The sequence below is a fragment of the Haplochromis burtoni genome, unplaced genomic scaffold (genome assembly GCF_018398535.1).
Source record: "Haplochromis burtoni strain Fernald_Lab_line unplaced genomic scaffold, NCSU_Asbu1 Contig_26, whole genome shotgun sequence".
In the NCBI taxonomy this organism is placed as follows: domain Eukaryota; kingdom Metazoa; phylum Chordata; class Actinopteri; order Cichliformes; family Cichlidae; genus Haplochromis; species Haplochromis burtoni.
In genome coordinates, this window is record NW_024582387.1 from 1,886,058 (window position 1) to 1,958,146 (window position 72,089).

At 37.5% G+C, this 72,089-nt stretch overlaps 3 protein-coding genes across 7 annotated transcripts; 2 read left to right on the plus strand and 1 right to left on the minus strand.

Moving 5' to 3' along the window:
- The first annotated feature begins 13,787 nt into the window (after positions 1 to 13,787).
- Positions 13,788 to 37,765, plus strand: lactbl1b (lactamase, beta-like 1b). 5 transcript variants are annotated; one of them, XM_014332260.2, is made up of 10 exons: positions 13,788 to 13,992; positions 15,000 to 15,061; positions 16,910 to 16,988; positions 18,584 to 18,659; positions 22,362 to 22,542; positions 23,891 to 23,997; positions 25,438 to 25,595; positions 31,880 to 32,127; positions 34,863 to 34,968; positions 35,693 to 37,765. In XM_014332260.2, the coding sequence occupies exons 4-10, from the start codon at positions 18,600 to 18,602 to the stop codon at positions 36,669 to 36,671; spliced, it is 1,839 nt and encodes a 612-aa protein (XP_014187746.1). In that variant the 5' UTR covers positions 13,788 to 13,992; positions 15,000 to 15,061; positions 16,910 to 16,988; positions 18,584 to 18,599; the 3' UTR covers positions 36,672 to 37,765. The 5 variants fall into 5 exon arrangements, with proteins under 5 accessions (XP_014187746.1, XP_014187745.1, XP_014187744.1 ...); XM_014332259.2 differs by lacking the exon at positions 15,000 to 15,061 and having other exon boundaries at positions 16,910 to 17,009; XM_014332258.2 differs by lacking the exon at positions 15,000 to 15,061.
- A 195-nt stretch (positions 37,766 to 37,960) lies between these two features.
- Positions 37,961 to 46,108, minus strand: nmur3 (neuromedin U receptor 3). The gene is made up of 3 exons (XM_005917864.3): positions 45,865 to 46,108; positions 43,624 to 44,551; positions 37,961 to 40,062 (listed from the first exon to the last, which is right to left on the minus strand). Exons 1-3 carry the CDS (start codon positions 45,877 to 45,879, stop codon positions 39,632 to 39,634), a joined length of 1,374 nt encoding a protein of 457 aa, XP_005917926.1. The 5' UTR covers positions 45,880 to 46,108; the 3' UTR covers positions 37,961 to 39,631.
- A 23,960-nt stretch (positions 46,109 to 70,068) lies between these two features.
- si:ch211-220m17.5 (guanylin family protein) lies at positions 70,069 to 71,238 on the plus strand. The gene is made up of 3 exons (XM_005917865.2): positions 70,069 to 70,229; positions 70,464 to 70,656; positions 70,772 to 71,238. Exons 1-3 carry the CDS (start codon positions 70,155 to 70,157, stop codon positions 70,828 to 70,830), a joined length of 327 nt encoding a protein of 108 aa, XP_005917927.1. The 5' UTR covers positions 70,069 to 70,154; the 3' UTR covers positions 70,831 to 71,238.
- The last annotated feature ends 851 nt before the right edge of the window (positions 71,239 to 72,089 follow it).

The window sequence follows — 72,089 nt, forward strand, 5'->3', positions numbered from 1 at the left end:
CTGTTGCCAAGTGCTTGTGCAAAAGGGATCATCTGATTTGGGGCTTTTCTCACCAAAATTGTGCATGTACTTTACATGTAAAACACTTAAAGGTGCTGCACAAATATACTGCATAAAAAGTGTGATTTTCTCAGTGAGTGCCGCTGTAAATTACAAGTCAATACCTCTTGAAAATGTTGCCTAAACTGTTTTATTTAGCTGAAACACACATAATAATAACATGCTCATGTGCCAATGTTGCCGTTTTCTGCGGTGGACGAAGGGTTAGCACCAGTAATCTGAGTAGCTTGTGGCTGTGCAGCCCCATATGCACCAAACTGCAATGCACTGTGTACTCTGGCACCTTTTTGCCAGAGTGCACCATTATTTTTTTCAGCAATCTAAACTCGAGTGGCTCGTCTGTCGGATCAGACACGGGTCTGCCTTGGCGCCCCATGTGAGCCTTGGCCACCCATGACCTTGTTAGTGGTTCATCACTCTTCCTTCTTTGGACTACTTTTGATATATACTGACCACTGCCGACTAGAAATACCACTCAGTTTTAAAGATACTCTGAATCCACTCATCTAGCATCACAATTTGGCACCTTGTCAAAAAGCACTGTACTTACAGATTTTCTTCAAAATCATTCTGTGAGTATATAAAGGATAATTTGGTCTTTATTGTTGTCACATAATATTGTTTTTACTTGAGAAACGTAAAGACTTATTTTAGATGTTGTAAATTTTAGCTTTTCAGTAGAGTTTAATGATTAATTATGCAAAATAATATTCATGAGAAAAATGGTAGTGTCAGATACAGCCCTGCTGCATATGGGATCATCCTACTGGCACACACACACACACACACACACACACACACACACACACACACACACACACACACACACACACACACAAAGTCAGATCCTTGTATTTGCATAGAACATAAAACAATTCCCAGGACAAGGAAACTACAGATACATGAATCCTAACAGTACTAGTTATTCAGCTGTGTATAACACCACATCACAATGTCATGTGAGTGAGAAAATCTATTTGACAAAATTTGGAAAAATGCCGTTTTAAAGCTATATTCCTGCATAGTAGCATTCATATTTTATTGCATATATATTGTATATTTTATTCAAATATTTTTATTTTGATGATGATTTATCTTAAATACAGCATACAAAAAATGATGTTACTTAAGGGAAACACAATTCTGCAGCACTGTTGTATTTTGATGACCTTGTTGTATAAAAGGAATGTAATTCATAAAATATTTTTACAGGTCATGTTTCTACAATCCAGTCACTGCTTTGCAACAATAACTTGGAGAAAGAATTGTTTTTATCAGTGTTAACATCATCTTTGGAGGACATAACTAAGCCATGACTTCAAGCTGCTTCAATGGGTGTATTCCTGATTGTTCAAAAAATTCTTTGCATATAATTAATTCTTGACACTCACCTCAAAAGTTAACATCTCTTCATTTCACCATCCTCTAGCTATCTTTAAAGTTGGGTGATTATCAGTATACAGATTTTCCCATATTAGATTCTTTTGTGAGAAACTGTCATCTACAAAATATTTAGTATTCATGGTCATGATCATTTTATATCATTAAACATCAAACCAACCAGAGCCCTTTGGATACAAAGCCTTTGCTTTACTACTTAAAAAAAATAATATTTAAAGCTGCTCTTGATGATATTTTTCTAAATAGGTTATTTATATCTTTGAAGGTTCATCATAGATTGAATTAACTCTTCTTGCTAATCATGGCAGCTCTTTCACTGAAGAACAACCATCCACACATCCATTATCTTATACTTATATAAAGTTGGCTCACAGTGACAGGATGCTATGTATTCTGGTACAATGCCTGCAGTACTGCTGGTGCGACGCCAATCTGCAGGTCCAGCTCACACTCTACATCACATCACATGAATAAGATGTAAAGGCACTTGAACTCCCTTGCTTGGGGCATCAGAGAATCGTGGCCTCAGACTGGGAGGTGCTGACTCTCATCCCCAGCCATTTTACACTAGGCTGCAAACCACTCCATGTGCATGCTGACGGTCATGCTACGTTGAACCCAAAAGAACCGCATCATCTGCAAAAAGCAGGGATGTTATTCTGAGGTTTCTAAAGTGAACACCCTCCTCCTCTCCCAGCTATGACTGGAGAGCCTGCTTTTTACTAACCTAAAAATAAAACAGCAAAAGTTTTTGTGAGGTTATAGTTAAGTTGGTTAAAATACCTTCCTGTCTGTCCCTTGTCATTTGTGTCCTGCTGAATTTTTGCCAGGAACGTTTAGTTCTAATTTTGTGCTATTAATTTAGCAAACCTCTAATTTAAAAAAAAAAAAAAAGATTAGGTTGCTGAAAACATTATAAAGGTATTTGCTACACAGTGGGGTTTTTTTTTAGATCTCACTGAGGTTTAACATCAGGAGGATGAAGAATTTAGTGAATCATAATTTTTATTGTACTGTTGCTTTTATATAGATTACCACTGTAATACCACAGTTTGTGTTACATTCATAGAAATGTTGGAATTTTTTAATTTTTTTTAACCTTTACTTATACAGGTAATCCCATTGAAACTGAACGTCTCATGTTTGTTTGTTTTTTTAATTTATGGCAATATAATTATATGTTTTTAAATGGGTAACAACAAGATAATCAATATTAAACAATTGATTAAAAAATATTCTGTCCACTAATCTTTCTTAAAAAGTGGCACTTCCCACAGTTTTTTCTATCTAAAGCATCTAAAAACATTTATCAGCTTACTGACTGAAAACCTAGAGCTTATGCTTGTTTATCACAGCAGACTTTCTAACTTGTTCCAGCAAGTAAAGCACAGATAAAAAAAATAGCATCAGTTGTGACTGACTGAAATTATTTTAGGCATGCAGGGACCTGGTCTTGTGCATTGTTGTTATAAGCTTACTAAGAAATTCTCATTAGCAGCAGCTATGCACATGCTCAAACAAGTCAAAATTCAGTTGTTAATAAGGTCTGCGGCTGCGACGCGACCTGTGTCACAGTGATTTCCAAGATTAGAGCTATTCTCTCTCCACCACTCTTCAGTAGGTTACTCTCCCTGATACTGTGAAGCTGCTGACATTAAAATCGATCGCTGTCAACACACTGTCAGTCCTGATACCACAAAGGACATTGACAACTGGGGCTGGTGAGAAGACCTGCAGATAAGGACAAATGTCTCTGATAGAGACCAGACGGGAAAAGAGTATGAAAGAATTTACCACTTGACAGTCCCAGGTGCTTCTTTATATGATTTCATGGATGGACTTGAGTTAGAGTTAAAATACAATTAAAACATTCAAAATGGACATTTAAACTATACAATATATTTTATTTTAATGCAGTTAAATCCTTTTTAAGGCTGAAAAACTATGATTTTACGTTTTTTTACATTTATTTTTATTTTTTTGTGCATGTGTTGAAAATATTTTTATTCTCATACAAACCAGTGTGTTTTCAATGTGCGGTGGGCCAAATGTTCAGCATGGTAGAAATGTAATGTAAACCTGTAAACCCACTCTGAGAGTGCGCACGCACCATCCCACCAATCTGGATCTGCTAAAGGAAAAAAATGTAATATATTCTTCCTTTATCGTGCTCCACTTTACCACTAGGTTTAATGACAACTGCCCTTTCAGTTTTTACATAGTCCTACTGACAGACAGATAAACAGCAACAGTAAATGTATTGTATGTTTCAGACTGTTAGTGGCTGTTTACTGAGAGAGAAAAAACAGCAAATATTAGATTCATGATTAATTCTTTTGATTTAACTGTGTTTGTACACACGTAAAATCCACAGAAAATATCAACTACAAAACCTGTGAGACTGAGTTTAGGCTCTGTGTCACTTGTGGTTATATGATGTGTTCACAGCCAACATTGGATGGTAAAGTGCTTGTGCTTACCCAGCTTCGAGCTTCACCATAAGCCATGGCTGGGTGGATCTGGAGTGTTACACAGGGGTCATGAAGAGTTTGGTAGTCTGAACTCGCTGATGTTAACTGAAGCATGCAAGCATCAATGCTTCCACCCCTCGAGGCACTGCTGCCCGCTAAATCTGTGTCAAACTACGTAAACCCAATGCATCTCCTCTGCAGTGCAAAATCATGAGAGACATCAGTTGTTCGCCTCTAGAGGCCGATCAATGGGCCAACCAAACTTATTAAGCTGCGTAAATGACATTCGACAGAATCTACTAAGTGTAAAACCGCAGGGTGGAATTAGGTAAGGACAGACACAAATATACACAGTCAGTGACCTCTTTGCAATGCTTTGCTTCAGCTTTAAAGGTCCAGTGAGTGCTTTACATGTATAGCATCATAGTGATATGAAGCACTGTGAACCCAAAACATTGATATTACCCCAGAATTCAATTATATTTGTAATGTGAGAGTTCCTATTACTCCCAGTTACACAATATAGTAACGTTCCTGTATGAGAGAAGATCAAATCAAGTACTTAGGAAATTATATTTAAAAAGTGTGTTACTTTCTACTACTTGTTTCTCTAGATTCCTTCCTTCCCTCTTGCACTCCATTTTTCCCTTCTTCCCTTTGTCTCTCTTTTTTCCCTTCTTTCCTTTTTTCTTTTTGGAATATTAGGATGTATTTAAATAGGATACAAGCCAAAGAGCTTGGAAACTGCTCAAGGTCTCACAAGATGGCTGCACACTGCAAGATTCAAACTGTGGATGAAGAACAGAAACCAAGAGCCACATACAAATTTGACTGGATTATCAGTTAACTGTTCTGAAAAAAGAATGAGATGTACATGAAAACCTATTACTGCTTGAAATGTATAATATAGATAATTAAGAATGTCTTTCAAAATTGTTGAGTTTTTTTAAGGTTGTCTGCCCCCAAGTGGTCAAAATATCTAAATACAGTTTGAAACAAACACAAGTTATTTTTCTTTTTGTTTCAGCAACCAGTAAGAGGTTTTTCATGTTGTATTTCATGTTGGTGTCTCATGGTGGATAAACTCAATGTCTTCCAGGGGTATCCATTAATATAAAAGACTTTATTAACCTAAACATAATGTAATGCATGTCAAAAATAAATAATTATACAACCAGATAAATGGCTAAACAAGCATGAAGCATGAAAAGGCACTGGAAACAGATGGAACACAACCCTGCAATTACAGTTAGTTGTACTTCTCTGCTTCACACACACACACAGGCAGACACGTACACACACAAGCACACCAACACTTTCATGCATTCTTGATCTGTTTATGGTTTGTTCGTGTCACAGTGAAGGCCATTTGCTGACCTATATAGACAGCAGCGTTTGAGTAACTCGTGATGGGAACGCTACGTCCAGATGCCCCTCTGTTTGCTCGGGAGTGAAAATAGGTCAGAGGTCGGGAGAAAACCAATGAAAGAATGGGATTCACACAATCAGCAACAAGCATCATGGAAGAGAACAAAAAGTCTGAGCTGTTTCCTTATGCCATGTTTGCTGCAGGCTCGGCTTGGGTAAGAGTGGTACAGTCAGGAAATGCATAAACATAAGAGTGTCTGAGTGTCTGAGTTTGAAATATAAATTCATTGTTCGTTACAGAGTCAACCACTGAGTGTATGTCATAAGCTGAAGGAAGCAGTGAACAATCGAGTGATTTCAGTCACTCAAATATTTTGTGTTTACAAAAGAAATTTGATGAAATTATGTGCTCTCAACATGCCGTTGTTGATTCTCTGCAAAATAGAAATTGTGTCAACAAGAAATTTATTACAACATTTCAGAAACAAGCTACAATTATGGGAAACATAAAACCAAACGTGTGATATCAAATAAACTAAATTTCAAATGGTACACCTGTTATATCTTTTCCTATCTGAACAGCACAGAGAACCATATAACTGATGTTATGCTAACTGCATAACCAGCACAAAAATATGAAGGCAGTATGTCTGTTTTGGTCAATATGCCAAATGAAATGTTTTTCATACTGCATTTAGTGTCACCAGGTGTTTCACTCTATATGAGATTGTACAGCATTTTTGTTCCTTGCTTCTAACACAAATTGAAAAAAAAAGGTCAGCACTTTAAAGAAAATATTTTAAGTCAGATTTTTCCCTTTTTTTTTCAGCTATGAATGAAGCAGGGAATATGGTTAACCTGGGTCAAATGGAGGGCAACCTGTCATATCTTGCCAATGACACACGGGGGCAAGACCCAGAAAAACAGGACACAGAGAGACCAAGTCATAAACGGCACCAAATACTAACTAAGACAACCAAAACTAGAAATACTGAATAAACTCAGAGAAGGCTTGGGATAAAGCGCTGTAGTCAGATTAAACTAAATTGAGCTCTTTGGCATCAACTTGAACCTCAATGTTTGGAGAAAGAGGAATGCTGAGGATGACCCAAAGAACACCAACCCCACAGTTAAGCACGGAAGTGGAAACATTATGCTTTGGGGCGGTTTCTCTGCTACGGGTATTGGATAACTTCACCACATTGCAGGGCAAATGCACCGTAAAATCCTGGATGAGAACCTCCTTCCTTTAGCCAGGACATTGAAGATAAGTGATAGATAGGTATTCCCATGACAATGATCCAAAACATATTGCGAGGGCAATTAAGAAGTAGCCAAAGAAGAAGCAAACTAAGTTCACGGAGTGCACACTCTCCAGACACCAATCCTATAGAAAATCTGTTGAGGCAGCTGAGAGTTACTATCTCTTTGTAAGTGAAGTGAATTCAGCAGAGGAATTTCAGTATTAGCAGTCCCATTTGTTTATCCCAAATTTAGGATACTGTCTGATTATTGTCAGAGGATATCTTTCACTATAGTGAATACTCTACATTTAACCTCCCTCGCTGGATATAGTTTCACCATGTTGAAGCCAGAACCAGAGATATCGTAACAATTCTTTAATCTGTTTGATCTGTCATGTTGAGTAGCCCAAAATCGCACCAGTCTTAGCCAATCTAAGTGCTCGAGGAGCTCTGTTTTCAAACATCAAATTGTTGACTGCTGAAAAAACAAGCAGCGCATAACTTTTTCAGCATTGCATCCACACAGTTTGCACAGATGAAGTCATTTAATTGTGTATCGTGTTTAGGGAAAGAATTGTGTGCTTTGAAGACATTGCTGCACTGCTATATATCGGCCACTAATGATCTTTAATTAGTTGGCCATAATAGGCTTTCCAACAAAGTTTTGTTGTAAAGTTACTCTTTGAGTTCTCTCTGCTCCATTTACCATAATTATGAATCTGTAGTTTTATATGTAGATTGTGCTCACCTGGTTTAGTCATCTTTGATACTGCTTAACGTGGCCTCGACCTTTTACTGCATTTGCTTGGTCTTTTCTTTAAATAAGAAAGCAATAATCTTAAATTACAAGTCCTAGCTGGTCTTTGGTCGTTTATAACATTGCTTTTAAAGTTTTCTTTTTTAAAGAGATGGTTTATTTAAAGCATTAAAACATAGAACAAAGAAGGCAACTTCACAAAGCTGCATTGGATTTTTGAGCTGTTAGAAACATTGGTTATCTCTGACTTCTGTCATGAAACCTTTCTGTCTGATTACTGATCTTTTGTTTTACTTGCAAAATCTTCTTCTTTGTAAGTAAGGACTTTTTTTTTTTCAAAGTAAGTTTTCAGATGGTCCAAGGCAGATATTTCCCTCGTTTTAATCACAGCCCTGAAGCGCACTGTAATTGTTTGATTATCATATTTGACCTTCAATGTGCTCACTGGGTTGTTTACATGGTTTTGGGGTTGCCAGAAAAGTAAAGAAGAAAAACACCAAAGATCTGTGTGATACTGTAATTGAGTGTCACATGTCGGTGCATTTGCTGGATCGTGCCTCGAGAAACCGTCCTCACCATTGCTCCCATATGTTACAGTCATGTGAGCATTCTGGCAATCGGCACCACTTAATTTTCCACTTTTCCCTCTTTTATGCTCCTGGCTTCACATCCTGGCAGGCAGCACAACCTTCTCCTTTTTTTCATATATATCCATCCACAGAACATCACAATCTGAGATGCCTGCATCCTGACTTTTCCCCAGGGACGTAACTTGATTGCAATTTTGTATCAGCAATGGAAAGTCTTGTGGGTTTTGTGTTGGTGGCAACTGTTGGCAAGACTCTGCCGACTTGGCACACAAATATTTTAAAAGAAACACAGCCAAGATGCAACACAAGCCAACAGTGTTATTTACTTTAATAGTGTTTTCCCCACTGGTGGAAAACAGATGACAGTAAACAGAAGGGGATTACCAGCAAATTGATAAAACAGTCTTAGGATAATTCATCACGCAACTTTTCTTTTACACAGTGCGCTGTTTCATTCTTCTGTATTTATCAAAAGATGCTGTAAACTAGTCCAAGCTAGTTAGTGGAGTGGAGCATTAGTGCCATCTAGTGTCAAGGGCATATCACCACAAATCCAGGCTTAGAAGAAATGTCTGCTAAGCAGGAATATAGTATCATTTCATGCTAATGTAAGCCCGTATTCATCCATTCACAACTACTTAGATATGTACAGGAAAAGCATGTTGCTGGGGTCATTTTGGCCTGCAGTAAAAAATAACTCATGCCGAGTGATAATAAGCTACAGTAAGTGGACGGAAAACTCAGAACTCACGCATTCGTCCCGACTCTCATGCTCAAAGACAGCATGCTCTCCTCTCCTGAATACGCACCAAACGCACACATAACGTGCGCCTGCGGTCTCTCTGAACCACAACGAACTGGCAAGCCAACAGTATTTTTTCAGTTGATCGATTGACAAAAGAAAAGGAAAGGTGGAGGAGAGAGGAAGAGACTGAAAAGAGAAAAAGCTAAAAGACACTGGGACCTCGGGGAGCAGGTCAAGACTGTGGAGACTTGGCACACAAATAAGCCGCCGTGCATTGCGGCGTATGTGACGCTTTATAAATGTGATATATATAATTATTTAGGAATTGTAAAAAACGTTGTGTCATTCTAGTTCTGAAACAAGTGTAGCTTAATTGCTTTGTTTGTATAGCCATGTTTGCTCATTCAACCACAGCTATAATGCATCACGAACGCTCAGTATTCATACTGACTTATTTATAAGTCCCTTTTTTTATCATTTTATTTTTCATAAAGGTTTCCTCTCAGATGAGCACTGTACACAAACCTATAGTCGTTTTCCTGTTACATTAAGGGTATGTAACATATCAGCCTGCTGCATTTGATGATAGCTGTGTTATTTGAAAAGTATTTATGAAAACACACTCATATTTTATATATTTTTTGTTTTTTGTACTTGTGGAAACAAGTTCATTATTATGTTTTATTAGTTAATTTTAAGAAAACAGAAAACAAAACATAAAGGTAAAGACTGATTGGACTAAAACATTACTGTTTTTTAGCCCTATATTCCCAAGACATCAAAACAATATGGGAATTCCCCAGTAAGTCCGTAGAGAAATTGTGGTATTTGGTACCCCTAAACAAAATGTAGATGAGTTTATTCTTGGTTTGCGTGAACATAGACGGCAGGGATGGGGTCCAATTTCCAGCCTGAATTATAATGTAAGTCGACCCCGACATTAATGCTGAATAAGAACCTGAAGCTGAATCTGCCAAACAAAGTTCACCTATCAACAGTCATTATTTATTCTTCTAGGTTTCTTTGCCTTGAGCTGATCTTTTTTTGATGCTTGCTTTTTAAAGGCACTGTAATAAACAAGTGCAGACATTTTTCTGTTATTGTTCCCAACAAGTGTGGTGGAATGCCCAGGCTGCTGTTGTCCTGTCAGTGATGTCTTTAACATGGCCTTTTAATGTCAGCTTTGATTATGCATAACAACACTTTCATCTGTCAAAACATGTCAGCCATCAGTAGCATATCTTATTTGTCAGAATGATATGGGGGATGACCTTGGCCAGACTGATATGATTAAAGTTATAAAAATAAACGCATTTAATGAGCTCTGGAAATGTCACACTGTGTTAACTGAAATAGTTTATGAACAATACCGATCCTGTCAGTGAGCTCAAGTGGTGCTGAGGTGGTCCGCTTTTGAAGAAGCTGTTTCCTGTCTGTTTACACTTTATACAATAAACACAGTTAATGGTCTAATTCTCATGGTTCTGGGATTGTGTGATAAATTTGTTATTTTGTTACCTTTTATACTTATATATGTATTTCTCCTTGTATTCATATTTTTCTAATACCCCAAGTGTTTTTTGACTTTGTCTCCCTCTGTTTTGTATGTGTGGCATTTTGTTTTTCTACTTCCTGGTTTTTTTTTTTCCATTCTTTGCTTTTTCTTGTGTCTCCTAAGGTTTGATTTTGTCCCTTTTATCCCTGGTTTTTGTCAACCTGTGGCTTATTTCCACCTGTGTCTTGTTCTCCACCCTCTATGAATAGTCTTGTCTTCCCTTTGTCGGTCTGTCAGATTGTGCTTCAGGTGTCTTCCACTCCCCTCTCTTGGATCCTTTTGTGATTTCCACTTTTGTTTCCTATTTTGGTTTTTGTACATTTTTAGATTTTTGCAACAGCCAGAGTCACTTTGCCATCCTGCTATGGTTCCTCTCACCACTTACCCTTGGCACCAATGGTTATTTTTGCAAATGTAGAAAGAAAATACTGATATGAATTTTCTCAGATTTCCTAACAGAGAATCCAAATGTCGAATTATGAATTAAAAAGTTCCAAATTCTTCTTCTTTAAAGACTCACAATTTTATTTTAGGGTCTACTTGAATAACTGTATGTCTTACAATGAAAAGGAGGCAAAGACTTTTGAATAATATCAGTAATCGATTATATTAATATTTCTCAAATGTTTAAACGGTTACATTTGGTGTTTAAATGAAACTCTCTTTTAAGACATTGTAGTAATTTAACTTGTCCAAGGATTACATATTTGACTTCGTGAGTTCAAGGTGAGAATGAAAGCTGTAATTTATTTGCTTCATATAAAACCTTTGATGGCATTTATCTGTCTGCTGAACTCATAAAGACGAGACATTGACGGTGGCACATAAAGAGAACCCAGATCAATCAGTCTTGCAAAGCTTGGTGAATTTAAAAAGGATAATTCTTCACTAGCCCTGACATTTGCTTTGAAGCTCATCAAAGTTACGACAGGAAACAGGATTATTAAATCATCCATCATCCATTTAAAGGACTAGAATTTAAAATATATTCAGAGTTCTAACACCATAATGCCATCTACATTTCTAATTAAAATAAAGTTATGTGTTAAAGATTTAACAGGGCTAGAATACGATCTTAATTAAAATCTCTGCAGGATTTACTTACAGACATGTTTGTAATATGCACTTTGTCCACAAGATGCCAGTATAACCAGGTCAAAACAGAACAGAGTTTGTCAGTGCTGACAAATCAAACTCCAGTGCCTCTACCATGGGTGTCAAACTCCAGTCCTTGGGGGCTTTGACTCATATTACAGCAGCTTATGAGTGAGTGAACATGGGGCAATAAAAGTACTTTTAAAAGTACATTTTTCCAAACACTTACATTTACTTCAGTATTTCTTTTTAATTACCTGAGTAGGGTTAGGGGTTGTCACCTCGTTAGAGGTGCAGTCAAGTTCTATAGAGTCTTGCTAATGACCTACTAATTTTATTCAAGTCTATTGCAGCAGGTGTAGATTAAGTGAAGATTAAGGAAGTCTTGGCTTGTAAAGTTTGAAGTAAAACAATAAAAACAGCTTTTTAAAAAACAAATGAAATATAATGATAGTGATTAGAAAGCTGACAGCTAAGACAAAAAGATTTGAAATACTTAATAGATCCAGTGTCTGAATTGGATTTGCAAAAGGTGAGTGGCATTTATATAGCCCATTTTCCATTTACTGCAAAAGCACAGACTGCTGGAGTCTTAATCTCACAACAAGAAGAAAGAAAGTAACACATGTAGATTTGCAATATAATAATTAACATGGAACAACTGTAATAGTGACCTTTTATAACGATTACAATGGGTAGTCTGATTAGCTCAAAATTCACAGAAAAGCGCCCTTACATCTTATGTTATGGAAAATAAGCACAAAGATCCTCTTAGAATTAGATTATAGAGTACAGATGCAGTAATGATCCAGCAATTGTTCTTACAGCGTGTGTAATAGCTGGATATTTGTTCGCTCAAGAATCTGCCATATTAGAGAGTAACTAATTTGTTAACCCTTCAGATTTTCACTAAAAGAGCCTTTAAATCATGGATACATTTTTTTTATACCCTAAGTGATTTAATGATGTCAAAAAGGTAAGAAACAATAGTTTATGCACTAACATTATATGAGATCATGGTGCCTTTTCCTTAAAATTGTTTACACTATTTGAATCATGAGGGTGTCTTTGTGTATACCATATGTATAGAGGTCATAAGTACATTTCTGTAATGTATGCAACCATTATCTGAAATTGTTGATGGAAAACAAAGGATTACATTTTCTGTTTCCAGTAGCTTTAAACTGTTAATGCTAAATTCTAAAGATTAATGATGGAGAGTGCATAGTAATCTTACATTATGTAGCATTTAAAGACCACAGGATTGTATACCTAGATTAGAGTTCAGAGTTAGATCTGATGGTATGGTTAACCAATAAGAACAAGATGGAAGGAAAAGGCACACTACACTGTGAATATTTATTTGTGGCCTAGGGCATAGTTTTATTTTGCAGGCTTTTATTTAAAGATCATTTTATATATTTATGTACTTTTGTGGCTGCACGCAAATAGTTGTTTTGTTTTGTTTTATTTCATTAGAATATACCACAGAAAACAGCCTAAGCATGTTCCTCTTTGTCCACAGCATCTGAGATAATCCGTTCCTGTGTAACTACACATCCATCATCCAGATAAGGGTTTAGTGTCAGCATTGCATAACACAGATGCTATAGTGACCCTATGGCAGACTATCTCATGTCACCAGTGATTTTGCACGTAAACAAAGAGACAGCGGGCGCAGCCATGTACACTATAGAGAGCTATCTACATATTTATTCCTCACAATTCTTGCAGCAAGTGCCCAAAGAGCATTTCCCTGTTTTTAAAATGTGTAAATCCATCCATGCTCCTTCCTGCTTGCAGGCATGAAAGGATTTACAGAACTACAACAACTGTCCACTTTTTACATTCTGGTTGTCACTGACAACGGGCAAGACTGAGCGCTTATCTGTGTTCATCTAATGTTTGCATTAAAGTGTAGCTGACCCACAAGATGTTTTACATGTTTCTGTTTAACATGAAATGAGAACATTGCAGAGAATTAGGTCAGATGTCTTCTATAAATCCACAGCCAGGGGAACGAGTTTGGGTGCCTTTAGATTCTTCTTTTTTTTTTTTTTTGCCAGATTCTTTTGCGAATCAGTGAAGCAAAGGTTCAAAAAAGAAAAAGTTAAAAAAAAAAAAGATCTGAACAATTTGCAGTTAGGTAAGACTACATGATTGGGCCACCAAAGACTTTTTTTTTTTTTAGCATCTAATGAATCTTTTGAAGTTCTTTCATGTCCTGGTGGATGCACAAACAACCTCAAGCTCCATAACCTCATTAATGGGCTGTAATCTTTTCCTGTCACTAAAACTATGTCGAGTCAAGCAAATAGCTCCAGTTGGCTTTTTTATTTTGTTGAGTAAGCTTTTACTCCAAAAACCAAGTGCCATGCAAATGCAAATACAAATGAAAATGCCAAAAAAAAAAAGAAAAAAGAAGAAGCAGGAAAAAAAAAAAGAAACCCACACACACATAAAGCACATGCCGCACACACTGAGAGGGCACCTATTTTTGAGCTATGGCAGATGTGGCCATTGGCTGTGATGGTTAATCCAGAATACTGGGTTTGATACAAGGAGATTTAGCCATAACCATGATACGAACATCTGTCAGGCTCCCCTTTCGAGCTCTCTAACCCAGGCAGTACAAAAGCGGAATATTTTTTCTCTTACCATTTTGATGAAGAAGAGGAAAGGCAGTTAATAGTTTCGGAACCTGAGGTAAGTGCACAAGGAATTAATCAATGTAGGATGTTCCATGGCCTAGAAAAAGAGGTGCCTGATTCACTACCGCTTATGTAATATGTTTTCCACAATTCGGATTCTACATGCTTAGTATTTGTGATACATTCAAATTGACAAATGTTCTTTATGTTTTTAACAAATATTATTCAGGCGACAGTAAATACAACTGCATTTCATTAATACATATACTGATAAAAGCAGGTATGACAATGCAGTTACAAGTATACTGGACAAGGTGGAGACATTTAGACATTTCAAAGACAGTATATATATATATATTTATATATATATATATATATAATATTAATATATTACTCAGTAGGTGAACCAGTGCTAACTGTTTCAAAGAATGTAAAATTGTATTCTCATTTGTTTTTTGTTTAGTTGTTTTTTTTAATGAAAAGAGGCTATATGGGGTTGTGTTTTAATTAGTCAACTTGGCTTAAAGGTTATACTTTATCAGTTGACTCAAGTGTTGTTTTGCTCCCATCATGGATGCATTTGATTTCAATATGACATTCATGCTATCATCTTTTACAATTAGCTGAAGATAATAAATGCATATATCATCTGAAATTTGCAACTGCACACTTAAATGCAGATAGTTTGAAGTGTTCAGAAGTGGTTTATTATATTTGAAGTGTTGCAGTGTCAGTGTAATGTAGATGGCACTCTTAACTTTATAAAGTTTAATAAACCTCTGCATTTGATACTCAAATTATCTGAAAATGTGGTCAAGTTCTGTCATTTGACATTTGAATTTTCTTTTATACTTTGCAAAAGCACTTTTAATTCAGGATCATACCCTCACTGCCTGCAGCTTGCAAAGAGCGTAAAATAACTGCACACGCAGCCCACATTCACAGCATGACATGTTGCCTTGTATAAAAATGAGGGGGAGGGGGGGGGAAAATGTGAGCATGCCAATGGACATGACGATTTTAGATTGACTGATGAAATGAAATTTTAATGATCCTTGACAGAAATTGGGTCATTGCAGCAGCATACAGCACAGAAGGAAAACAGAACAGATGTTGAAGGCAAAGTAAGTGAGGCAATTAACGATGACATTATTACAGCATTAAAGAAAATGATTCTCAAGATGCAATGTGTCCTAGAAAAATCAATATGATGTATTAATCATCGAAACATTGCTGGCAAAAGGTTCCATTAAATAAGGGAATAACTGTATTAATTACTTGTAAAATACCACATTCAGCGACACATAAGCGATAGGCTAATTATTTTTTAAGGTCACACTCTTGGTGGGCCAGTCAAATTTGAAGATAAATTAATGAATAAAAAATGTCAGATTACATTCGATAGTATGTTCTCATGACTTTAAATACACTGTAGTCACCTAAAGCTACTTTTTGTTATCACTGGGTAAATTGGGTCTGCAGCAAATGAATTATCTATCCTCAGCAACATTTGTCGAAAAAACACCCCAAAAGAGCCCAAAACGATAAGGGTTTCATAACATTTATAAACAGAGATGGGCAGTAATGTGTTAAAAGTAACGTGTTGCAGCAGAGGTTCCCAAAGTGTGGGGCCCGCCCCCTGGGGGGGTGCAGAGCCATTGCAGAGGGGGCGTGGTATGAAAAGAACATTTTTCTTGTAAAACAAAGGGGGGTCTAGCAAAAAAAGTTTGGGAACCACTGTGTTACAGTAATCCCATTACTTTTTCAAGTAATGAGTAAAGGATTAACATTGCAAAAAAAGTAATTAGATTACTGTTACTTTCTCGTAAGCACGCTGCGTTACTGCATTACTAAACCGTGATTTTGTTTGCTTGATGCAATGTGCATAAAGTTAAAAGTTTAAAGCTAATAAAACAAGTTTTAAAAATAGACTTTTTAATTTGATTCACATTTATATGATGGACTATGCAGAAAAAATATAAACTTACCTAAATAACTAAGTAATAGAAACGAATTACTTTTGAAACTAAGTAATCAATAAAGTAACAGGATTAATTTCTATAAGAGGTAATCAGTAAGTAGTAACTAATTACTATTTTCAAGTAACTTGACCAACATTTTTCATAACATAGTGAAGAAATACTATATTTAAAGACTAGTCGATGTCTCTCATTCAGACTACAGGTAACTGTAATCTGCTAAAGCAATCACAAGGCGGTTTCTGGTGCAGCACACAGAAACTTTTAAGATTATATATGTTCTACCATATTAGCATGTTAGCATTACCAAGGCACAGCAGCACTTCGAAACAGCTTTGCAATTCTGAAACAAGCTATGTTTCTATTTTTTTTTTTTATTGCATCAGCAGAAGCTTTTTTTTTTTCAACAACCGAACCATCAATTCTGATATCAGACTAATGACACTGCTGAAACGATGCAGCCTCATCAACACATATAGCTGCTCTGTAAGCAGTGAGTAATTTCAGCTTATTACCCCTGGTACACCGACCCAACTGCCAGCTCATGTTTTAGCCCTGCACTGAATATCTGATTTAGTTTTAATTGGTTTGGAGACCAACAGACGAAGGGCAAACTACAATCGTTTTTTGTGTGCTTCTTTGCAACAGGATTAAAGGTAAACATGCATAATCCAGTGTAATTCTCTAGACTGACTGAGTGACCTTACAGTCACATTCAATATCAGTAAATCATTTTTGCCAGAAAACAACATCCATGCAATAAATATTCAGTAATCCAAGTTGATGACTGAGATGCAGAAGTCCTCCCCTTCACGTGTCACCCTAGTTTATTAATCAGCAGATGCTTGAATTTTATTTTAGCACTAAACTCAGGGCTCAACAAGAAACAACAATGTTATTGTATATCCTGCCTTGTTATGATCAGCTCTCGTGTTTTCTGGTACTGATGTGCTTTTTTTCTTTTTTGTTTCTTCTTCTTGCTTTTGAACAAAGGCAGAAAATCCTTGACTGACCTGAAGACATTTAGTCGAATGGCAAGCGTGTAACATAAAGAAAAACACAGGAATCTCCAGTAAGCACTATCTCAATACATGTATGTGTATATATGTAGCTATGACATCACATTAAAATTGGAATAACTGTGTGAAAATCATCAAAAATTTTTAACTGTATTATGATAATAAATATATTTAATTATATATATATATAATATTATATATTATATATATATTATAAGATATATATATTTTATAATTTAAAAAATTAATCAACAGATTCTGTTTAAAAAGAAAGAAAAAAACCTTAGTTTTGCTTTTGTAAATGTTTGTGTTGTAGTCAATGATTTAGGCCCTTATAAAAGTTGTACAATAAAGACATAGTATACGCTTACTGAAATTGGAAGTGGTAAGTTACTCAAAGCACTTCAGAGTAATCAGCCTCTCTCCTTTCTCTCAGCCGCAACATACACTGAACCTTTAGATAACATGCTCCCCACTTGAGAGTGGGGAAGAGCAGTTTAAACTTTACTCCATGATTTGATTGAATGCAGTACCCTGCACTGACATTTACCTTTACTTGTAAGCCAGCAGCGATTTGTACTATCAAAGGTGGATTCAAAGCTCCACCTTTTGCTGCTGTTTTCTTGATCCAAGTAGCTATCTGCATTGTCTGGGGAAAAATATAAACAACATTTAAATTCAATATTTTGATGGAATAAATTCATAAATTGGGCTGGATTGTATTGGTAAGTGTGCATTCAGTCAGTGTTATTATAGACACACGCTCCTCAATCCCAGGGTCTCAATCCTTGTAACCTTATGCCTTGCTGATGTCAGAACTCGGAGTTTGCCTGTTATTTTTTTCTCAGAACTGCAAACACAGCACATGGTCATTGTGGCCGACAAGTAGAAACAAGTAGACTTTAAACTTCTGTCTCAATTCTGAATCCAGCCAATCCCAGTTCTCTTAAACCAGACACACTCTGGACAGGTTATTACAGGACTGCTCTCAAGTCACTTTATTTTATAGATAGCACAACCAGGTGCAATATATGACTTCATTCAATGAGAGTCTGATCTCGTCTCACCCCTCTCTGTGATGACAGATCACCTCACCTTTTAGTGTTGACATTTGTGAGATATACACTATATATATATATATATCATGGATAGAACACTATTCAAGTAATACTTGGAACAAAGTAGGTCATTCCAGGTCATCAGTGATTAACACTTCCTTTTTTGACTCTTGTCTATTTCATAAATTTTGACTGATTATTTGTTCATTGGTAAATTCATCGGCTTTTTGAGCTTTTGCAGCAAAAGGTCATCTGATTCTCAAATGTTTATTCATGATGTTGCAGGTCTTAGTTTCCTTCTCCAGCTCTGAGCTATTGTAATAAATTTACTGTCTTGCACTCAAGCGTTGCTCCACACTTACATTTTACAGCTGTTATTGGTGGAGTTGTTGTTTTGTTTTGCTTTTTTAAATCTGTGGCTCATCCATAGCACAAAGGCTATTGATACCCTTAATGTTGCATCACTTCCCCTTCCTCATCTATACTGAAAACTACAAAAATATTTCACTTTACAGTAATACAGCAAAGAACGCAGGCTCTGCGCAGAAGCACTAATTGATTTTTTCTGTTTATTTTTCTTCATATAACAGCTGGTGCAGTAAAACCATGGGCAAGTCAGGGAGTAAAGTTCTCATAGAAACCTCTGTGGATGGGGTTCAAGCACAGGTAAAAGCAGCCACCTTGAACACAACACACAACCTTCACACACAAACACATCCAGAACCTAACTGGCAAACACATATAATATCTGTGTGTTCTGTAAGAACCCATTACCCTACTGTGAGTGTTAATGCTCTGGTGGTTAGAAAAATATGTGTTTCCTGGTAAAATGGGCCAGCTGCTGTACTCTCTGGCTATGACAGGCTATGCAACCAGATCAGACACAGCTTCCTTTCACACTTCAATTTTTTTCACATCCCTCCATCATACCTATAATCATCAAAATACATTACTGTGCTTAGGAAAATCCATTTTAGCCATTAATAACAGGACTAAAGAGTTGCTCTGAGTGATGGATAGAAAAACAGTTATTTTCTCTTCAAAAAAAGAAAAAACATTATATCTTTATGTAAACTTCTCACAAGAACCGACGTAGCTAGATCAAATTTCCAGTGTGATCTTTGTACTGTAACTTTTTAAGTAAATTAAGAACATTTTACAGATAAATCTTCACACTTTTCTTGCACTTTTCCCTATACACAGCAAATCTCTCCAAATGCCGTGGGAGATGTTTTAATTAACGGCCATAAATAAAGAAAAAAAATCTTTTGGCACCATCATCACTTTAGGTCATTTTTTTTAAATGCAAACAGTGAAGCCAGATATGATGAAATCAAAAAGAAGAAGAAGAGAACAAATTTAACAAAAAAGTAACTGCTAATTTCACAGAGCTTGAATTTCTTATCACCATAATTTACTCTGTTTAGAAACAACTATTAGTATGAAAAACGGACCATTTACAAACTGGATTCTAAGTAACTGAAGGTTTACTAAATTTAATGAGGCCTCAGAGTTAGTATTCATTTAATTATTTATACTAAAAATAGATGCACTTGTGTAATGGCTTTGTGAATAAATGGCTCTCTGCTGTTGTTGTTGTTGGACCTTGCTGAAGCGTTTTCTAGTCAGACAGTGCCTCCTTTTTTAACTCTGCCAGAGACTTTACTTTGAATCAAAGGCCTCTGTTACTTTTCCAACTCAGAAGTCTTTGTGCTTTGTGAGAGTTCAAAAGTGAGACCTCTGAATTAAAAGCATTTCCTTTTCTACACTTCTTCAATGAGTTCAGTGTTTCACATTAGGGTAAATTGTGCTTTTTCTTTGCTGTTCCTTTCATGCCCTGTCTAATGGATCTGGATAGTGTTACGCTTCCTGGAGCAGGATGCACAGAATTAAATTAATATTTCAAAATGTTTATAATGTTTTCCTGCTGCACGCAGAAATGTGCTTTCTTCACTTAAAGCTCAGCTTTACCATCATATTAAATGCGAGTTCACCCTGAACAAGGGCATGTACCAGCAGGAGTTTGTGACATTACAACTTGTTCGCATCCAATGATGGTCCAGTGCAATAAGGCGGAAAACTTAGACAGTTCAGTGAAATAGGACACACATTGTAATCAGTAGGGAAACATTTGAAACAAATAATATTTTAATATTAACTTTTTAAATTATTTAATTAGGTAGAATGCGGAGATAGATAATCACAAAAGTGCTAAATTATTTATAGAGCTTAAAACATGTTTAAAGGGTACCTTAATATACTGGATCTTGAATGAAATAGACATGTGGAATTTTTTGGGAATCTCAGCATTGTTTTAAATAGATACAGAAGTTAGAGACAGCTGTTGTTTAAGACCACATAAAGAGGAGGCCACATTCACTGTATAAACTTATATTAACAAAACAAAAATCACTGAAACTATAAGAGCCTGGGGGCCTGGCCTTAAAAAGGTAGGAGTCTAAGGCTACATTCACACTGCAGGCGAAAGCGCATCAAATCAGATTTTTTTGACCCTATGCGACCCATATCTGATCATGGTATGACAGTGTGAACGGCACAAATCCGATATTTTCAAATCCGATCTGGGTCACTTTCGTATGTGGTACTGAATTCGATACATATCCGATGTTTCAGAAAGCGACTGCTGTGTGAACGGTCAAGTCGCATTAAATCAGTCTTTTACGTCACTGACACAAGACAGACGCCAATTATCAGCGCCGGAGAAGACATCGCGAACGCTTCCTGGCCAGCCGGTGAAACTGCTGGGAAGACAACGTTGGAGAAACATTAACATTTTATTTGTACTGCATAATCTGCAGATTCTGACAGAAATCTGCAACTATCCTTTGAAGCACCGCTCCTCTCTAAAACAGCAATAAGGATAATTATTAGGTTATCTACATTATTATGTAAATAACAAAATAACTTGAGGCAAAAATTGGGAAACGTGAAGTCCGAGCAGACAAAAAAAATCCGATTTGATCAAAAAATCGGAATTGAGCATTAAGACCTGCAGTGTGAACGTAGCCTAAGCTGACCACACAATGGCCCTAAAACCCAAAGTTTCCAATCTTCAACTAATTAAAAAGTGCATAAACTATCGAATAGTACTGTAAAAAAGAAAAAGACCTAAATCTCAAAAAGCCGCAAAACAAAATAAAAAATAAAACTATTGGAAAAGAGACTCCTTTTCTCCAGACTTGCTTAAATTGGTTCAGTTGTGTCCTTGTCTTTGCTTCAGTGTTTCACGCTCATATTTTAAAAGAGACTTTTGAATTTCTAGCACCTAAACTTTGAAACAGACGTCCTCAGTTTATCAGATCTAATGAATCTGTGGTTTGTTTTAAAGGCTGCTGCCCATTGTCTGTAGCCTTTTGTTCTCCTAATATATGTGTAAAGGACTGTGTATGCATGAAAGACTGTGTTCACATGTATAAATATGTACACTACTTTTTAATGTGGAATGTTGTTGTTGTTTTTTTATCCAAACTTTGAAGCACTTTAAAACTGTGTGTTTTAAAATGTTATATACGTTATTATTATTATTAGTATTCCAGTGCGTAATATCCTTGGTCATCTACTGTACTTTCCCCTCAGTGCCCCAAATTTTCTTTCATTCCTTAACCTAGCTGACCCAAATTTCCTGTGCCAAGTGAGTGTACTTTTCAACTTATGCTATGGCTAAAAGTCATACCCTAACACCCAATCTCTACTTGTTCTTGCTGACTGGGTGCCATCATTGTAAGCTCTTGTGACTCGGTGGTGGGCTCCACAAGACGAAGCTAGACTGAAGTGCATTGCTTCACTGGGATTAGGGATTAAGATTTCCCTGGCTGCTTTGGTTGAGTAAATCTGGGGATTATGATGTCGACAGCCTGTGGCTGCAGGAGAGGAAATTGAATTGTGACGGACGGAACACCGATGGCCCAGAATTACAGCGCAGTGAGTGAGAAGTCAGAGATGGGAGTCCGTGTCTGTGCCTTTCTCCTGCTCAGGAAAACCTCTGCTGGATACCATTTACTGCCTTAGGGGTGTAGGGATTGCTTACATAGCAGAATCAATCTGAGTAGATGTTTAGGATGTTGATTGTGTGCTAAGAAGATTTCTGTGTCACTGGTAATCCTGCTCTGACCTGTGAAGCATCAGGTGGTGAGTACTGTGAACTGCAACAGGAAACACTTACATATTAACCAAAGGATTTCTCACTTGTTGTACAACTGAAGTCAGTGTTAAAGACAATATCTTGTCTCTATGTGTGAGACTCCAAAAACATGAGAAGCTGTGTAAATCTGATGGTGTAAGATAACAAACTGACACATTCAGTGCCAACTTACTGTGTTCATGTGTGCCTGTCTGTCTGTGCATAAGCCAACCCCTGCTGTTGCTCCTCCTGCTGCTGCTGCTGCTGCTGTTAAATTCGAAGGACAAACTAAAACCAGCAGGATGAAGGTGAAATGGACCCAGCTGGGTTTGGTGTTCTTCCTCATATTGTCACTGGTGATGACAGGATGCTTCTTCTGGCAATATCAGATGCCAAAAGTCCAGCCAGGTGAGAGCACGTGATTGGTGTCCGGTGAATAAAAACCTCAAACAAAGCACATTTATATTGATTAACATTATATTAATTATAACACAGATGCAAATAAAAAAAGTCACAATTTAGGGATTTTATACAGGCTTTTTTTTTAAATAGTTATTTAGGTCAGGCTAAATATTGCAATTAGCCTCCAGACTGTGAGCTGTGGATTATTTGAGATTTCAAGCACTCTCTTGAGACTTGAAATAAAATAAACTGTCTTTCATGATATGATTTTTCACACAAATTGCACAAAAGTATTATACTTCTGAAATGTGTTTGACGTGATTTGAGTCACTCAAGTCTTGCCTTAGACCAGGGCTGCCCAATCCCAGTCCTCGAGAGCTACTATCCTGCAGCTTTTAGATGCATCCCTACTCCAACACAGCTGAATCAAATGGTTTGATTACCTCTTCAGCATGCCATCGTGTTTGGCAAAGGCCTGATAACAAGCCATTCATTTGATTCAGCTGTGTTGGAGTAGGGATGCATCTAAAAGCTGCAGGATAGTAGCTCTCGAGGACTGGGATTGGGCAGCCCTGCCTTAGACAGTTTGCCTTAAAACTGTCTAAAAAGCAACTGGAGAAGCTTTTTTTAAAATCTTCACTGTGCTTTCTTTCTGGACAAATGATTAATATGCACTTGGTTACAGCCAAATTAATCATTTGACAAGCAGGTCCTCAGTGTGCTATCCAGTTACAGTCAGCTCCTTAAGTACATCCACTAAATGCCTCTTTCTTATCTGATGTGAATGCAAAAATGAGACACTCAAGATATACAGATCTCTTAATTATGAGATAAAACAATCTCATAATTGTATGATCTTTATCTTGTAATTATGAGATGTACCAGTAGCTTTCTTAGTGGGAGGATTTGTAGCATCATTGCAAGTTCAAAATCTCAGAAAGCGGCTTCAGGTAAGGTAAGATAAGAACTTTAATGCAGTAAAGCAAACCCAGCACAAGATATGTAATGTGATTCTACATGAATAAAGAGGATATTAATGGGAAAGGTCTTTTGAAAGAAATCAGCTCTTTAGAATTACAAGGGAAATAATAAATCCATTAAAATATTACATTAATGCATGACGCAGTCACATGCTTTTTGATGAAAGAGTTATGTATCGCACGTTTTGTGAAATTGGATCCTATAAGAACAGTGAGGTTAATTAAAAAAAAAAAACAGAATTATTGAACCTCCAGCTCACTTAGACTACATTATACTTGCCTTGACTGACAGTATCAAGTGGTGATTCCAGTAGTCTACCCTCTCCCTCTGCTCTTTATTTCTCTTTTCCCCTTGTACTGTCTATACCACCCAGATGAAGGAATGGGTCGCAGTGCCAAATCAGAGATGATGTGTCCCCGTTTCCCAGAGCCTCTACCTCTGGAGCATCCTATCCCCAGTCTAAAAGAAGCATTGGAAAAGGTGATGTCATGCACAGACCACAGACTTAAATCTGCAGGCGCTTTTCCAGCATGTCCATTTAAGTCGGAGTAAATTTACAGGCTGGCCGGTAATCCTTAACACCAAATGTCGGTTCAGTTGACAGAGGGAGATTAAAGACATAGTGGATGAAAAATCTGAGAGTCTGTCTGAGCAAAAGGTTGTGTTACTGTAGCCAGGAGGTTGCACTGTAGCACCCACTAGAGAATTTGGGAATGCAATGTAGTGGATGAACATAACTGCAGTAACCACAGAAATAAACTGAAATGAGCATAAAGTCTGGTAAATCTAAGGCAGAGCAGATGATTGCCATTTACACTTTAGTTTGTATTTTCTATCATTTGAGAAAAGCTTTTTTTACTGTAATCTCAGCAGCCACCAAAGCCAAACAGAAAATGGATAAAAGACATGTGAACATTTGATCTGATTACATTGAAAATGTTCTTGTGCTAACATTGCCACCCTCTCACCTGTACATACTAATGTAGTGTAGTAATCAAATTCAGTCATTTCTCCTAATTAATGTAGTAAGATAGCTATACCATACGCTTCTTCTGGGGTATACTCTCAGCAGCATATTAAACATATCAGGTCCCCATAAGGAGAATCATGTGCTAACGGCTGTCTAAATGACTCGGGTAAAGTTTGTAGCATGCCTGCTTGTTTTTGTCTGCTTCCACTTGTCTTTGCACTAGGATGATGTCAGCGTAAATGTGCTGTCATATTCGTTGTGTTCCCACTAGTGCTGTCAGTGTTAATCTCGTTAAAATTACGTTAACGCCATAACGCGGCAAATCTCCGTTAACGAGTTACCCCAGTGTGTGGGGCTGGACAGTGTCATGTTAAAAAGCTAACTGCGCTAACGCACTGCGTGGCACATCCGACATACTGTTTTACTTTTGTCCATGACGCGCTTACCATCAGGGTCATGCTTCACATGAAAACCAAGATAGTTCCAAACGCCAGATCTGAATGAGGGTGGGGGAGGTTTAATTTCGGGTAGCGTTGAGGCAGTTGCCATATTGCAACGAGCTTAGCTTCTGTCTTGCTAGCTTGTGCTGCGCTCAGTGGATCTGCCCTCGACAGTGCAGCCTAGGCGAGTAGTCGAAGGCAGATCCACTGAGCTCTCAACACAGACAGCATCGTCAGAAGAAAAGTTGATAAAATAAATTTTAAAAAAATGTATTGTTCGATACAAATGCGTACTGAACCGAAAGCACTGTATCGAACGGTTCAATATCGATACGAGTATTGTTGCACCCTTAATAAATAGATAGATAGATAGATAGATAGATAGATAGATAGATAGATGCCACCTTCATATCTTTAAAATAAAGTTCTAACATGAAGCAAAGAATAAGAAGTTCATTAACTGGAAATATTTTGGAACTAACTACTCACTTCTTGCTGTGTCTCACCCAGGTGGACGTTTTGCTTCGGCAGACCATCAACCCTATCAGCCTTCCTGCCTTGTCGGCCATCGTAATCCTAAATGACACTGTTTTGTGGACAGGCAACTTTGGAAAGCGGAATGCCAGCGACCCTCACTCAGGACCAACAAATGAGTACACAATCTACAGGTGAGTGCCTTAAAGCTCATTCATAGGTCTTATGATCCTGTCTATAAAAGTCCAAACTTCATTAAATTGCTTGATTAAAGAAGAAAATATTGAAAATATAAGGAAATATTCATAACAGCTTGTGAATAGAATAGTCTTCCCTGGTCCACAAAAAATAATGACATAATGATAATGAGGTGTACATTACCTGTTCAATTATATATTCTTGGAGCAGCAGCTGGAGCAGGTCCTTTATAGAAATCCTCTTAAAACCAAAACTAAATTAAGCTGTTTTCACACAGGCACTGCAGCCCCGACCTTTTCTGGGAGTTACCAGACAGAGGTGCAAATGTCAGATCAGGCATTAGCCACTCTTTACCCTAACCAGCTCCCCTATACAGAGTCCATGTCAAATGTGTGAATACAGCAACCGATATAGCAGTCCAGTGTGTGCATCATGTGTTTGCCTGCCGCACACAATATATAAGCAGTATTTCCAGTCCCACATGAATCATCAAAAAGTGTCTGAAGGTCAAATGTGAAAGCATCTTTAAATTTAATATCATTATAGTTTGTTTATTTAGCTCTAAACTAGTCATACTTACATACAATGAGCCCAAGAGTCTTGGAATCAGAGATAACAAATGTATGTGTTTTCAAATGTGAACTTCCTTCAAGCTCATTGAAAGTCTCACATTTATAATTCAGAAGAAGGCATGACCTCTGTCTGATCTATTGCCAAACAGCTGATGCCATCTTTTGTTACTAAAATGTTAAGTGCTACTGCTTCCACTATTAATGTCACACACACACACACACACAACCACATCGTTCTTTTGTGCTCGTTAAGCTTTTTAGGAGTTTGCTCGATTGGTTTCTTGCAGCCTGTTAGTTCCAGCTGCTGATTGCCAAATGCCTATTTATTGGAACTGGCTGCTGCCTGTAAATGTCTGATTTAGTTTACCTGTTGTGGATGCCTTCTATGGTGCTGACCCTTGATGCACCCACTGCCGCTACCTGGGTAACAGGTGGAGGGCTAGATCATGTTACCAAACAATTCAGCCAGCACACATCTGGATAGTATCAGTGTCATGACAGTCCACACTAGCTCAAGAGGTTAAGTGAAATGAGATCAAAATTTATAACTTCTAACAATGTTCAAAGTCAAAAAAATGCAGCAGATCAGATTTTCATGATTTTCTTTCTTTCTTTTGTGTTTTTAATCAAATAATTTTCTATTTCAGTGGAAACATCTCCTCTTGTTATCCATGCAAACACAAGCAGTTTGTGAAATACTCAAGGGATCATGCACTACACATGCAATTCATTCATTTCTGTTTCTAGACCATTACTTTGTGTTCTGGGGCATTAATCGTACTTATTTATTTATTTATTTTACTTGAACGTTTTTCATCAGACCTGTTTAATATCTATGCCAGTGCTGAGGGTGAGAAGTTAAAGTTTTACAGCACTTTTAGAATGCTTAATTCAGCTGTACTTAGTAGGAAAGCAGCTAATCAGATGAGATGATTAGCTAACTTCAATCCACCCATTTTCTTAACCACTTATGAGGGGAAGATGGGGCATATCCCCAACTGTCATAGGTGGAGACACAGGGTGAATCCTGGACAGGCTGTCAGTTTATCACAGCGCTAACTCACAGAGTAACCAATTAATTTGATAAGCAATAATCTTTGGAATATAAAGCTGGAGTACCCTGAGAGAACCCACAAGGGGAGAACCTTCAAAATTGGCATTAACAGCTAAGGATGATGCGAAGATCTACTTCCAAAGCTATCACAATTTATCCTCTTGGGATTTCATCCAAAGGTGATCACAATTTGTCAGGTTTAACTAAAGTAATTGACCTTTTTCCAGAATGCCAGTGTATCTAAAATTGGACTCTAACACTTACCTCAAAAAGAAATAGTCGAACCATGAAAAAGACCTTAGAAATGTTACCTCACTTATTGCTTTAAAGAGGTATAAAGCTGGAGGATTTGAGAAAGACAGATGAGTCAATCAATGAAAGCCTCCAAATCGGACTTTAAGTTACTAAGCTGGCGTCCTTCGTTTTAACTATAGAAATGTCAAAGGTCTTTCATCAGACCCTCTTTGCCCAATACATGCTGTAATCTGAAACCCCAGTGTTCAAGTTTGTAAAGCAGTCTTTCTCTTAAAAACCCAGTGCTAGAAAAATCATTACATGATAAAAGGTTATTGTCTCACACTTAATAAGTTTTCTCTTTATTTACATAACAAAGCCCAATTTTTAGTTATCACTCTGTTAGAAAAATACTAAGAGCTAGTCGAATACACAAGTACAGTTTATTTTCTAATGAATTACCAAAAATGTATTTAAAATCAGTGTACACCCATGCTTTCCACTGAGCCAAATTGCTCTTCAGTTTTGTGCTGATGGACTTCTTCTATCCACAGTTTCAAAAAATTAACCCACATTGAAACGAAATACCAAAAGATGTGAAAAAACTCTAATTGCAAGATGTCTTAAAGTTGAGAGTGTACAAAAAGATCAGTGATCAAGTAGAAATGAGTGAAAACACAGATGCAACGGTAATCAGGTGGTACAAAATAAGCCACAGTGCGACTAATCAAAGCTGAAGACGCCGTCTTCCTAAAATGACACCACAGACAGTGCAATCTGTAGCTCAACAGGCAGTGCTTTAGATTTGGCACAGCAGTCACCAGTGGAAATCAGAGTTTCTGTGACAGCTTAGATAGTGTGAAGAAAAATGCGTAACTCCGACCTGCATGTAATAAATCTCAGTTGGTCTTTTGCACACAACTTCATGCATTTTCTAAAGAAGTTTGATGAGTTAATCATATTAAATTAAATTAAATAAAAGTTATTTTTTAATAAAAAAATATTTGTTTGTTTGGTTTTATGGGTGACACCAAGAAAAAATGGGGCTCACACTGTGAACTACCTCAGTGAATGCGTAGCCCGGACAGTGTAGAATGGAGGTAGGAGTGTGATCATATATAGCAATGCAAAAGTTACTGAGAAAAAGACGTGTATAGATTGCACCACCGTGGAGTGTGTGAGGAGGACCCAGGAGCAGACGCAGGCAAGGAGACAGACTAAAAGGTGAGCCTTTATTTCAGGCTAATATACGTGGAACATAAAAGAAAGTGAAAACAAACTAGAGCCCAAAAAGACTGAGAAACTCTGACTTCACAAAGAAAACTATGAATCAACTATGGTAGTAAGACGGCTATGAACTAACAAGGAAGCTATGACGACAGTGACTATTATGACTGTGAACTATGACATTAACTATGATCTTTGAACTGTGACTTGACATGGGAAAAATAGCACGACCCGACAAAGACTGAAGGGAAACACACAGACTAAGTACACACAAGGGGTGATCATGGGAAGTGGAAACACATGAGGAAACAGCCGGCACAATAAATCATAATGACACCATAGAAAAAGTGTAAACTAAGCACATAGAACATGGAAACGAGACTTTAAAAATAAGCAGGAAACATGACGGGACGCAGACAAGAAACATGGTTGACAATATGAACCACACAGACATGAAATATGACAGCTTAAGACATGAACCAACAAGAAAGGCCTAACCACAGGGGGCGAACACACAAATGGCTCTAAAAAGCAAAGAACTAAAACTGAGCAATTTAGGAGGTAATATCTAAATTAACTTAACATAAACAATGAATAGCAAAATACAAGGAAAATCAGATCCTAATTAATTATAGCAACAACCAGAATTTAACATATCTTCAATAACATACGTCAAAAATAAAAACTGAACTCAAAATGCTGGGTCACAGACCCAGCCCATGACAGATGCACTGGTTTACTGAAGAAACCCAAGAAAAAAAGATACATGATAAAGCACAAGGGCAAACTAAAATCAAAGAAGAAAAACTGGAAAGAAAAATAAAAGATGGTTAAAAAAATTGACCTTTTTTCAGTTGTTCAGATTTGAGGACGAGTTTGGTCTAAACAAATAGTGATAGTTGGGGATGGATATGAGAAAAAATAACTAAAATAATGCCACTGAAAATGTTGTTGTCTCACCAACATAATACTGCACTGAATATCCTACTACCAGTGGAATTACTGGACTACTTCATGAATCAAAGGAGATTACAACAGAGGACACATAATAAATAATTTCAGAATACAGCATTAGAAAATGTTATACTCTACTCCTAAAATAATTACCTTACCTTACCCTTTGTTATCTCTCTGTGTACTCCAGAGAGATAACAAAGGGTAAGTCTGAAAGAATGCTGCAAATTCCTTGAATGAATCCTTAAAAAGAATGCCAAGAATTTCAAAAAGGTTCCAAGGACTCTACATAAGAGGTCAACCTCAATTACAACATTAAATCTTCCTTATACATTAATAATAAAAAAAATCTATAATAAATAGTGTAGATTTCCAGTAGATAAATGGGTGCTTTATCACTTTTCTCTCCTTCATAACTCGCTGTCATCTTGCTTTCTCCCTCTGCTGCTCTTGCACACTGTGTCCATCACCATTATTTGGCTATGATCATGGTGCTGAAGAAGATTTTGCACCTTTGGCAGCATCTGCCTGAAGGGACTGATTTCCTTTTTCTTTGAGCCCCTGTTTTCTCCAATTCTGTTTTGCACTTTATGTATTTTGGCACTTTATTTTTTTTTGTTTTTGTTTGTTTGAATTTAATTTTTTTCAACAGGCTGTTTTGGCTTTAACACCACTTCACTGACTGGAGAAATTTGTATTAGTGTACTTTGAAGTATAGTTTGTTTAATTAACAGTTAGATTTGCTTAAACTATTAACTATTTAAACCAACTATTTTATTATATTATTATCAGTATGACCAAAGTCATTAAAACATCTCAGTCAGAATATACTTTAAATTGCAAATTCATTTCAGGAATTTATTAAATAAAATCCCAAACCCACATATCAGTGTAAATGAATTCAAAATTCAATCTTCTGTGCACACAGCTTGGACTGATCAGTCGGTTTTTGAAAGGATAACTCAACATTTTGGAAAAATATGTTTAGTCACTCCTTATCCACACAAGGAGTGATTTGCTCATGGCACATCACTTTGTGGTTGATGGTTGGCTGCTTGCAAAAATTCCAGTCTCCGATTGCCTAGATAACCCTCTAGGTTACCCTGTTTACCCTACCCTGTCAATAACGTGCATCCTGCACTCTCATTAGTATTTGCTTTAGTTATTCGCCTCAAAGCTTAGAAAAGCCTTCTACACAGGCAATTTCAGCAAAAAAGAACAAAGAATAATAAGCTAAATCCACACCTGAATAGCTGCTTTAATAGTAACAATCCATATAAATTTCACTCAGTAATAAACTGAATTTGATAACTGGGATTGGCACCAGCTCCTCCACAGCCCTGAATTGGATAAGCAGAAGAAAATGGATGGATGGGTGTTAGAGTTTGTATTGTTGATTGTCATTTACGCTTAGAAATATCTACTTATATATGCTTAGAGTTTTGTAATTAGTTGTAGATTGGTAGAGGTTTTGATCCTTGATAGTCTGCAAACTTTGTGTGTATTAGACAGCACTTTGGGAGCATGAGAGGTCATACCGTGTCTTATTGTTTTATGGTAGGATTAACGTAGTTGCGTCTGTTCTAGTCTAAGTGCTCTTTGTTTAGATGAACTGCAGGACTTCCTCACCGTGTTATCTAGGATGAACCATCTAGGGTGAGGGGGAGGCTACCCTCTTCCTGACCAAGGATGTTTGACACCTTTGATCAGCAGTAACACACACACACACACACACACACACAGGCAAGGTACTCTTTGTGTGTATGTAGACGTCATATGTTAATGAACTTATGCATATTCATGTAACCTCAATAAAAGAACAGTGGTACGGGAGGACGGACGAGAGCAACTGGGGTCAAGCGAAGGAACGGCTTGCTGTCCGGTTCTCTCCCGTGCACGAGAAACATGAAGAAGCTTGCCTACTTGTGTCTTGCTTTGCAGTGTAATTATATTGTCTTCAACGTTCCAGCGGATGGGTTCAAGCTACAAACCTATCAATGGGTGATACTGCAGCAAATGCAGAATATAGCAGTTATTGCATGTTCATCCTGGGGGAATGTTTAGTGTCACTATCTTAAAAAAAAACAAAAAACCTGAATATAAGCCAGGGAAGGGAAAAGGAAACCAAGGAGGAATACAAAAAATATGCCTCAGTGTGTGATTAAAAAAACCTTTTCAACCTTAGCTATCTTTTGCTACAACAAAATCATATCATATTGCTTTGTTATCTCTCTTTTAGAATTGCAAGTTTATCAAAACTTTTTCCAACGCTGATGCTGTACAAGCTGTGGGAGGACGGGAAGATTGGCTCTCTTGATGACCCTCTGGAGAAATATGTGGAGAACTTCACCATCAAAAACCCTCTGGGGAAGATGCGAGACTCCGAGTTGAAATATGTGACAGATGGCCTGATATTTCTCGACAGTGGAGAAGTTCAGATCCGCTCATCTTCAGTCACTCTACGGAGGATGGCTAGCCAGCTCTCGGGTACATATTTATACTATATCCCTAAAATAACACTGAATTTTAGCCTTTTCTTGTTAAAAGAAAACAAAATGCTTCAGCAAAGCGGCAGTTGACTTTTGGGTTTGCATGAAACAGCTTTTTGTCAGCCAATAAACAGAAGTTTATAAATCACAAATTTATCTGTATCTATAATTCATGTGTTAAATATCTGATTGAACTTTAAATAATTTCAACCAGCTACTATTGTGACACCAAAACAGCCCTGACCTGCCACGGCATGGACTCTTCTAGACCCCTGAAAATGTGATGTGGTATTTGGCACGAAAATGTTAGTAACAGATCATTGAGGGTGCTGCAAGCTCTGAGTGGGGCCTCCGTGGGCTGGACTTGTTTGTCCAGCACATCGTACAGATGCTCCATTGGACTGACACCTGGGGAATTTGGAGACCAAGTCAACACCTCAAACTCATTGTTGTGCTTCTCAAACCTTTCCTAAACCATTTTTGCTTCATGGCAGGGGCACGTTATCCTAGTCAAAGCAGCCAGAGCTAGATACCACACCTTTCTATTAGAACTAGCATGAACTTTTCAGCAATTTAAGCTAAAGTAGCTCGTCTGTTGGATCAGGCAACAGGTGACAGTTTTTGTTCCCGATGTGTGTTAATGGACCTTGGCCCCTCATGAACCTGTCGCTGGTTCACCACTGTTCCTTCCTTGGATCAATTTTGATAGTTTTATAGGTGCCCGGAACCAGCTATCACAATTTCACTCGCAATCCTTTCAGTTACATATTTTTGCTGCTTCTAACACATCAACTCTTAGGACAAAATATTCACTTACTCCCTAATATCTTCCACCCACTAACAGGTGATGAAGAGATAATTAGTGTTATTCACTTCGCCTGTTAGTGGTCATAATGTTATGCCTGATTAGCATATACATGACTGTATGGTTTTCCATACCGGCCTAATAAGGAGGCTGATTTTGCCAGTGGTCCAACTTGCAGAAATATTGTCGCCCTCTCCTTTGAGAGAGTGTTTATCAAAGGTCTGCTATTCTTTTTCTATCTCTCTTCCGCCTCTTCCAGTTTCCAGTTATTCCAGTGTTGTTCGTGCAGTTGACCTTTTATTATCCCAGGAGATTTGGTGGCAGACAAAATTGCACAGTGAAAGTGAAGCTTCTTGGGAACCATTCTAAATGCACTGTTCAACAGCCTATCAAAGATATCAGAAAAACAAAATGAGACCAACTTTGAGAGTATGTGCCTCAAGAAACAAGTTTTTGATTGAAAACCTCTTGAGATAATTTCCTTTCAGAGGAAGAAAGAATCCCAAGAGCCATTAGCTTGCAGTTAACATCAAAAGCTAAAGCAAAGAAAATTAGCTGTTGCCACTTCAAGGTTGAATTTATAATCAAGCTGGAACAATAGAAGGGAACAAAGGGACAGAAGAGGTTTCTAGGAAAGCTCTTGCTACATGCTTGATTCCTGCGACAATATCTATTTATTTATTTAGCAATAATATTTCTGGAGACTAATGATGCTTTATGGATCGATTTTGAGCTGAAGCAAATGATTCATGAACTGATGAGCCAAGTGGCAGTAAACCTACTATTACTGTGTCACGATGAAGAATTTGGTGCTTTTCCACAGCACAATAAATTCAGTCCGTCTGGATTTTGTGTGGCTCAGACCCCTCAGTAATATGAAGGTGTCTTTAGAAAGTTGCCATTTTTTATAGAAAGTTGCCAATTTTCTGACATATTCTGACAAACAATTAATGAATGAAGGACAAAAACAATGTAGCTGGTTTGACCTCCCTTTTTATGGCGGAGGCGATCGTAGCTCAAGAGTTGGGAGTTCGCCTTGTAATAGGGAGGCTGCCGGTTTGAGACCCGGCTCCGACAGTCTTGATCGTTGTGTCCTTGGGCAAGACACTTCACCCGTTGCCTACTGGTGGTGGTCAGAGGGCCCGGTGGCGCCAGTGTTCGGCAGCCTCACCTCTGTCAGTGCGCCCCAGGGTGGCTGTGGTTACAATGTAGCTTGCTATCACCAGTGTGTGAATGTGTGTGTGAATGGGTGGATGTGTAAAGCACTTTGGGGTCCTTAGGGACTAGTAAGGCGCTATACAAATACAGACCATTTACCATTTAGTCATTTAAAGCCATTTAAAATCCCTTCCTACTGTTCTTCTAATTTAATCTTAAACATCTATCTTTTCACTTTCATTGATATGCATAAGTAAAGCAGACATTTAAAGGCGCTTGCACTACTTGCAGTAAAAAATATCCAACCCTCAGGTGCTGTTTAGACTTGTAACATTTATTCAGATAAGACTTCAGATAAGAGTTGCAATGAACATGCCTAAGCAGGAAACGGTTTATCTGAAGAAGTTTTCAATAAGTAACACTTCTGTCTGTGTAAAGAATTTAAATATGAGACACACATCTATTGCAAGGAAGGATAATAGGTCTTTAAATATCCAACCATATCTCACAATTTGTCAACAAGTCAGAGTGGCTGAACATCATAAACCTTTATAGAAAACTGGTCAAATATGTCACGTACAAAGAAAGTGCTGTTATAAGGTAAATGAAATAATTATTAGAGTGAAATATAAAGTGATGATATGTGTTTGAGAAGGCTAAAGTATACTAATGCAATTCACCCTTTGTTTTTGTTTTTTTATTTACAAATTTTACTTTTCATTTTATTTATTTTTTTAAATTTAACACTGTTTTGCTGTTGTTTAATCCAGGCCTGCCCAGGAGGCTCCGAGCTACAAATTTGCTTTGGAAAGGAAAAACTCAATCTGCAATCAATCTTCTACAAGATGATGTCCTCGTCGCGGATCCAGGCACCAAGTATGATTTCTTTCATTGCGGTGACGTCAGTGTTTTCATGGGGAAATTCTGACCAAGCAAATAAGTGTTCCTGCAGTGTACAAATATTATTCTGTTACTTATTTCTTACATTAGAACTACATTCTGCTTCGTAATGACAAAAACTGTAATTACAATAATCCCTCTTGATGCTACTTAGATTTTACCTGGGGAGGATGTATAATTAAATGTCAAGTTTAATTAGTTCAGGTCTTTCCACACACTGTAACTGTCTCTACATATTACACTGATTAGTAAAATGTTTGACCTTTGAGTAAACAAGTGTTTTCAAGTGATATTTTAATATCTCCAGCACCATATTGTGTTTGTATTAAACCTGCAGGGACCTGAGCTCAACTAAGAAATAGTCCATCAAATGTGATTTGGAAGCAACGTGTAATTTTTATTCTTTAATATTTGTCCCGATGAAACAAACAAGAATTAATATTTGAGTGAATCGGTCTTTAACCTGCTAGCTCCATACTGCAAAGTCTCTGTGATGTTGTACTGCACCCCCAAGGGAGCAGTCTATATTGCGTTCTCTGCTAGTGAATGGGATTTTTATGTGCTAGGCTTCCTGCATTTTCTGTCCAAAGAGCGCGCTCACTTAAATTACATGGAATATTTCAAGTATGGTGATATTTAAACGTGAATTATCATGTATTCTTCTTCATTCTCCCAATGCTTTTTATATTTGTTCTTGCAGATGTCACTACAGTAACCTTGCCTTCTCACTACTTGCTCATGTGATGGCAGAGCGAGTGGCCGGAGTTGACTACCAGCGATGGATCACAGAGAACATCCTGGACCGGCTGGGGATGGAAGACACCAGCTTTGACCTCACCCCAGGGATGCAGAGCCAATTGGCTGTTGGAGTGTACTCAAATGGAAAACCAGCCCCACTCTATGACCTCGGCTGGTATCGGCCTTCTGGTCAGATGTTCTCAACAGCTGCAGATTTGGCCAAGCTTGCCATGATGCTGCTGGGTGCGTATCATCGCAAGCTGCTGGAGCCAGACTCTTTGAAGATTATGCTGACCCCACTCTTTAGGTGCGATAAGGATTATTTTGCTAACCGTACTGGAACGCCATGGGAGGTGAATGAGCTGATGGGCTATGAATTGTTGCGTAAAGATGGGGATTTGGATGGCTACTCTGCCACTTTTTCCCTGGTTCCCAGACTGAAGCTTGGCCTAGTGGTGCTAATGGCAGGCAGCCGATCTCAGAAACAGGATGTAGTCACAAAGGCCTACAACCACATTGTCCCAGCCATAGAGAGAGCCTTCAGGGAGGCCACAAAGGTCCTTGTTGCTCCTCCAAACCCTGATCATTACATTGGATTTTTCACTTACAGCAACATCACTTTCTATGAGATCAAAGTAGGGCCAGACGGAGTCCTTATCATGCAGCAGTTTGGTCCTCAGATTGAAGAGCTCATACCAGAGAAGTACAGGACAATAAAACTTAACTACCTGGTTGATCGTGTGTTTAAAGTGGTGTTTGAAAAAGAGTACCCTTGTGTTTTGCGAGTCGGCACCGCTTCAGTGTCCCTGGAAGCCCAAGATGGCCAATTATTTAACTTCTACGTGTTTAATAAGCAGGGTTTATCTCCAGGTTTTGATGCACCAGGGCTGAACACATATAACGTGGTCAGAATACCCCGTAGGCCATCCTTCTCCAGCTGAATTGCAACCGTGTTGTGGCCTAAAGACAAACGTTGTGTCCTTGGGATGTGTAAGGGGATGTAAATAGACATTATAAAATATCAAAAGACTGAAGTGAGATGTTGCGATTATTCTAGAGGTCAAAGACATGATATTGCTTTTGATATACAGAGAGCACAGATAAGCATGACATGTTCATCCAGCTGTATAATGTCCTTCAGAGAAAATGTATTAAATTCACTTCTGAACAATGCATATGAATATCCTTCTCACGCTGGCCCTTCATTACACTTGAGAACTAAACAATTCGCACTGTGGTGGGAGTGCTTGTGTTTTTTTTCCTGCGCTTCATTTGAATTTCACATCGTAGTGTCTTTCTTTTCTTGAGTTTTCATCAGACAGAACTGGAGAACAGCTCTTATTGTGGCCATTTACATGAATAGTTACATTCATTCTACATTCAACTCTTAAACTGTGACTGAAGTTGGATGAAATATGTCACTCATACATATTCATCTTTCTCTGGAAAACAATGTGTTTGTGTTACTTTACTCATGGCAGGTAGAAGTAGAACATTTAAATGGCAAACTGGAATGTCACCTATTAAATAGGTATATTGCCACAGATTTGAAACTGCTGGGTTAAAAGCAACAAACAAGCACCGACATGTCACTAAGGTACAAATTGTTTTTGCTCCACAATAAGAGGCGATTAAGGACAGGAACACTTCTGGGTGCCTGTGTGACTCTTTTCTGTATAATCCCTGAAAATGGACTCATTCATACCGACCTCTAACACCAATATGAATATGAATACTCCACTCCGAATGCTGCGAGAAGATAACACATTCAAGAGAACAAAAGTAACGTATAATGCAAAGGCCGATATTTTGTTTTGTATTAGACAGCATGTCTGAGAATTTTATGGAAATGAAATCTGTATTGAAAATGTTGTTTAGTGTTCAAGCATCCAGTCCAATGAGTGAAAGTGAGTGAATGTGAATGCAAAACTCCCTACTGTATCCATTTCATCCTGCTGTGGCTTGCAGAACTGCCATTCTGCTATTCAATTCAATGTTGTCACAGCTGACTGATTAAAGTTTATTCTGATCAATATTGGAAAGCATAAAATATAATTTGACACATGCGGTGTAGTGGAAAATTAAAACAAAAAACAAAAAAACAAAACACGTATTATACCATGCATCAATTCTCAACCATTGCTCAAAGGATTGGCCAATATGCTGAAAATTCTCAACCATAATAACAACTGTCAGTATATTTAGAGGTGTGTGTGTGTGTGTGCGTGTATGCAGTGCCCCTTCTTCAACAGTAATCATTCATAACAAAAAAGTGTAGAAAACCACCTGCTGGAAAGCCAACAGCGAGGCCAATGGGCCTAAAAGAGATAACTGGTTCAAGGATACCTAAATAATAAGCAAAAAGGTAAGAATAACATATTCTATTGCTAAGTGAGGTGGGTATACAGCCTGTAATATGTGGTGAGATTGGTGAAGACTACCACATATTTAGGCCAGCAACACAAGGGCAGTAGGACAACTTACTAGTGACTCTAAAGACACAATACATTCAACCAGTCAATCTGTCCTAGCTTATTATTTTGATTCAAACCACACTAGGTCTATAAACTCTTGTGGAAAAAGACATTTCATAATGCAATCACGGTGATGAATAAACTCTTCAGTTTCATGGTTCCGTAATCAAAATAACAGCACTCTAATAATGTGTTTCCAGCATTTACATAGTTCAAGCATGTGACAGCTATGTATAGACTGTTTAATATTTATTTTGCTTTTGAATTAGCCATTGCACAATAGCCATAATCAGTTTTAATTTTTGCAATCACAGTGAACAACAGCTTACCGGCTGGCCATGCAACAAGAGAAAAAAAACCCCAAAAACATTAGCAACAGCTCACAATAAATTATCACATTCTTTGTCCCACTGAAACACAGAGACATATACTTCTTTTTGCAAATTAGCATCACGTTAATTTTCAGGTACAACATATCAATTACAACATGTAATCATTTGGCTCAGATCGATCTGATTTTCCACTTTCTGACATAAGGCATACAGCAGTTAAAAAATAAGACAGCAGGTAAAATGTGCAGGCACTGTCGTCAAATATGATTCAAAGCTTCAAACAAAGGATAAATAATCATTTTACATCCAAGCTTTTTAGGGACATGTGATAAGTTTAAGAAAATAGCAAAACATACTGGAAATTATGCTTATCCACATCCTTTGCTAGGATTATATGAGAATATCCACAATACTACTGCTAAATATGATACTGGAGCTACAGGAAAGCTAAGCAACTAAAGATTGTAAATATAGGGGGACGGTTAGCTTGGCTCTCAAAAATTTAAAAAACAAATATATGCCCTTTACCTTTACAATGTATTTTTAAGGGTATCTTGATATTTAAAAAAAGGGGGTTTCTTTCACATTCAACCTCCTATCCTGTCAACCATATTTTTCCTCCACCATCACTAAACATCAGGGGGTCCAGTCCCAGTCCCCAATAACATCATCCTCCATAGTCTCATCAGCCTAACTGCCAAAAATTCATACATTTCCAGTGTCATGATTTTGCAGTAGATTTTGTTATTTTCTTCCAAATGATCTCTCTTTGCACTAAAATACAACACGAAAGCAACTTTTGGATTTACATGGCTCATCAACTAGAACCTTTTTTACTTTTGAGACGAGCCAATGTTAATAAAAGGGTCAGAGACAAGCAGATGAGACAGTTTCATTACATTATGACACAGACTACTTGTCCTCATTTGTTTCAAGTCTCCGTTCTAAACTAAGCTCATTTTCTTCTGGCAGTATTCATCATACAGCATCATGTCAGCAAATTCTGGAAACAAATAAACCTAAGATCCAAAATGTTAACCAGTCAGTTTACAATATTTCTGCACCAGCTGCTTTCTAGCTTGTTCAAATAAAATGTCAGAATACAGAGGTCTTGCACGTTGTGTCTGTACAAGCACATGTGAGGATTTCAGTGTCCATACTCAGTGTCATGTTAGGAGACAGCAAAGGGATGAACGCATTAGAGTCCTTCCCCTCGGCCTGACCCCTTGAACTTGCAACGGAGGGATCCAGCAAAATTTTAGGAAAAGGAGGGGAGTCTCTGACAGAGTTATTGTCCTCCCCCTGGGAACAAACAAGTTCTCGAAAACACTCTCTGAACCGCGTGGAGAGCAGGCTGTAGATGATAGGGTTGACTGCAGAGCTGAGGTAGAAGAAGACGCCCGACAGGATGTGGACATATTGATAAATGTTGTGCATCAAGTCGGTCCACTGGCTGATAGAGCTCCACAGAAGACGCTCGATGTGAAAGGGTGCCCAGCAGACTCCAAACACTGCCACCACGATTGCTGGAGAGAAAGATGATGAATACATTTATTTTTGCAGAACAGATTTGAATGTTAAAATTAAACTTTTTGGCTTGTGGTCCTTTATAAAAATCCACTCTGCGGTTTATGAGTTCTTATCAATTGTTAGTGATCCAGCCATAAAATGATTTATCTCCTCAACTTTATTTGAAAACCTGTTTAAACAAACTGAGACAAACGTTTCTAAAAGGAGTACACAGGTTTGTGGAGATTTTCTTCTTCTCATTTTCATTTAAAACAGCTGTATATGGATGGACTAGAGTTGGGTGTTCTGGTGTGTTCAGTCAGTGTCATGCTATTGCACACATTGCATTAGCAAAACTTGAAAGAATAGCATGTTCTTGCCCGAGGGTTTAAATTACTGTTATTCTGTCATTGCTGCTGACATTATATGAATTTGTCAGCTTGTAGGCTCCTGTTTGGTCTGGTTTGTGAGCTAAATGGCCGCACTGTGAAAACAAGGTTTAGGAACATATTATGTTTTGATGTTAAAATATTCCTTTCTGACCACATCAGTCTTACTATGCTTATGCATTGGACCTATATGCTCATATTTTCTTACCATGTTTGTTTTAAACATCCATAAATGACAAAAGACAGCTTGTGTCAACAGCTTTGAAAAAATGACAGCGTTTAATGCTCCAGGAATGAGAATAAGGTCGTAAGAAGGACGGATAAACATCTGTATTCATGACCTTTGTGGTAATTGTTAAGTAATTTAGAGTTAAGTTAGATTGCTTATTGATGCCCTTAAGGCAAATGAGTCAAGAGATTCTTAAAAGTGGAAATTCAGCATATCATTATCCTTTAACTGAAGTTCTTGTTTAGCAAATGCTGCACTTCAGCAACCACAATATATCAAAGACATAGATTGTAGACTCTCTTAGCTTACAGATAAGACTAGAAACCAATTCAAACAGGTATTATAAGTCTTATCAATTTTAGGGTTTAATGACTGTTCTTAGCCAAATGTAAATGCTTCATTCTGTGCAACAAACAATGTTCAGCATTTTTTTGATGATGGAGCACAAATACATTCCTCGCCAAATAATCTAGGCATAAAGCTCTCAGGGGCTCTCCCTGCAGGAGGTCCAGCAGGCACAGGCAGAGTTTGGCTTTTTATGATCGTGGGCATATGGCATCAAGCTTTGCTTGGGGGCACTCAACACACTGCCAAGATATTTACATTTATAAATATGGCATTTAGCACTTGGTTTTGTTCTTTCTTTCCCAGACTACAGTGATTCGCATAGTGCATTTTAACTTTGTCATTTGTCTAAAGCTTCATGGTTAGGACAAAATGCTGTATTTTACAGTTTTTTAAAGAATCATATTTATATTCTATATAATCTTGTTCCAGCTCTTCATTAAAGATATATTTATCCTGGGTGAAATACTCGGGCCATATTTTTCTCTGAATTTTTTGCATAATCTTAAAGAAGTCCAGACGCTTTTCTTTGCAAGCTCCTTTGACTACGATGACCTGAAGGACTGAGAACCTTCACAGACTTTTTGCATAATTGTTACGTGTGTGTTTTACTAAGTCACGGCTGATGTGTTTAGAAACTTTATCTTTACTGTAATATAAGAGAAACTTTGGTAACAAAGTTTGGCTGAACAGCATGAATTGACAACAGGAATTGTTGTCAAGAACACAGGGTATATGTGTGAAGATGTTCAGTATGAAAATACAGCTTGATGACCAATAAGTAGCTTTCAGCTTGCTGCGCTTTTAGTTGTTGATAGTGAGTGGAAATCAATTAAAGAGCTTTCATCGAGTTAGCTGCTCATAGATGCAAATGTTAAACCTTTTTAAAAACTAAAATATGCATGTCATTTTTCCTGAAAGTCATTGTGTTGCAGCTACTTTACATGGGAAACACACGTTAAAAACAAAACCAATGTTATTTTACTATAAATTACTATTTGACTAGAAGAACAAGATAAGGAGGATGATGACAGAAGCAGTCTGATCAACTGTGCAAATCAAAACAATCACAATCTTTTTGTCCATACATTTCATATTATTATTTTTAATTTAAATTTTATCACCCATTCTCCAGAACAGATGACATTCCTGATAAAGGAATCCACCTGCAGTGGAACCAGAAAGAACCCCCCAAACCTCTTGTGAATTTAACAACATTTCTAAAAGATCTTCAGTTGGGATTCTTTTAAGAAAAACATAATTTAAAGGTCCCCTGTGATGTTTTAGACATCTAGTAGTGCTATGGATTTATTTGTTTTTGCACCTGTTTTCTGTATCTCTCATGCAGTTGCACAGAACATAACTGCACAGAGAGATGTGTTGCACGGAGCCTACAAAGGCAGAGGAAGCTGTTATGTTTTAGAAGAAAAAGCCATGCGTTCAGCACTTCCATTAAGCCTCATGAATTTACATTTCACACCTTGGAGAGCAACATTGAACGTAAACACAACTTTTATTAGTTTTGAAGAAAACTCCACAATTTTACTACAATTTATTTGGCTTTTAGAGCTCTGGGAAAAATAACTCTCAGACGGAATGTGCTACATATGAGGTAAATATCTTCTTGCAATATGCAGCTCTACAGATGCAAAGATAAGAATAAGGAAATGTCTTTATTTTTAAGTGTTGCTGGTATTTTGTATGCAGCTGGGGCAGTTAGATGTTTTTTTGTTGTTATGATGGCTATAAACTTGGTTATATGCTTTTATTTAACTCTCAAATATCAGCACGGATATCAAAAAGTACAGAAAAGGTCAGGGTATAATTTTAGTTTTCAGCGTTTCATTAAATAAATCACCAGTGTGTTAGCTAAAGAAGCAGTTTAAAATTCACCTTTAGGCCTTTTCTTGAAATATTAGATATTTGTGACTGCAATATCAGTTAGAAATTCATGATATATTGTTTGTTTGTTGCAGGTTTTTAAATAAAAACATAATAAAAAAAAAAGTAACGACTAATCTCTATGCTGTGAAATTATGACTGGCTGTACAAATACAATGAGAATAGCATCACCAACATCCACTCTAAACTCCTGAGAGGAGCTATGACAAAAGCTTAAATGCAGACATTTCCTGTGACATTACCACTATCACGCTGCTAATTGTGTTCATAATGGATATTCTGATAATTTACTCTTTGCAATAATTGCCAGTTGGTTCAGAAAATAGGTTTTCAGATTGACTCCTAATGCTATTTTTTGCCAGTTATTATTTTTGCCATTCGTAGTGTGAGAATCTTTAGATGGTGGATGTAAGGGAAATTGCTCAATGTAAAAAAACAAATAGCTACAGCAAAAGGGTCTTACACTAACGTGTAATCTTGTCAAGTTGCAGAATTAGGACATGCGACTCAAAAGGAAGCCCTTCGGAATCTTAATGATCCATCCAAACTGCTGATAATCCTGTGTCATTATTTACTCTCTGTTTTCGTCATGTTTTGTCTATGGGATCATGCCTTGGCAGTGACGATACAGATTAGAGGAGATATGCTTTCAAGTCAGAGCAGCATGACAGAGCAATGCTTGCCTTTTGAAGAGAGAGGAAAAAAAAACTCACAGAGCATTTTGATGACCTGTCTCCTTCGGCCATTCTCCACTCTCATCTTCCTTCGAGTGCTGCAACAGTTCTTTCCCAGGTTCCCACTGGACTGCCGCCTTTCTCTCCCCAAATGAAGGCCCATGACTAAGTACAGCATGCTAATAACCATCATGGGTATAAAATAGAAGCAGACAGTAGTGATTTGCATGACCAGGTTATAGATCCACAAAGGTTTCAGCACAGTGCAAATAGCTGACTCCTCCATTCTCTCTGGCAGGTAGAAGATGCCGTGCAGTGAGGTGTTGGGGATGGCACAGATCATCGAAACCACCCACACAATGGTGATGACCCGTTTAGCGTGCTGGTTAGTCGACAGGTATCGTGTTTTGAGTGGATATACCACAGCTATGTACCTCTCCACACTCAGAGCTGTGACGTTAAGGATGGAGGCAAAGCACACAGTTTCAAACAGGAACGTTTTGAAGTAGCAGCCACCCTCACCAAAGGGGAATGGATAGTTCTGCCACAGGTCATAAATCTCCAAGGGCATCCCAAACAAAAGCACGAGAAGATCCGATACAGCCAGGCTCACAAGGTAAAAGTTTGTAGGATTACGCATTTTTTTGTGCTTTGCAATCACTGCACATGTGAGCAGATTTCCAGACAAGCCAATGAGAAAGATGAGAAGGTAAACACTGGTCACTTGGAAGAAAAAGGGAGAGCGTTTCGGACCCAGGATTTCAAAGAGGTTGACCTCTGTGAACTGGTTGTTAGTATAATTCCCAGAGGCATTGACAGGAATGCTGATATTGTGGAGCAGTTTTGATAAGTTTAAAGAGGATCCCTGCAAAAAGAGGTCCATTGTTGAGAGGAAGGCTGGAGGAACAAATGAAGGTGTCAAAACATCCTCTGCTGGTTTCTTGGGGTATTCAGTGCTGGGGTGTTGCTATTAAAAGAAAAATAAGAAGATAAAACAGACAGTGCCGTGATCAGAAGAGGGGGTTTTTTCTGTTTAAGAGCTCTTTGATGCTGCTTATTGGGGTCAAACTTAAGCTTAATATTTCTTCATCTTGTTTAATGAATAACTTCTCGACAAATGCATAAATTCCCACAACATGAGACCTAATTTTATCTAACCTAAAAGCTTGGCAGTTATTATTGTTGCCATTTTGGGGGATTCCTGAGTGATTTTGTCCATAATATTTCTGAAAAAGCAAACATTTCCATTTTGCCTCAGAGAACCTCAAGGGACCATCAGTTTGAATCAAAACTTCATCAGATTAAAGTCAATTAGATGACAACAGCAGAATTTTTTTCATTCTGGGTGGGAAAACTATTAACCTAATGCAGTTTCTGTTTCGCTCATGCATTTTCTATTATTCTATTATCTTCTCTGTCTCTCTCGGTTTTTGGCATCCTTTATGTCTAAAACAAACAACAGATGTTTCTTAAGATGCATCAAGGAGTGTGTGAACCAAGATTTTTCAGTGAATAAACTAATTAGTGTGATGATGTCAGTGGCGTATCATTCGAAACAAATAAAGGAAACTTTAAGCTTGTTAACTAGGTATGACACATCCTTGTTTGTATTTGCATCATTTTGTTAAAGGAGACTTTGTTGCTTCTATTTTAAATAGCAGTAGCAGTAAAGAACTGAAATTCCACAGACTTATAGAAAAAGAACATTTTCTGTCATTTCTGCATAGGTAGAAAAAAATCATACATTTTTTTTACAGATTGCAGATTCCCTCGTGGACAGGAGAGCATTGCTTTTAGTGGCAAAATAATATTACTAAACTCTTTCTCATCAGCGGATGACTGTTTGGGATAATTACCACTCTGCACTGAGAGATGCTAATGACTTCATCTCAAAGGTTAATTATGTGGCCAAATCTCATGTATTACTCGGCAACTCCAAGGTTATTGGACTAATATGATATGGACAGCATTATGAGAATTAATGTTAAATAGAGTTGAACATTATATTTATCTGACATGTCAATTAGGAAATATAACCAGCCTGCAGTTAACAAAAGATTCCAATGAAATTGTGTTTGATGTCTTTAAATCGTGTTGCAATTTTTTTTTTATTAATAACTGGATATTTAAGTTGAACGGACTTAATTGCGCATTTTAAAATACTTACAAGCACTAGTGGAAAAAAAAAAATCAAAAGCAGACTAGATGCAGACAACCAACTAAACAGTTTCCCAAAAACTAAAACAACAGTTCAATGTAAAAGTAGAAATAAATTCTCACCTTGGTTCTGCTCATCTGCAAGTCGTTTCTGACTATCCGCTCTCTGTGCGTTCATGATTGAGAATGACGAATCAAATAGCGCAAAAACGAAGCAAATTGAAATATAGATATATACATATATCAGCCTAATGCTGAATGAAAAGTTGTTTGACACGCTTCTGGTCGGTGGTTGAGGGGAAAGGAGATACTTGGAGGATCCACAAGGGAGGGGACTGTAAATGCGCTGCAGCCACGTTCCCATCACACAGAGAGAGAGGGAGGGAGAGAGAAAGAGAGAGAGAGTGGGGGGGGCGTTTTCTGGGATCATACATCTGCTTAATTTATTTATTTAGGTTAGCCTATTAGGGTTGAATCATAAAGGGCGTGCGTAAGCTTCATCCATAAAAAAAAAAAAAAAAACGCCAAGAAAGGGGCTGACCTATAATTTTACACTTAATAATCCAGCCACTGGAAGTAATAATCTACTGTAGCACTCTATGGCATTAGAATTAAGAAATATAACTGTTAAAGGTTTCTTCTGTTTTTGCACTTAAGGGTTAACGGTGCATTTTTTGAGACAGCAGAGGGGGTTGTTTCAGCAGGAACAATTATGTTTCAGGATTGCGTCATTGAGTCTATGGATTGCATATAATTGAAATTTCTGCATAATGGTCCACTGTACAGAGATGAGTTAGCATAAAGCTCCAAGCAGATACAAAAGATTCCTTCTTTCATAGAGGACTGCATAAATAAGGAACAAAAAAGTGAGAGCCAATGAAAATGATAATAGTTCATGTTTCCTTATTGTCATTCAACTCTGCCCACTTTAAGGAAAGCCAGGCTAGAAATGATAACAATAATAGTAATAAAAAGTCATAGTTAAAATGTAAAAATACTAAAGAAATCAGGTTGTTCAACTTTGTCTCATGAAACTAAGAAAATCCTTTGATTTGTTGTCTTTGTTAAGTAAAAAATTGAATTAATGTGGATGCAAGAGCCAATGAATATCTCACTGGGGCTTATCCAAGCTGTGTTAGTGCATCTGTACATGTGTTCTGGACTTGATTTATTTTCCATGGTTTAGAACTATGTGAGGGGTTTCAGCTGGCAAGCTCAGTTTGGAGTTCCTCATTCAGAAGTGCAGTCACGTCTTTTTCTTTTCTCTCAGTGGATTGTTCCTCTATGCTCACCAGCTGTAATGTAAACCCGAGGCACATTCTTCTTATAGCTCACCTAATTTACTATTACATGAGCCATCCTTCATGGAAAGTGCAGCTTATTTTTACTGAAGCACAGGTGTGAGTTGAAGAAGCAAATCAAAGTAGAACTGGATTTGGATCCAGTCTCGTATTCCCATGCTATAAAACTTGTTAGCCTCCGTCAGTCAAATGGGGGCAGAACCCTGTCTGACATTGGGTAAAAGTCAGGCCATTACAGAGCTAACATGGCAAGACAGTCAACCATTCATGCGAACAACTACACCTACAGCCAATTTGTAATCAGCATACATATATTTGGACAGGAGGAGGAAGCTAAAGCAACCCAAAAACAGAGGGCGAGTACATGCTTATATGGTAGTGACTTGTCTGCTGTGGAGCATTCCCTTCTTTATCCTTATTTTTGACTCTAGTGGCGATCATCATTTTCATTTTAATGCACAGCAAGATGTTGTATTTAATAGCACCTGAAACTACCAGTTGAGACCTTAAAGTAATACACAAAATTGAGGTCATAGACAAGCGTGGAAAAGTGTGATTTTCTCTGTAGATTTCTATTCAGACATACCTTTTTCATAACCCAAAGAGTTTCCATTAGAAAGAATAGAGGTTTAAAGCACTTTTTGCACTGGTTTCAATCTTCAGACCCCAAAGCTTTATACATAACATCTGTGATCCAGTGAGATGACATTTTCCTGTGAGATGAACTTAAATTGAAACAGAGAGAGGGTCTGTGTGCTTATATCAAAGCTAGATTTAAATAGAAGCCTACATAACTTACTGTAACGTTTTTAAATCTTATTTCTAACATTTTTTCTTTAACTCCTGCTGTGAAAATAGAATTTAATCATGTGTAAAGGTATAAATCGTTGCAGCTCCTTTACTCCTTTATTTTGTTACACATATTTAGTAGTTTGTTAGCACAGCTTTGCTTTTCTAAAATAAACACTTAGACCAACTAATTTTTTTTGTGGTCATGAAAATCACCTATAAAAATAACAACTGACCTGGCTTAATTTTCATGGGGACATGTCACTCTTGCCACTCTACTGTTTTTATGTTGCTGAGTGAAGTGCTTAAATGGGCATTTAAACCGTTTTTGCTTGCTGCAGTGATTCCTCTTGAAAGCCAGTGATGTTTTTTCTGTCACTTTTTCTTCTTCTCCCATGCTATGAGAGCCTGCTTTTCAAAGTCCACCTTCCTATTCAGCTGGAAAACAAACAACAACAACTGATTTGTGACATGGTTCAACAGCATGTCTTAGGTATCAGCTCTCAGACGCCATGACCCAGCATTAAGTGTGAAGGTTGCATAGAAAAGTTGTAAAGACTTTTTGAGTTTTGAACTTGTCCAGCAAGCAATCCTGCCCTGTTAGCTTTAATGTTGTAAACAGCCTCCTGATGCGTTAAGTGACATTTTGACTAAATAATTAAAGTAAAATGTCATTATTATAGAATACACCAGTGTATGAATGTGAGAGTGAATGAATAGTGGTATTGTAAAGTGCTTTGAGGGGTCCCGAAAAGCGCTATATAAATGCAATCCATTATTATTATTATTATAGAACACCCGCCGTCTTATGAAGGCCGTCCAAAACAATTATTTCACAATGCCTAGGCCTATGTTTATACCTCGGTGGAGACTGAGTTGTTTGTCCTGTGGTCAAACTGTGTGGAAGTACAAAATGTTTAAAAGCATGTCGGGCAGAATTTTAAGTGCCTGTGGGTAAAATACTTTCCTCAGCGCATCTAACAGAAGTACATCTGAAAATTAGGTTTCAAATAGTGTCTGGAAGATACTGTGTGCTTTGCAGTATCTAATTTTCATTCTCACACTCCTGACTTATTTGTAATGTGGCTGTAATTAAATAAATCAGCATAATTAAAGCTGGTATGTGTGATGTTTAGTGATTTATAAGTTATTACTAAACCCATCTGTCTGGTTGAGTTTTGTGTACAACTAAAATTTTGTGGAGACTTCCTGTTTTTATGATGATGAGTAACGTGAGGCAGGTGGTAGGACCCATCACACAGTAATCACCAGCAGACCAAAGCTGAAAATAAGCAAGACAAAACACAAACTACAGAGGAGAGCAGACAAACTTGTGGCATCTGAACACACTTGGAGTGAAAAGGGGAAAGTGAAGGGGAAGCAGTACTTTTAATATCAAGTCAAGATGTCAAGATGATGACACTGCTTCAATAATGTTGAGGTCTGGACTCTGGGGAGGCCAGTCAATGACTGATAGTGTTCCATTCAATTTTACTCCAAAAGGCCTTTTGCCGCAGATTTTCAAACCAGTTCTTGCAAATTCAGCATAACTCAGCTTTTTCTCCCCGTTTCCTTTTATGAGAATGGCTTGTTGACAGCCACCCCCTGGCTGAGATTATTTCTGATTAATCTTTAGTTAACAGTAGTAAACTAAATCAGTTTAAGGGCCAGATGCACCTCATCCTTTTTCTTAAGGACATGACTTTCAGACAACTGCTATTAATAGCTTTTTTAGGTCTGTCACTTCTTCTTTTTAGCTAATAGGTCTTTGGGAACCGTCGTGTTCATGAAAAAATACTATTATGTCGTGTCAAATTGTATCATATTTTTTTGCATTTTTTGCAGTTTTAACACATTATGAGGGAAATTAGGTTTTTGTGAATGGCTGCTAGTAACAAAGTGCCTACAGATAAAATGTCAAATTGGTTCTTTGCTAAATTCCCTCTTATGTGAGGGCACAACACTGGTGCATCCCTGAAGTTCAGCGCCTTTTTTATTCTTGAATGATTCATAGGTTGGTGGCTGATAATTTACATTATCAGGCAGCAAAAATAATGTAAGTTTAACAAATTATTACACTTTTTGCAAACTTGTAGAGTAAGGACTCATGCACTCATCTTGCACTTAACTTAAAATTAACATTCCATAGTACAGGATATTAGTTCTTTAGTGATTGCTTAGGGGAAATCGCCTGCCACACACACACACACACACACACACACACACACACACACACACACACACACTTTAATACAGGACTGAGACAGTAACTCCCAGTTTACAATAATGCCATGACTGCTGCATTGAGGCATGAAAGGATAGCTTGTCTGTATCGCATTGATGCCAATGGCTTCTGGCAAATACTCTTGGATGAAAACACATCAGATGCAACCTGTGGCACAGTACCTCTGCTGCACATACTGGATAATCAGGTAAATATATGCTTGTATGAATATATGCTGTGAAATAAAGTCAAAGCTGTTTTCATGAATAAATGTAAGCATTTAAAATTAGATGGAAGAAATGGTAGATTCAGTCTGCTCTTTTGGGAAATTCAAACCCAACTGTGACATCTTGTGGCACCACCTTAAATGCTCTCAGCAGGTTCTTCACATACTGATTCTGCTATTTGAAAACCCTTTTCTTACTGTAGACAATGTTCCCAAAGAAATAAAGGAACCAGCTTACACGTGATCATCATTGTTTTTGTGTGTGTGTCATTATGCAAATATCATCAAATAAAGTGATTTTACAAGAGACGAACTGTGTAACTGAAGACAAATAAAAAGAATGAACATTAAATAAATGAAGAACCTCTACAACCTGTACTCACATCGTTCAAACTTCACACGCCCTTAACTTAGGCACGCTTGGGTCTGCTTCCAGCTCTTTCTGACAGCAAGGTTATATGCACAAGCTCAATCAATTCAGAAGCATCCATTCATACATAATACATCAGGCTTTTCTGTTCTCAGTTTGGAACGAAGGATTACCACCATCACCAAAACAGAATGTGCACTAATCTGCTCTGTCAACTTTTTGGTGTCCATTTTAAATAGACTAAATGCTGCAATGCTATGTATAAATATTTCAGCTACACTGTAATCCACTGAATGACCTTCTTACTTCAATTTCATTTGATCCTTAAAGACTATTATTCTTTTAAGTCGTATGCAGGAAATTGTGATTCTTATTCAGTCCCTGTATGGCTTTCTCTATTATTCCATGTGGTGACACACTCTCTTTGCTCAAAGTACACACAATAAAATTGCTTGTCTGTGCCATTTTTAAATCCGTAACACCACCAACACTGCTGTTTTTAGTTTAGGTATTCTGTTAAAACCTACTTGAAAACACTTATAGTTATTTATAATTAATGGGCTTCTAAATACCCCAGCTCTTGCTTTATGAGAGCGGGGAAAGGCTTTGTTTGCATCCAGGTAAACAACCTCTGTAGAGAGTTAGAGAGAGACTGTATTTGCTCAAATGCAATCTAAAAACAATCAAGTAACAGTTTAGGTTTTCAGGTTTCTAGCTGGCTACACTGGAAGTCCCAAATTATTGGTCATTTTTTCCAAAAACCCAAGTCACTAGACAGTTCCTGACAGGGTTCAGATTCTGTTTATGGTCACCTTAAGATGTGTTTTGTGGTCTCCTCCAATTCCTGAGGGAAACATTTGGCTTATTGGCAGCTCCATGCTCCACATGTGCTGACTTGCCAGTCGGTAATTTTGTCTGTCTGCTATTCAGTGTTGAGTGCTTTTATACCTTTTTTGTTCAAAACAGCTGCCTGCTGTGGCCACACTTCAGAGCACTCAGATGGTCAATCAGAAAAAGTCCAAAAAACAACAATAGTCATGTGGTTTCAGCTGGAAAGCTCCTAGAGAGCTGCAGTGATTATGTCTTGGTGACAACTTTTAAATTATCCGTCTGACATATTGTTATAACAAGAATGTAATTTGCACCACTTGCAGGTATGAGGAACCTGAAGATCTAGTTTCATTATTACACTTCTGTACCAAGCACAATCCTAAATATATAAGGTTTTAAAATACCACACTGCAACTTAGTGCAATGTAATATTTCTGGATCACTTGTACAACAAATGGAGGCACCTGGGGAAAAGTGCAACCCTTAATGTAAGTAAAGAATTCCACCAAAAGCCCTTCCTGAATAATATCGCTGATGGCAGATGGCAGCACAGAAATACTAAGCCAAATCCTTTTATGAAACCTCACCCAACACTCGTACTCTGTATTTGTAATTCAGCTATAATCTAATAGTTATTAAAAATATATATTTGTTTTGGCTCAACTTAAAATAAAGAAGATGAAGCTACAGATAACATGTGAATGAACAATTACAGTACAAATAAATATTCAATTCAACCTTAAAAAATTCATTATAATTTTCATAAAAGGCAATGTTCTACACAAAGCACAGTGTTTTTTCTACACAGTCACATCATAACAAGAGCCAGATGATGTCGTCTATAGCCTTTGATAAAGCACTGAATCACTGCTATTATTTCTAGCTGAAAAGATGCTACACTAAAAAAAAACTTCACCACAATAAAAGAAACAAATAAAAAATATTCTTCTTTCATGCATACTGCAATCATTTCCAATTATTTTCAGTGCCATGTGAGATAATAACATGTTTTTTTCCTTTTCATCCACTAATCTAGGTGCACCTATTTCAATTGTCTCACAGGATTTGAGTGGTCTCTCAGATGATATCCCAGCTGGAGAGAAAAACAATTGTTGCCCTTGACACTTGAAGTTGCCAACAGAGGGCACAGCACGTTCAGGTTGTAATATTGACTGGATACACCTCCACAAAAGCAACTGCGGATGTTTGGAAAGCATGACAGCTGTGTGATATCTATAACTAAATATATATTAGTTATTATCATACAGCAGTTAACAAGGTGGTGTCGAAGTGTCCAACAAAAAACTCTGGAAATCTGGGTGCTCTTACATGCTCTTTTGCAGCTACAATTCCCCAAAAGTTGGGACACTGTGCTAAATGTAACTAACAATACAAGGCAATGATTTGCAAATCTCATAAACCCATAATAGAAAAGATAGCATGTTTAAACAAAGACATTTTACAGTTTAATGACAAATGTCGACTGAAAAAGGCTGAAAAATTAAATGGTAATAAAAAGAAATGGCTGGAGGAACAATTTCCAAGTATTGGCGACAGGTTAACAACATGGTTGGGTAAAATGAGAGCAACTTAGAGAGGCTGAGTTTCTCAGTTTCTCATTTACCATGTGGAAAAAAAGCATCGCAACTAAGTGGAAAACTGTTCTGTGGTCAAGTTCTTTTTGGAAAACATGGATGTCCCATCCTCCAGACTAGAGGAGAGCAACCATCCAGCTTGCTATCAGCGCTTAGTTTAAAAGACTGGATCTCTGATGATGTGCAGGCGCATTAGTGCCTGTTCAATCGACAAGTGTGGGAGCACACTGTCAGTGCCCAAAGAGCCATACAGATTTCAAACATATGCTCCCATCCAGATAAAGTCTTTCATAGTTCAGCAAGACAATGTAACTGTAATGCATTCTGCATTACAACAGTGGCTTTGTAGTAGAACAGTGTTTCCCAACCTTTTGGAGCCAAGGCACATATATCACATTAGAAAAATCACATGGCACACCACCAAACAAAAATGTTAAAAAAAAAAAAGCATATTGATCATTTTTCCCCTTGCACCACATATATGGGTTTGTCCCCAGTATACCCTTTTTGCCTTCTTCTGACCACTACTCATGCTAGGGCCTTCATCTGGGTTGGACCCAGGTCAGATTGACTACTTTTTCTTTTCAAATATTTATCTATTGCTATTACGGCTGCCTTGTCTCGCTCACAGCATATGTAATTTCTTCTTGTCTTCTTCTGTTTTACTGGCAGTTGGCAACCCATTTAATTAGAGCAGGTAGTTGTACTGCCCTCTAGTGGAAGTTGTTCTGCCCGTTACTCATGCCGGTTGCATAGTGTGCTAATCAGGTGGAACCAGATAATCTTCCACAGCACACCTGATCATTTCTCATGGCACACCTATGTCCCACAGTGGTTGGGAAACACTGTAGTAGAAGAGTCAGATTGGTGAACTTCCTGCCTGTGCAATCCAGACCTTTCACCGACTGAAAACATAGCTATAATCTTATATGAGACAATGAGAATGGGAAAACCTTCCTTTCCCAGTAGTTTAGCAGCTGGTTTCTTCACTTCTCAGACATTTATAGACTGTGGTTAAAAGAAGATTGATGCTACACAGTATAATTAATTGTATTCTGTTTTTATTTCAGTTTTACACTGCATTCCAGTGTTTTTTGGAATTGCAGTTGTAAAATACTCTGCACTAATTTACATCTTTATACAAACAGTTAAGTTGCTTGTGGTGACACTCACTCTGCATTTCCCCTCAGTTCCACACAGTGTTTCTGGCCTGTAATTTTATTGTTTTTGGTTTTCTCATACTCCTCCCAATAGCCCTGTTTCCAGCTGCGCAACAATAAAGTTCAGAGCCCAGTATTAAACCCATCATGGCAAAGGCAGAGAAAATTCACAACTAAATTGTGTGCATTTAGAAGCTAAAGAGCCAGAAATTTCCCTCAGGTATATGTGGAGACCAAAATAGAGCAGGTCTATTGGCAAGGTAGCTCAAAATGAAACTGTGAAAATGAAATGTTTTTGCAGATAGGCACATTTGTTAATAGATTCACTAGTTGTATTTTTGACAATCAATCAATCAATCAATCAATCAATCAATCAATCAATCAATCAATCAATCAATCAATCAATCAATCAGTTAGTTAATGCAAGATTATTGATATAATGGTGTCCCTTGATTTAAGCCTTTCTGCTATTTTCTCTACAAAGTAAGGGTTTTCTAATTTTGAAAGAACTGATTTCCCCTTTATAAGTTTGATTGGCCTGCTGTAACCTCCAATCATCACTGCAATTTTATGCTAGAGTGTGTAGACCAGGGGTGGGCAATCTCAGTCCACGAGGGCCGGTGTCCCTGCAGGTTTTAGATGTGTCCTCGAACCAACACAGCTGATTTAAATGGCCTAATTAGCTCCTCAACATGTCCTGAAGTTCTCCAGAGGCCTGGTAATGAACTAATCATGTGATTCAGGTGTGTTGACCCAAGGTGAGATCTAAAACCTGCAGGGACACCGGCCCTCGTGGACTGAGATTGCCCACCCCTGGTGTAGACTGATGTAGATCTCATCACTCAACTTCTCGGGTTAACTACCCCACTTTTATGAAGGTGGTAAGAGTGAGACAATTACTTAAATTTGTGCAGTATGGAAACTGATTTATTCCATGTAGAAGTGGAATAAACCATAAGGTTTCATATATACTTTGTCAAATAACTCTCAAATGAATAAAAGCTTGGAAGAGGTGCTAAAGTTTTTCATTATTTAATTGTTGTTAAAGTTCTTAAAATAGTTACAACTTAAACACTTTATTGAGGTGGGAAAATGCAGTGTGAGGACATTGATGATAGAGATAGGTTTCTGGAAAAATAAAGAAATAAAATCTGAATAAAAAGATGTAACTATTGTTCTGATTGTGTGCATAACTATTCAATTGGTTCCTCTGTTATTGTATGGGATGCCAAGAGGTCATGGTCCCCTTTAGCCACATCTTGGTTTCTCATGGCTTGACCAAAAATAACTTTTGGAACTAATGCAGGGAAATGCAACCAGTTTTACTACAGTGAGATAATATAACTGATGTCATAAAATGATATTTGTTTTGTGTTAAACATCTGACGTATGTGTTTGAATGCAGTCTGCTGTAGCTGCTTTTAAGACTGTTTGACTTATATTCATTCACACAACTACACAGAATCATAACAAGTAAAATAAGATGTAGCCTAGTTTTCTTTTAGAAAGAAATTCTGTCATTGATTAACAAGCGTAGGCAACATGAGACAAGGTGTAAAGTGACATCAAATTTAAACATAGACTTTATGTCCGCAAAGAGTAATAAATGTACAAAACTTCATCCAACATGATTCAGTAAATATACAGCAGGGCCATTCATCTTACATGATGTAGCTTCCACATGTTTTCTTAGAGCACTTCCCCTTAGCGTTGTCATGTAAACATGACTGGCCTTTTGCTGCACAACGTTTTTTCCATAGTTGCTCTTAACAGTGCACCGCAGATGTAAATCAAAGAGGCTTTGAAGTCATGATTTACCAAAAAAAACAAAAACAAACCACAGGCTGCCTAAAAAGAGCACATATCTCTAGTGTAAAACATGTTTAATCATTGCTATTAGTTGCATCACATGAGAAAACTTTAAGTAGAGATGTGTGGCTGTTTTATCCTCAGATAAGACCTTGGCCTCTGCATCAAATAATCACACAATTTGAATGTCATTTGGTTTTTAAGGCCAGTGTTTTGTGTTGATGGACCTTTTGAATCTTATTAATTCATTGTTGTTTTGATTTTGAGAAGTGAACTTGATCCTGGATTCTATTCATTGTGTTTGATCCCTTGTGTTTATGAGTTTTTCTTTTCAGTGTTAGTTCCCTACTATATTATTTGAGATCTCTAGGTCAGTCATAAATGACTTTAGGGTTATGAGTTTACTTCCTCTTCTCTCACTCTTGTCTCTGTGGTTCTTCCCTTGGTATCTATATATGTTAAGCCTGTCATGGCACGTCTCTGTGCTTGTTTACCTTTGGACTCCCCAGCCCATCATGTCTCACTCTGTGTGTGTGTGTGTGTATGCGTGTCTCACTCTCTCTCTCTCTCTGCCTGCCCTCTCATGTCTTTTATGTGTTTATTATTCTCTTCCTGCATCAAGTTTGTGTGACTAGAGTCTGGGTTTTTGTCCCTGATGTGTTTCCTGTCTTACTTTAATAATAGTCTTTGTCTCACGTGTTTACTTTTGCTTCCCCTGTCTTATTACTCCTGATTTCTCCCTGCTCTTTTTCCAGCTGTTTCCACTTCCCTGATCACCCTCTTGTGTATCTAATGTCTCCATCTCAAGTCATCCTTCCTCCTTTTTCCCAGTTCCTGTTTCCCAGCCTTTGTCACAAGCTGCAGGGGCAGACCATGTGGAGGTGTGTGTTGAGGACCCAGGAGCAGACAGAGTCGAGGAGACGGGACTGAGTTTTAACTAAAGGCGAGCCTTTATTTGGGCTGATAATAGGTGTGAAGGCAAAGCATAACAGGAACAGAGGCTATAGCTAAACTAAAAACTAAACTGGAAAAACACTAGAAATGACTAAATGGAGTAACTATGACTACTGTGAACAGGACTCTGTGCAGGTGCATGAAAAACTATGAACCACATGGCATGAATAAACCAACATAAACATGACCAGCATAGAACCTCTTCGTGCAGGTGCATGAAGAACTAAGAATTCAATGACATGAATGGCAATATGACTTAAATACACACGAGATGATCAGGAGAAGTGGAGACACATGAGGACACAGCTGACACACAAACCTAATGACGGGACAGGAGAGGTGAAACTAAATACGATGAACGAAGAACACCACACTCTTTCAAAATAAAACAGGACACATGATGAGACAGACATGACAATATGAAGGGTAAGGGAGAACAAAACACAGGGTGAGAACACACGGGGAATCTACTAAACAATGAACAATAACAGTGACCTAGGCATAATAGAAATTAACTGGATAAGCTAAGCTAAAACATAAATGAATAACAAAATACAGTGAAACCTTAAAACACTGGGTCGCATGTCCCAGGACCGTGACAGCCTTAGTGTTATTATCAGTCAGTTTGTTCCTGGCTTTTCTTTTGTATTTATGTTTTTGCTTTTTGTTGCCTCACTTTCAGTTTACCATCTGCTTTTCCATATCAGCATTTGAGTCTTCGCACTCATCTCCATGAAACCTGACACCGTGTCCAATGAATACCTTTGGTGCATTTATGGCAGTAACCGTGGTAACACATGACAGAACATAATCACTTCTAAGCTGACAGCACTTGACACATTAAACACATAAAATATGACAGTCATAGAATTTGATCAACCTACATGGCTTAAGATCTATCCAACTTACAATGGCAGATTTTATTTAGGCTTATTGGACACATTTCAACAAGACAGTAATTCTGACAAATAATCAAATAAAAAAAAAGACCATGTCAGAGCTACTGTACTAAAATTAAAGAATAATAAACAAATGCTAATTAAAAAATAGCATTTAAATCATGAAACAAATGTAATTTATTATATACTTCTGCTGTAAACATGTTAATGTTTTGGTAACTATGATGTTCACATGTACGATATTACTACAGTTTAGTGTCAGCATAGAAATGTGTGTTAACTGGGACCAAGTAGAGTTGATTCTGATAAGACTTAGCTATGCAGTTATTTGGTCTCAACTTAAAGTCTTGATATTTTTAGCCTGATCCATTACAGTCGAGTGGAAAAGTGTCAAATTAGTTTAAAGTGGGATTAATTTATACATGTATATTAACAGAAAATGTTCCTTAGTAAGAGAGTAGGAAGTTCACAGCAGTAAAATTAGAATATTGCAACTGAACATCTGTTTCCAACCTGCAACCACTATTTATTTGAGACTCCAGGGACAGCATATATGATCCATGTGAAATTGAGTTTTGAAATTTGTGGCCTTGAACGTTTCTGAAAAATCCCACTTTCACATTAATTATTCCCTTGACTAGAACATAACATCGTTACTGGCATCAGTTTATAATGCTGTTATTGCTTAGTATGGTCAGTTTCATTTTCTTTCATGTATTGCTTACTTGTTTGGGAACCAGAATTTAATCAGCTCATAACTGTTGTACTGAATGATAATTAGGGCCAATAAAGTCCTCAAGATAATCAATATGTAACTGAAATGTCAGCAAAGACTTGCAAACCTTTTCTGTGTATCTCTATTCTATATTTTCCACCCTCAGGCTAATTCATTCCACAAAAGAGGACCTTCCTTCAAGAGTGGTTCTGTTTATGAAAACAGCAGAATCAGAAACCAGTATGGTATGTTTGGCCCTGATTAGTAAAATATTTGTATCAAAACATCAATAAAATATACCAAAAGAAAAATACACTGCAGTCCGAGTATGAGTGTCACCATGATGGACGTGCAGCTGCAGTGGTGTCTTTTTAGATAAGCACTCCATTGACTGATTGTTGTGTGCAAAATATGGGTGTCTCTTTTTTTCATTCCAAATATAGATAAGATAACATTAACACTGAATTCAAATGCATGTGTGCAAGTGGTCAATTATAAGAAATGAATAAAGAAATACATTTTTGGACAAATCAACTCAGTTCTTTTTTCCTTTGTAAATCTTGAAATGACATGAAAGCCAGTTTAAACCCTTTATCCATTATCTAACTTTAATTACAGTAGTCTCTGTTTTCTTTCCTCCCATTTATTTATTTATTTGAATCAGGCTCACAAAGGTCAACTGTGGTAAAATGGGTACCATTATTCAGTGATTCAGAATAAAAAGCCTGAAAACAAAAAGCATTTTATGTAAGACTGACCTATTTTGCAGTTTTTGCATGCTACCTATCATTTCCTGAGTCTGAAATGAAAAACCAATGTACTTTGTAAGTCACACACTCATTAAATTCAAACTCTTTATTACACAATGTGAAGTACACACAGTGTAGTTTTTATTATAGTGACAACATCTCATAGTAAGTATTAGTGTGTTTGGTGTTATTGCAGATTTACTTTATTTTGTGCTTTGACAATCATTTCTTGATTTGTATTGTATGAATCCGATAATCAGTTTGTATAACTGCTTATCCAACTTAAGTTCATTGAGAGGCAGGCACTTATTCCAAATGTGACAGGGTGAGAGTGGGGTAGATGCTGGACAGATCCCCAGTCCATTGCAGAGGCAGACAACCACATACTATTATATCCACACTTAAAGCTAACTTAAAATCACCATTTAACCTAATGTGCTTGCCTTTGAACAATGAAGGCAAAGACCAAGGACCTGCAGGAACCACAGCAAGCAAAATCCACACAGAAGGGTCCCAGGCGACCAGGAGGTTCAGTCCAGAAAACTTCTGTGATGTTACGCCACGCACACTACATGTAATTTATTAATTATTATACATTTATTGCTTTTTAGAGATTTCACTTTGCATGTGATTGTAGCAGTATAAGCTAATCAAACAATGGCTGGAGACAGTCTGCTACTCCCTACAATTTTGACTCTTAAGCGTTGCCACTCAGACTCAGACTTTTACACTGAACCCTGACCTTACAGGAGAGGCAATACAGACAATAGCTGGAAAAATACAAACAATAACGGGAGTAATAAAGACAATAATATAAGGAGTGTGTGCTTAGCCTGATTTGTAGAAATATACAAGTAATATGTAACATGTAAAAAGATGCCTTTGTTAAACAAATTGTAATGTATTGTAACTGTGTTTGGCTTACTCACAATAATGAGATTTTCTTCCAATGTAGATTTGTTTTAATATTTCCTACCTCGCCTTATTTAGTGGCCACTATTGCATTTACTACCATACCTGCTATTTTAATCATCTGTCTAAATGTTGTATTTGACAGCCTTCTGGACAAGTATAGTCCCAAGACCCAGTCTCTATGTAAGCTCTACTATTAAAGAGAGGAGCAGGACTTTTGAGTAATATTTGTTCAACACTCTTATGAAATGTTAGCCTTTTGAAGGAGCTATACGAGGAGAGAATTTGGTAGTAGTCACAGTACTAGCTAGAATAACATAAACAATTAAATGAGTCATGCGTAAATCTGACACTCCTGATGAATTTCCACAAGGATAGTCTGCAGGAAGCGGTTGAGTCCATTTATAGCTTTGCAGCAAAGCTGTCACTGTTGACTCTAGAGGGGTATAAATTAAAGCAGGAGACATATCATTAGCAATGAGTCTCCAGAATAGAATTAACTTTTATGAAATGACCTTCAAAGTTGATACAGACGGTAGGTTGGGAACAAAATCTATTATATTTGTTGAGGATTATTTATACAGCTATAACTTTATTTTTTCCCTGTACTTCTTACTTTCTTCTTACTTCTTCTTACTTGACACTCTCCTAATATCCAAGTTCCTCCTGTAAAATGCTGTGTTGTTGTGGACAGATTAATATATATCAAGAAAATATTGCAAAAGCACAAAATAAAGTAAATCTGCAGTAGCACTGAATGTACTAATCGCTACAATGAGAGATTTTGTCAGTTTAATTACAATTACACAGCGCCTGCTTCACATTGTGTAATAAAAAGAGTTTCAATTGAATGAGTGTGACTGATTCAGCTCATAGTTAATGAATGGAGTCTGTCTGGGTTTTCAGACTGTTTTTTATGAGTCATTCTACTCCTGATGGTGTTGCACTGAAATGTAACCCACTGGCTTATTGACCTTATAAGCCTGTAAGGTCAAAAATAATGCCAAAACAAAAAATAAATTAGAAAAAAAATAGCGAGAGTTATCTGGACAAAAATGCCATGTTGAGGAAATAGATGTGCTAGAGCAGCAGAGGTCCACAAAGGGTGCCACGCCTGTCAAGTAAGAACAGGAAACTGAGGCTATAATTTGCACTGGCTCACCAAAGTTGGAGAACAGACGACTAGACAAATGTTTCCTGGTCTAATGAATCTTGGTTTCTGGCATGGCTTTCAGATGGTACAGTTCGCAACCAGTGATTCCTCCTGCCTTGTAAGTTCAGGCTTTTTGTAGTGAACTGTTGTGATCAGTATTTTCTTTGCACACATTAAGTCCCTTATTATTGAGCATCATTTAAATTCCACAGCCTACCGGAGTGTTATTGCTGTCCATCGTTTCATGATCACATTGCACCCATCAACTGATGACTGCTTCCAGCAGGATAAGATAAGATAAGAAAAGCTTTATTTATCCCAAGGGAATCTCTTTTGTCGTAAACATGCTCAATGCAGCAAGAGGAAAAAATGAGTGCAGATAAAATAAAATAACACAACTATCAGTACAAGTAATTATGACAAATGACATAATGCTAATGTTAGTGCAATGAATAATTGGATGGCATGGATATCATGCCATGCCACAAAGCTCACAATATCTCAAACTGGTTTCGTGAACATGACATATCCAATATGGCATCACTGGGATGTGGTGGAACATGAAATTCACATTACACATGTGAAGCTGACGAATCTGCAGCTACTGTGTGATGCTATCATGTTGATATGGGACAAAATCTTTGAGGAATGGTTTGACGACCTTGTTGCCACAAAGACTCAAGACGGGTCTAAAAGGAAAAGGGGGTCCGACCAGGTACTAGGTATTAAGTACAGGTGTAACTAATAAGGGTATAGTGAATATTGTACATTCAAGCTGTTTTCGAAATTAATCTGATGCAGCCCTTTGAATTACATTTAACTATGTAGCTCTGCAGCATTCGTTAGACATAGTAGCTTTCACTGCTGCAAACTGTATAACATTAAAAACTAGAATGAATATTTGTTTTTTACAGATCAGTAATATGACCAGCTCTGCTTCTGTCAGGCCAGTCACGGAATCATTTTGTTTGTATTCACTTGACATTTCTACAATTGCATTTCTATTATTAGGCCACCAGATGAAATATGATCCATTGGTTTTTCAAGTGTTTTGGCATTTCAGGGTGTAGTTCGTTATCTTTTTATTGGCTATGCTGTGACATAATGTTTGATGGTTATTGTTCATTCAATTTACAACTTTAGATGCGTCAGAAAGAGTCCACTTTTAAAACCCAAAGGCTCAGATAAGAAAGACCGCTTTCACCTGAATCACGACTCCTAGATTACATCCTGTATCTTGATTGATTATGTGTATCCAAGTTCATTGAGTTTATATATTAAACCCATTTTTTCAATGGTAAGACTGAAATGTCTGTAAAACTTTACATTGTCTAAATAAAGGAAGAGATCTAGGTTTTTTTTTCCGCTTTTCTTTCCACAATAAATGGGAAGTAAATATTGAATTACAGACAGAAAGGCCAAATAGGTATCCTCCTTCACATAGGAGCCCAGTATTTTTAGATTCTGTCCCCTCTGTCTCACATATTGAGACAATGTCCTGCATTTTGGCTGGTTTAGATTTACAAAGGTTAAACTTTAAATTCCAAAAGAAACATGTGGCTCAAAGTAAAATGCTGTAGTGTGAGATGTATACCTCCTAAAACCTAAAACAAAACACTGAAATATGTTATTGTACAGTTACAGTTATTGCTATAAAAAACAAATAAGTGTGCAAAGACTACCATGTGGCCATTAAAGGTCATTTTTTTGCATTGCACTGATGTCACAGCTTAAGGATAAGTCTCTGCAGATGACCACACACGTGCAGACAGACAAACACACATATCACATACACAACTTTCGCCCTGTCTTCCTAACTTGCATTAGTACCAAGTGCAATCTTCTCAATATAACAAGTATTTTATTCTATTTTGTATAGTATGTTATTCTTCTTTTATATTATTCTATTCTATTATTTTTGTTCTTAATTTTTACTGCTCTTAACTTGTACTTTCTGATCAAAACACTACTACTTTTAAAACATTGCCCACATGTGGGACTAATAAAGGTTTATCTTATCTTCTTAAACCTGCAGTACTTGTGTGTTTGATTCCTGTCTTAGATATCTAACCACCTACCTACCTAATTAGTAATAAATCCCATGTTGTTCTAAATATGTATAGTATTTGAAACTTAGTTTGTTGGAATCCAGTCACACCACAGCCAGCTGATGGGCACTTTACCTCGGTATGTAGACTGGAAACAAAGGAAAACAGCTAGCTTCCTTTCTGTTATAGTCTTCTTCTTTCTTTTTTTTTTAAGCAGCAGAAGACTGTCGCCTTCCCCCTGTCACCAAGTACAAGATATATGAGGCTGTATTTTTGCCTGGGTTTTCATTCAGCCATCCATTCTCTTCCACTTATCCTTATGAGGGTTGCAGGAGGGCTGGAGCCTACAGTATCCTAGCTACTATAGGACGAGAAGAGGGGTACACCCTGGACAGGTCGCCAATCTGTCGCACTGCTAGCACAGAGAGACAGACAACCATTCTCACTCACATTCACACCTATGGGGAATTTAGAATTACTAATTCACCTAACCCCACTAACTGCATGTCTTTGGACTGTGGGAGGAAGACAGAGAACCCAGAGAGAACCCACACAAACACAGCGAGAACATGCAAACTCTACACAGAAAGGCACCAGACAGACAGCGGAGGTGAACTCAGGACCTTCTTGCTGTGAGGCAACAGTGCTACTTCATGCACCACGCCACCGCGCTCCCCGATTGCTGGGGTTTCTCTCTAAAATTGTTGGCTCTTTAGAGTAGAAAATGCCAACTGAGGTAACTGTTATTGTGAATTGTTAAATTGAACATTTCAGTTATTGTTATCACAAGATTAACATACAATCTATTATAGTCAATTACACCAGAAAGTATTGCATAGTAGATTAAATTTTAGTTGTTAGTTTAGTTTACTATTATTCAATATGACTGCAATGTTGTTATTTCTTGATTGGACTCCACTGGTAGAAAACGATATTTTCACGCGTCCTGTATGTCAGAACCAGATGAAGCCATGAAGTCAAAGTCCACTTTGCCATTATAGATTACTGATCATGGATACATTATAGACCCTATTACAATATAACAAAGTTAAAAGTCTGAATACTTTCTGAGCTAATATTTTGAACCTTTACTCTGAGAGTATCCTATAATAAACATGTTGTTTTTTAGCTTAAACAACAACATGGAAGCTGAAAAAAATACAAATATTATCAAGCGTTCAGTTTAGTATGTTACCAGTTTACTATTAACTACTTAACAACAGAGAGCAAATGATTACTGTGTATGGGTGCAGTAACTGTTATAATGTAGTACTCAAACCTCTTCAAACACAAAAGTAAAGTACTTTTCAAATTAGCAGTGTCTTACCTTCAGTCACACCCACACTGATAAGTCACAGTGATAAACAGTCAGAATGCTTTTATCTTGATGTTGTTGTGATAAAGGATAAATGAGTCAGAGTTGTTTTGAGATAATAAATTGCATTTAGCTGCAACAATGCGTAAAAAGGGCAAAGGTTCGTTATCCAACAGTAACGAAATGCAGTAACCGTGGCACGTTTGGATTTCTCAACATCTCCTTGTAAAATAAAATTTCTTCAATGACCATATGCTTGGATGACATGATTTCAAAATGTTTTACAGCCCTAAAAACATAAATCATAATCACAAAGAGTCAGTAGTAGTTTAGACACATAAATATTTGTTCCAAGTTAGAAAATGGTAAAGTTTATGGCAGGAAAAGCAACAACTGGACCTTCTGCGAGGGCACAGAACAGAATGGGCATCAATTACAGCAAAGTCCCTGAGTGTGACAAAGCAGCAGGTACAATGTTGTACATTGTTGTGCTGTGTTATTGTGTCGCATACAAATGACGTCACAGGACTTTCAGCTGTATTGCTGTAATGACCTTGACTTAATGTCCATTTTAAGTGGCACTCAATTATAATGAAAAACGTCTAAAACCGAGTAGAGAAGCGTCTCGAGTCGGGTAAAAGCAAGTTGGTACTGGTAGAAAAGAGTGAGCAGACTTCTATCAATATGGCTCTGGTGCTTAGGCCCTGTTCTTGTCCTGCATTGATGAGAGCCTTTATTGTGTATTTATTTGTTTGTTTACTTTCATGCTGGGGTGTTTTTAGTCTTAACGTCCACAAATACATCTTAGCAGCCTGCAGAAGTTTGACGGATAGTTTAATTGGCCCACTTGAGTGTGAAACGTTGAGAAGTCACTCTACTTGAAGAGATTCTATTCACTCTCAGGCTGATGATTTACTCTCTCCACCCTAAACTGCTGCCATTAGTGTGAATAATTGCCCTTTCCCATGACTTGGAGGCTATTATTCACTTTTTGCAAACAGAAAACTGTTTGTTTTGACAAGCTTGGACAAATAGTGATGCAAAAAAAGGTTTTGACCAGTTCTTAACTGGGCCTCTTAGTCTGGTCTGTTTATTTTATTTGCGATTAACAGAGGTCACTTTGTGCAGTAAAATGCCAGACCCAGTTAAATTCACCAACTCTAACCTATTACTCAACACTTTGTCACATCAAATCAGCCCATAATAATGCTTCAGCACTATTAAATTATTAACATGTATCGAGTTATCCCAATATTTTTACAACCCACTGTACTGCCCACACATTTCCGCCAGACAGCCTTACGTGGCAGCCCGTTGGACTGAAAGGAATCCTTTCCTGTCTGAAGTGAAGATTATTGATTAACAGTGCGGGCTTAGCCTCATGTACTAGTACCACCCTTCTACACTGGCTGTATGACAAAGGCAATGCAAAAACTAACTAACTCAGCCTTTAAATGATGACATAGGCATAATTTTACATTTTAATTAGATTTTATATATATATAGTGCCGAACCACAACATTCCCAGTTATCATTACCCCTGCTTACATCATACAGTGACTCAATTGGCTTGAGTCAGTGCCATCATAAACTGTGTGAATGGCATATAGTACAGGTTTCCTGTATGTCACAATTGTTGACACATTCAGACAGATAACATCCTAACATCCTTCCTAACACCCTTTTCACACACACACACATAGAAACAAAGAAACACACACACCTACTAATATCTGGCTTTTTCTTTAATGACTCTCCAGTTTTCACAAACATTCCTCAGCTCCGATTCCAATCAGCAGTGATGGAAAAATTATATTCTAGATGGGCAGACTAATCTTCGCCTGCCTTTTAACACCATGCCATGAGGCGTGATGAAGCTGTCGCCTCCATCAGTAACACCTGTGATCCTTTGTCATTTCAGCCAAAAATCCCTGACTGTCTCCTTTCAAGCAGCACTCAGACATTGTTCAGTCGAGTTTGAAATATATAAAAACTAAACCACCGTGACACTGGCCTCCAGGCTGCTTTTCACTCTTTCCTAACTTTATTTTCCAGCATGTCAGTGACACCAAATGTGGCACACCTGAGAAAAAGACAAAAACATAAAACGCAAACTTATTTACCAGCAATGGGAAGTGAGTGATAACATTGAATATACACATTAGGTATATTTTTATGTGCCATTGTAACATTTTTTTTATCTTAAAAATGTTTCATAGGTTCTGTGCCAGTACAGGTACAGGTCAGTGAAGCAGGTCGAGCAGGTGGTCAATGCCAAAGGCTACAGCAGGGGCCTGGGTTTGATTCTGCCCTGGGTGGCTTCCTCTATGTTGTTCTCATTTTTACTGTTCTGTTGAAAAAACAGAATTCCCTCATAGACACCTCAACTTTTTAAATTAATTTAATTCAAATATTATTGAAAAAATATATTAATTTAGAAATACGATATAATTTATAATTAATGTGTAATATGTGATTTTGAATTTAATTTATTATGTAATCTATTAGATTAATTTACACAATAATTTTAGTTGATAAAATAAGTTTGGTCAGTTAAGGGTTACAGCATGGCTCCACCAAGGTTAACACAAACTCAACCCAGTAAAAAGCTAGTGTTCTCCTAGTGCCAGCCCTAAAGCTGAAAAAATGGAACAGACGTATCAGGAAAGGTATCCAGGATAAAACCTGTGCCAAATCAAAGCAGACAGATCCATCCGCTGTGGGAACCCCTAGGGAATTTGGGAGCGGCTCAAAGTACCTTCATTTGAGGGTTAAGGGCAGGATATCCTCAATGAAAACTATTTCTTACAACAGCTTTTGTCAAACTGCAGCACTTTAATGTAGAGAAGGAAAAGACTACTGTCATAAGATGAAGAGCTGGTCAACCGTGGTGTGAAGTGGGTGTTTTTTCGTGGGTAAAAAAATTATTTACCCACGAAAACACCATAAATTAGCATGAATGAGTATTCATTCTCCTCTGCTATTAAACGTGTGTGACTGCTCAGCAGTAAGATAAACTCACTTCAATAAAGTGCAAAGACAGCAGTTTGACTGGAGGCAATCACCAAGCTGTGAAAACAGAAGTGGATAAAACACCAGTCTGAGTGTGGCTATAAATCAAACAAGGCGAGATGTCATAAACAATAGAGCGGACTGTTGTAAAAGTCAATTCAGTAATAAAGAAACCTGAAGACCACTGAATTCACAGGAGTAAAGACAAAACGGTGACTTTCCCCTCCGGTAAGGAAGAAATAAAGTACAGTGCTCAAAACATTAAAGAAACACTCAGTAGGAAAAATATGGAAGGAAGATATGTCAGTGGCCTTGAGCTTTAATGCCATTCCTGATTTGTTGCCCCTCTAGTGCACCTGTTTCATTATCACCAAGGCGGCTGAAGCAACCCCCTTTAGCTACTTAGCCGACTAGATTCTCCACGTCAAAGTATTCAGTTCCCAGTTGTAAGCAGCATCTGCTTCACCAACAGATAATTGCCCTGTAATGTACAAAAACAGCAGGACAATTAGCAACAGCCACTGCTGTTCTCTTCTTCTCTAAGACAATTTCCAACAGCTAGAAGAAAAACAGTTTAATTCGCTAAATGGCTGTAAAGATTTTTTTTTATCCTGCAGAGGATAAGCATGTTTTGGTGATTTGGGCAATTCAATTAAAACAAATACAAGCATTTTAAAAATTACCCAGAAGAAATACTCACAGATTACCTTAAAGAAGTCCAGTAACTTTCTTTCTAAGCTCATTAGGCTAAATTGTTAATGTTACTGTTAATGTTTTACCTGCCCTTCATAGACAAAATGCATGTACACCATGGTCTTTTCCAATGCAAATTAAAGCTTACAGCTGTGACTCAAACAATTTAGAGAATAATTTTGGTCATGGAAGCAATGAAAGAGCTAGAAGACAAAAAGTTGCTTCATCTTAAGGTCCAATTATAGCACCAGTATATATATATATATAAATTTAACACAGCGCCAGAAATACAACAGGTTCATGTTACAGGTGTAATAAGGGACAGTAAAGAAATGAGCTACATAATATATTTGTTATTAGATTTCTTCAGGGAAGTGAGTGATAATTAAAAAACAAATAAAATAACATCATTTTCCTGCTCTAGCTGAAATCACCTGATAAATCGCTCAGACTCAAACTAAAGATGACCAAAATATATTTGAGATGCACTGCGCCACAGCAGGTCTGTTCACTGGGTAGATTGATCCTTCATGCTACGGGTAAAAAAATTGTTTTTAATGAACTCATTAAAATCCTGCCAGCTGTGTCTCTGGGCTGCCGCACCCACTGCCGTGTACGTGATTGCACATTTGGTGCCATTCCAAAGCAAGTCAATTAACTTTACTTGCATCTCTTTTTTGTTTTATTAATGGAGGGTCAGATGTTTCTTAGAGATCCTGATGCGCACTATAGCCTGTAGAGAAATACTTCCATAGATAAACAAGTGAGGTACAAACTTTTCTGTACCGCTTGAAGCCTTTTTCAACTTATGTTATACCAACCCTGATCGCACCACGTCAAAAAATCCTTTCAGAAAGCATGACCATGCACTTTTAACGATGATTAATTCAAGTCAGGGCAGGCTTGTCAAGGACAAATAAATAAATAAATAAAACTGAACTCTGTTCAGCTGTTTTCTGCAGCAGAAGCAGGAAAAGCAGTCAATTTTTTTGCACTAGTATTCAGTGAGTATTCTCAGCCAGGGGCTAATAAGATCTCTGTACACATCTCACATAGGAGAGAACACTATTTGCTTATAGCTGTAGTCCAGTTAAGTGGTTTTGGGTGTGTTTTTGTTGATAAGAAAATCAAAGATATGAAAGAAAAGTACTGACACTGACATAAATAAACCTTTTCTGTAATAAACAACCCGTTATGTGGGGGGATGCCTATTTAAATATAAAAACTGTTTGTCCGACATTTTTCCACATTAAACAAAGCCCATTATTTGGATCAATTTCTAACAATGGGTCTGTGAGTCACTATTGTCAGAGGAATTCAAGATAAGAATTCTTTAACCAACCCAAGATGCAGCACACATGAGCCAGAGATCCATAAATCTAATCAGAGAGACGATGAGCTCAAAGTAGGATTTATGAATTTCTCTTTACAGCCTTGTAAAACACTAACTCTAATCTCACTAATTATTAACCCGTGAGAAAAACGTTGCTCTCATTTGTGGCATATCTGGTCACATGATAATGGGGCTGCTGGGTAGAATTGTATAAAAGGAGGCTTGTAGGCACAGGGAAATCAAAAACATCAAACTGAGCACCTGCTGAGCACATCTACAATAAGACGCAAAAAGACTGCAAGACAAACTGCTGTCTACTGTCACCATGAAAGCCACATTTGCCATCACCGCTCTCGTCGTCCTGGCTCTGGGCTGGACCTCTGAGGCTGTGCAAGTTGAAGTAAGTGCCTTCCTTAGCATCATTGCATGACTGATGTGTTCATGATGAGATTGCAGGCTTGAACAATGGCAATTTTCTGCTCATTAGTAGAGAGAGTGAAGCTCAAATTTTGGGAAATTAAACTAACTTTTGTTCTGGACTTTCATGGATTACAAATCATACTGAAACTGTGTAGACTCTGAAGCTTTAGATGAAGTTGCAGTGCCTTTGTAACTGCAATTGCTTCTCTTTCAGGAGAACGGACTGTCTTTCTCAATGGAAGCTGTCAAGCGGCTTCAAGAGATGTCGGAGAGTAACGGTATGACAGGACAACAAAACCCAAGACTGAAGGCTAACACCATGTCCCTCTGCGCTGACCCCATGCTCCCACAGGAGTTTCTGCCACTCTGCAGGCAGAGAGGAGCATCTGCTTCCCTTGTCAGATTATGTAAGGCATTTATAAATTCAGTTTGCCTGAATCATAACATCTTAGGTCATAAATATTAAATATAGATGACTCAGCAGTGTACCTTATCTGCTTCCATTTCTTGTCTTCATTTTAGCTGCTGTACCCTTGGACATCTGTGAGATCTGCGCATTTGCTGCCTGCACTGGTTGCTAAACAAACAAAGCAAGCCAGAAACATCCTGCTTACTTGTGATTAATTTTTCATCCCCTGCTAAAATGTTTTAAGGAAATTCGACTTTTAACCACATGCAATGATGAACCAATGGCTTTATCTCTGCATTTTTGACTCTGGCCCATTGGATACCTGAAAAATTTAGACTAAAAATATCTCAAAAAGGAAAAGAAAAAAAGAATCTGACAAAATGGGGAATGTTTTGCAAACTGTTACTTAGCATAATATAGCATATTTACTATTTTATTTTTCTGCAGAAAATTCTTTGGCATGCATTTTGTTTTGGATTTTTCGTTTGTTACATTTCCATCTTGCCTTGCTTTATATTCATATTTAAAGAAATGTTTTCTTTTTATTATTATTGTTTGGAATAAAAAGCCTTCATTGATAGATGACGTGTACATTGTGGTCTATTCTACAAATGCAAATATGCTATTGCCATTTTTATTAACACACTAGTAGGTAAGGTAGCAAAAATATTATTTTCATGTTGTTAGTTGTAACAACATCTGACCCATATTTTAAATGGAAATCTGACTACCAAAGCTACTTTCAGCGCTTTCCTCGTCACAGGGCATCACTACAGCACAGTTTAATGCTAGATGCCCTTCCTGTGGACAGTGTTGCGACTTTTTTTCTAAAAAGCGACTAGCGACAAATCTGGCGACTTTTTCTGCTGTTATTGGAGACTCATTTATGACGACTTTTTGACGTGAAAGCGCATATCGCTCTTACTCTCAACAAGCAGCAGGTGCTGCAGTGGGCACCTCGCTCGTGCAAAGTATCAGCAACCCTCCCCCAGCTGCTATCAGGGCAGGAGATGTTCCCATCTATGCGTCACAACTGCAAATGAATCGCGCATGAGCAAAGCCGATACTCCCGTACTGACTGTAACGTAGTCAGTTCTTCTTTTACTGTTATGTTGTTTTGTGTGTCACAAGGTTTAAAACTACCTATAAACACACACACACACACACACACACACACAAAGTAACTCCACCAGAGTGCCTATTTCGGGTCACTTTTGGAAGGAGCAGGGTTGGAATTGTGACATTAAAAAAAACAATAATTGCTAAAAGAAATTTAATTTGTAGTTCTAAATAATTAAATGCATTTAGGATTTTTAGCTCACTTTATGTCTCTTCCACGATGTTATTTTTCTCTCCTACAACGTAGGTTACAAATACATTAGCATGACCAATTATGCAAATTAGGTGATGACGTCATTTAGCGACTTTTCG

What these genes read in the sequence shown, in the direction of transcription:
- nmur3 (XM_005917864.3), bottom strand. An exon ending in ACAGGTCATCAAAATGCTCT is followed by an intron (nt 40,063 to 43,623) that starts GTGAGTTTTTTT and finishes CTTTCTCTCCAG; the next exon opens with CAATCGTGGTGGCAGTGTTT.
- lactbl1b (XM_014332260.2), top strand. Translation starts at nt 18,600, where the DNA reads ATGGGCAAGTCAGGGAGTAAAGTTCTCATAGAAACCTCTGTGGATGGG. An exon ending in GATGCCAAAAGTCCAGCCAG is followed by an intron (nt 22,543 to 23,890) that starts GTGAGAGCACGT and finishes TATACCACCCAG; the next exon opens with ATGAAGGAATGGGTCGCAGT. An exon ending in GATGGCTAGCCAGCTCTCGG is followed by an intron (nt 32,128 to 34,862) that starts GTACATATTTAT and finishes TGTTTAATCCAG; the next exon opens with GCCTGCCCAGGAGGCTCCGA.
- si:ch211-220m17.5 (XM_005917865.2), top strand. Translation starts at nt 70,155, where the DNA reads ATGAAAGCCACATTTGCCATCACCGCTCTCGTCGTCCTGGCTCTGGGC. An exon ending in CTGAGGCTGTGCAAGTTGAA is followed by an intron (nt 70,230 to 70,463) that starts GTAAGTGCCTTC and finishes CTTCTCTTTCAG; the next exon opens with GAGAACGGACTGTCTTTCTC. An exon ending in TGCTTCCCTTGTCAGATTAT is followed by an intron (nt 70,657 to 70,771) that starts GTAAGGCATTTA and finishes TCTTCATTTTAG; the next exon opens with CTGCTGTACCCTTGGACATC.